This window comes from Mustelus asterias, chromosome 16 (assembly GCF_964213995.1).
Source record: "Mustelus asterias chromosome 16, sMusAst1.hap1.1, whole genome shotgun sequence".
Lineage (NCBI taxonomy): Eukaryota > Metazoa > Chordata > Chondrichthyes > Carcharhiniformes > Triakidae > Mustelus > Mustelus asterias.
Genome location: NC_135816.1, coordinates 25,894,442 through 25,966,530, shown reverse-complemented (window position 1 = coordinate 25,966,530; position 72,089 = coordinate 25,894,442). Strand labels below are relative to the sequence as shown.

Sequence of the window (72,089 nt, the reverse complement as noted above, 5' to 3'; positions counted from 1 at the left end):
TTTTGCACAAATATCAACTGTCTAGACTCTTTTCTATTAGTAATCTGGCTTCAACTTGATCATCAATTGTATGACTGCTCTTCTGTCTTTAATGAAACTGTATCCAAGAGATTTGTACCTGAGACTTGACTTGTTTTCACAGTCTATTATATATCGATCAATGCTTTCTCCTTCAGCTAATGTCCTTCAGACATAATAAGCATTTGTCTTTCACAGCATTCTTCTGAGATGAGAAATATTCCTCCACTTTGTCTGTTAATATCTTCAGTTCTCATTTACTGTCTCTTCCTCACCATGCATACATATGCGGGGCTGAACATTTGTTCATGAGGCACAGGTTCAAAGTCAGGTTATGTAGACTACATTGATTCCCGTCTATGGGGCAGACAGTACCTTTGGCTGCTGTCTGAGTGACACACATGGATATCTTCAATGATATTTATTAATGGAGGAATCCAAGTGGGCTGCACAGGTATAGGCTGGTGGCATTGTCTACAGCCAGTGAATTGGCATAACCATTTCATGCCTCTATCTTGCTCACGTACTGCTCTGTATTATGTCTGAGACTCACTGCTGTTGCATTAAATAAAGCACAGTATGGTCCAACATCCTGAAATTAGGTCAAACTATTTTTCAAGCTAGCCGTCCTTGGCAACTACCTAAAACAGGCTTAGGTCCCTTAACTGTGCAAAATGGAAGGTCTAATTCATGTTTTAGTCCCTCACCAAATTTGGCCTATGATGAGCATGGCTGGAGTCATGCCTGCCCCATTCAGGATTCGTCAACACCCACTGTGATCTAAGTATGGTTCACAACAACCAGAAAAAGAATTGTGAACCTTCAACAAAATAGAAAGCCATTACATTTTGGACAGGATTGTCTTCAAGATCAGGAACAAAAGGAAGATTTACCTGATGGCAAAAGTAAATAGAAATGCATTTGTCTGGAATAGCTGACTGCATGCCATAGACAGCCTGGTATTGACACGTAAATTCCCTTTGGAGCATACGCAAAATCTTCTGCTGCAAATCGAAAGAGAAAATACATCTCTCCAATTGGAAGGCTATAATCTTTCACTAAGTAGATGGAATTCAATAGATATTCTGCAATTAGTGTGTTCTGTTTACCAAACTCCTTGAGGACTGTTTCATACATACAGCAGCACATGGTCGATGTTGCTGAATTCGATTGAAGTTGTTGTGTCTAAGGGGAATTTGGTGGTTAGAATGAAACATGCGGTATATTTGGCACAATTCCTATATAATCACACAGGATTTTGCTTTTAATCAAGGTGCAACAATTGTTTTTAAGATGACGGCGAGTGGAATCCAGTAAGAAAACAGATGAATTTTGATGAAGTATAAAGCTAACAACAAAACTAATGTCTGTGCTTACAACCTGCATTCATCTATCATAAACCATTTACCTATCAACTAGTTCCTTGAATGTTTTTGTCGTTCAATTTTGTTACTTTCTATAAAAAAACACGTTTTCCATTTAGTATATAAAAGAAGCTTTAGGTGGAATTTTCTGGCCATGCTCACCTCAAGGCTGGAAAATCCCACTCAAAGTCCATGGACCTCTGCATGGTCCTGTTCCGCCCGCTATGATTCCCATGGCGGGTGGGACGGGAAAATTCCATCCTCTGTGTTAAAATATCAAAATGCCTCCAACCTGAAATTACACAGGGGTCATCTGATTCCACATCATAACTTTGTGAGTGGTGAAACTCATGTGTAACATTTTCCTTAGTTTTCTACTGGTCACCAAGACAACCAGAAGAATTGAGCAGAATTAACTGTGTTGCAAAGAGTGTTTATTTTGCCATATTCCTCAGCCATAGTCATGGGTTGGGGGGTGGGGGAAGGCGGGGGGGGGGGGGGGGGGGGAGTGGGAGGGGGGGGTGATTTTCCGGCCATTCATGCCAGTGGGATTTTCTGGTTCCGCTGCAGTGAATGAAAATTTGGCTGAGCACCAAATTCTTCATCCTCGCTTGCAGTGGCGGTGGAGCGTGAACAGCTGGTAAGATTGCGCCCATGTTGTTCCTGAACTCTCTGCCCGGAATTCTCTGACTTCTCCCACGGCTGGGGTTCTCCAGTCCCGCTACTGTGACTGGAGATTTGGCTGAGCGCCAGATTCTCTGTTCTTGCTGGCAGTAGGGGCGGGACTTACCGAGACTGGAGAATTCCTGTGTCACCGGCCAGCGTCCTGGTTCTATCACAGAATATAGAAACGTTGCAAAAATACAGTCTTAAACAACCACATGATATGGATAGATAGATGTACGTAAGTATTTTGCACTGATCTCAAACAGCAGCACTTTTCAATACTACCAGATGGTCATGAAACCAACTCAAATCTTTCCGTTTTAGTAGCAATTTGTGGAGCTTGAGTTGTGGAGACCAGATGAAGGATGAGCTAGCAGCACTACTAGTGGAAGCAGTAAGGGACTTACTCGAAAAGAAAGGGCTTGAGAATCAAATATGTGATGCCCTTTTTTAAAAGGGGAAGCAGAGACCTCCAGATAACCATAGACATATTAATCAGACAGCAGCGCCAAATAAAACTCAGGAATCAATTATCCAGAAAAGAGGAGCACTTAGGAATGTATTATCTAATTGGAAAGTGTCAACATAGTGTAGAAAAGGCAATTATTATCAGAACAACTTAACAGATTTTTAAACTAAAGTAAATAAAGGAGGAAATGACGGAAAATATGTAGATGCAATATAATCATATTTAAGTCATGCATTTGGTCAGAAATACAACATTAAAAAGTCAACTGACATGGTGTTGGTGGGAATGTAGTGAGATGATTGATAATTAGCTGGGTGAAGAGAGACAGTCGGATTGATTTTAACCCTGTCTACCAGGTGAAAACTACATGAATGGGCAATTAAATGCCCTGTGGGCCTTACCAACTCCAATCCTGATCTTAACCTACTCTTCTCAGGAGGTAAGAAGAACACCTGCCAGAAACCAAAGGAATTGTTTTGAAATATGCAGATTGGGTTCCAAAAATGGCATTAAAATCGAAGTGCCATTTTAACTGGAGGCCTATGTTGAGGAGCCATTGTAATTAACCCAGTGGGAGGAGAGTGAGGACAGAAAAGGCCCCAAAGGTCAATAACGTTTTGTTTTCTTGTGGTGCCAGAAAGAACAGGAGGCCCCCTTAGGGCCCCATAAAGAAACCATAGACATTTCATGCCTCAGGAATCTCCTCGTCTCCACCTGCTATGCTCTCCAAAACCCCATCCCCCAAACATTTATCTGAGAGTTGGGGGCTGATCTATCAAATCTCTGGTAGTGACTGTCTTCCATCTGACACTGTGTTCCCTATCCTACCCAGCTAGCTGTTGTCTCCCATTGGGTTCGAACAGGACATTTCATGAGGCTCTGATTTGAAATATTGCATCAAGATTGGTGGAGTAGTGGATGAGGTAGAGGGCTGTTGTAGGCTGCAAAGAGACATAGATAGGATGCAAAGCTGGGCTGAAAAATGGCAAATGGAGTTTAACCCTGATAAATGTGAGGTGATTCATTTTGGTAGGACTAATTTAAATGTGGATTACAGGGTCAAAGGTAGGGTTCTGAAGACTGTGGAGGAACAGAGAGATCTTGGGGTCCATATCCACAGATCTCTAAAGGTTGCCAGTCAAGTGGATAGAGCTGTGAAGAAGGCCTATAGTGTGTTAGCTTTTATTAACAGGGGGTTGGAGTTTAAGAGCCGTGGGGTTATGCTGCAACTGTTCAGGACCTTGGTGAGACCACATTTGGAATATTGTGTGCCGTTCTGGTCACCTCACTATAAGAAGGATGTGGAAGCGCTGGAAAGAGTGCAGAGGAGATTTACCAGGATGCTGCCTGGTTTGGAGGGTAGGTCTTATGAGGAAATGTTGAGGGAGCTGGGGCTGTTCTCTCTGGAGCGGAGGAGGCTGAGGGGAGACTTAATAGAGGTTTCTAAAATGATGAAGGGGATAGATAGAGTGAACGTTCAAAGACTATTTCCTTGGGTGGATGGAGCTATTACAAGGGGGCATAACTATAGGGTTCGTGGTGGGAGATATAGGAAGGATATCAGAGGTAGGTTCTTTACGCAGAGAGTGGTTGGGGTGTGGAATGGACTGCCTGCAGTGATAGTGGAGTCAGACACTTTAGGAACATTTAAGCGATTATTGGATAGGCACATGGAGCACACCAGGATGATAGGGAGTGGGATAGCTTGATCTTGGTTTCAGATAAAGCTCGGCACAACATCGTGGGCCGAAGGGCCTGTTCTGTGCTGTACTGTTCTATGTTCTATGTTCTATTGCACATCTTTTCCATGTTGTTTATGTCCTCTAATATTTTGGTGGTAATAAGTCATCAAAATAGTCAAGAGAAAGTATACTGATAGTTTACATTTACTTCATAGATTTTGTGATTGTTGACTCGATTTCTATGAGGTTCATTGATTCAATGCGTGTTAGGAGATTTTTGTTTCTTAAGATGCCCAGCAAAGAGCAATAAATGCAGCAAGATTAAAGGAGCAGTATGGGTAAGACCATAAGACATAGGAGAAGAATTAGGCCATTTGGCCCATCGAGTCTACTCCACCATTCAATCATGGCTGATAAGTTTCTCCACCCCGTTCTCCCGCCTTTTCCCCATTACCTTTGATCCTCTTACCAATCAAGAACTGATCTATCTCTGGCTTAAATACACTCAGTGATCTGGCCTCCACAGCCTTCTGCGGCAATGAATTCCACAAATTCAGCACCCTCTGGCTGAAGAAATTCCTCCTCATCTCAATTCTAAAGAGTCGTCTTTTTATTCTGAGGCTGTGCCCTCGGATCCTAGTCTTTCCTACTAATGGAAACATCTTCCCCACCGTCCACTCTCTCCAGGCCTTTCAGTATTCTATAAGTTTCAATGAAGTAATGATGATGAGGTAAATCATTAATGACCAGGAGTCAGCAAGCTTGAATATTAGAAAATTGATGGACTGAAGGCGGAAGGAAATATTGGGTGGATTTTGCGGCCTCACTTGACCCGAGACTGGAAAATCCCACCCGAGGTCAACGGACCTTCCCATTGTCTGCCCCTTGCCCACTCCGATTCCTGTGGTGGACAGGGCGGTAGAATTCCGGTGAGCATGTGAAGTGAGGAGTTCTAGGATGCTGATCTCTGGGGAAGGTGAGTGAAGGAAAGGGTGGGATGAGTGCGGTGAGGAAACTAGGCTGAATTGGCAGACAGTGTGATGGCTTCTGATTTCAACATAGTAAGGAAACATAGAACCATAGAAGGTAGGAGCAGGAGGAGGCCATTTGGCCCTTCGAGCCTGCTCTGCCATTAATCATGATAATGGCGAATTGTCCAACTCAATAGCCTAATCCTGCTTTCTCCCTATAACCTCTGATCCTATTCGCCCCAAGTGCTATATCTAACCGCCTCTTGAATACACTTAATGTTTTGGCATCAACTACCTCCTGTGGTAATGAATTCCACAGGCTCACCACTCTTTGGTTGAAGAAATGTCTCCTCACCTCCGTCCTAAACGGTCTACCCCGAATCCTCAGACTGTGACCCCTGGTTCTGGACTCCCCCACCATCGGGAACATCCTCCCTGCATCTACCCTGTCTCGGTCAAAGGAGAATTAAGAAGGTTCAGAGGAATACCAACCATAGCAATACTGAATAAATAGTGAGAAACAACACCCCTCAAATATAAAAATGGTTCAGTATTTTAAGTAGGGCATCTAACCTTGTTAAAGCACGTTTTCATTATTCATGTTTCATTACTTTATAATTTTATGATCACACTCGGAAGCAGTTACCTCTGCATTAAGAGTGCCTTAGTGGGAGCATCTCCTGGGATTCGCCACTGACAACAGTTCTTAGTTCCCAGACGTGAGTTGAGTGAAGGTGATCTCAACATGTAACTAATATTTGTAAACGATGCTTCATAATTATTACAAACACTTCAAATGCAGCGCTTAATTCAGTTTGTGCAGAAAACTATTTATTAAAATTGAGCTCCAAAGCAATTTTGTTAGCAATTCACTACACAAAACTGAATTAAACGTGTAAGTGTATTAGATTGAACAGGCTGGCACTGTGCATTACAATTCTGACAAAAATTCAGCCCGGGAATAAAATACTCACAGGGAGCAGAATATTTAGTCACCCTCAATTGGTTTAGAATGACACAAGGTCATCACAGGACTATTCCTTCTGAATGTCTGCAATATCCCAATGCTGCATAAAGAATACGCTGCATTGCAGAATCATTAATATATTCCTCAACTGGGCTGACCTTACCAGGCATTTTGTTTTGCATTAATAATTGACAGCAGAACGGCCAAATAATTACTATCAGCTGCAAAGCTACATAATTGGCATGTATCCCAAATAGGAAGAACTCGCGTTCCTTAAACATTGAGAATATACTGTGATCTCGCTCCTTGCTCCATTAACAATATTCATTTTCTCAAAGCCTCGACTTTTAATTCATCGAATCAAGCTTAAGAACTTTGGGGCCAGTTTCTAACTTCCATCCATCATTCCTAACTTGTTGGAAGGCCCAGCAGGTTTTGGCCAAAGGTATCATTCAGTCAAGTCGCTGAGCACACTCCGTTAAGCTAGCAAGTAGCTTGCTACGTATAGGGGTGGCTGAAAATCAGAACTCAGCACTAACAGGGAGAGGTACGCCAGCAGTGTGGCTTGGTATTTTTGTGGGGTCAAGGGGAGCATCCCAACTCTCCCCAGCACCAAAATGTTGGAGGGCGGCATGGTGGCACAGTGGTTAGCACCGCTGCCTCACAGGGCCGGGGATCTGGGTTCAATTCCAGCAGCTGGTGACTGTCTGCTTGGAGCTTGCACATTCTCCCCATGTCTGCATGGGTTTCCTCCGGGTGCTCCGATTTCCTCCCACACTCCAAAGATGTGCGGGACGGATTGATGCTAAATTGCCCCTTAGTGTCAGGGGGATTAGCTGGGTAAATAGGTGGAATTCTTGTTGGTGCAGGCTCTATGGGCCGAATGGCTTCCTTCTGCACTGTAGGGATTCTACGTTAGACTATTTTTGGTGCTGCCTCTAGCAGTCCCCCTAATTATTGCCTAATGTAAATAATGGAAAGTGCATGTTGCAGGCTCCTCCCATTTGTACAAATAGGGTAAAACTCAGATTTTCAGATGTAAGCAGCCTGCCTGTTTCAGGTGAGCTTGCTGTGTAGCCAGCAGCAATGTTGTGCCCAGGTAAGTCTTGGGCATTCAAGAGGAGCACCCTTTCATATTCATTGTTGGCTGCCCATTTTTCTGGTGAATTGATCATAAGGATATCAAAGCCAAGACCATTCCATCCACCAGAGCTTACTAGATAGCAATCAGGAGCAAGAATACTGATCAATTGCTTCAGCCAATTACAGATTTTCAGCTGTTGCCCCAACTAAGATCAATCAATTCAACATAGACTGAGGATTGAATGTGAAACTATCCCGTGGCAAGTGTGAAATGTAAAAACTAGCGTTGGTGTAAGTGATGATTTGGAGATTCCGGCATTGGACTGGGGTGGGCACAGTAAGAAGTCTCACAACACCAGGTTAAAGTCCAACAGGTTTATTTGGTATCATGAGCTTTCGGAGCGCTGCTCCGTCATCAGGTGAGTGGAGAGTTGGGTTCACAAACATGGCATATATAGACAAAGGCACAATTGCAAGATAATGCAATAATCTTGCAATTGACATTATTTTGCAATTGTGCCTTTGTCCATATATGGCGTGTTTATGAACCCAACTCTCCACTCAACTGATGAAGGAGCAGCGCTCCGAACGCTTGTGATACCAAATAAACCTGTTGGGCTTTAACCTGGTGTTGTGAGACTTTTGGTGCAAGTGGTCATCATTTTGAAATGTGAAAAAAGACATAAGGGATTTTCCGGCTGCACTCGCTCCAAGATGGAAAATCCTGCCCGAGCTCAATGGACCTTTGCATGGTCTGCCCCCGCCCGCTACGATTCCCGTGGTGGGCGGGACAGGAAAATTCCACCCAAGAAAATCAAACTTTGTCAATGTGCAACCTTCTTTGAATGAATTAATGCTACAAGCATGCCTTTAACCACAATCAAACTATGGTTAGCTAGTGTTCTGGCTCTTCAAGGTTATAACACAGATAGACAAGCTTAATTTATGCTTAGGCACATGCATAAGAACAAATGCTGATATGAAAACAATGAAAGGACAGGTTAAAATTTAAGCAAGCAGCCAATAGATACGAACTGCAAAAGTACATAGGAACTTCATACAGGCATGATACAGGCACATTTATTCCAACAGTAACTGAAAAGTATCACTAATGAATGTGCTAAAAATATTGAGAAAGTTTGCACTGATAATATGATACTCACCACAAATGTTACAAAGAGCATAGAACATAGAATACAGAACAGTACAGCACAGAACAGGCCCTTCGGCCCACAATTTCAAAACTTTTATGTTTGCTCCAACGATAAGGATTTTTATATTAGCTGGAGCTCTGTTACTGAAGAGTATTCCAGAGGCCTGTGTTTTATGGTTCTGAGCCATGAGTCCATAACCCCACCACAGGCAGGGACCATGCACAGGTCCATTGACCTCGGGCACAATTTTCCGGTCTTGGGGTGAGTGCGGCCGGAAAATCCCACCCTTATGTCTTTTTTCACATTTCAAAATGATGATCACTACTGTTTTACATTTCACACTTGCCATGCAAGTCATCCCCCATGTTTGGGAGGCTTTTTAAGGCTTCAAAGATCAACTTTATAGCTGTGGTGTAGAGTGACTAGTGACTTCCAACATCAATAAAGTTTCTCCTTCGGTTCTGGCCTGTAAGGTGTTATGGGTGTGTATGCATCTGTATGGTCTTGTGGCACAGTGGGTAATGCCCCTGTCTCTAGGCTAGAAGCTCTGGGTTTGAGTCCCACCCCCAGACTTGATAACCAAAGAAGTTGCATTCATACTGAAACCAAACAGGTTGAGTGTCAACCAGCAAAATGCTTCCAACAAGCCAATGGCAGGTGGTAAGAGCAGGAGAGACTCCTAATCACCAGACTTGGTCCCCTTAGATCGGCACCTCTTCTTTTCCGTCATATTATTAAAATACCATAAGACCATAAGACATAGGAGCAGAATTAGGTCGCTCGGCCCATCGATTCTACTCTGCCATTCAATCATGGCTGATTTTTTTTCTCATCCCCATTCTCCTGCTTTTTCCCCATAACCCCTGATCCCCTTATCAATCAAGAACCTATCTATCTCTGTCTTAAAGGCACTCAATGATCTGGCCTCCACAGCCTTCTGCGGCAAAGTGTTACACAGATTCACCACTCTCTGGCTGAAGAAATTCCTCCTCATCTCTGTTTTAAAGGATTGTCCCTTTAGCCTGAGATTGTGCCCTCTGGTTCTAGTTTTCCCTACGAGTGGAAACATCCTCTCCATGTCCACTCTCTCCAGGCCTCGCAGTATCCTGTAAGTTTCAATAAGATCTGCCTTCATCCTTCTAAACTCCAACGAGTACAGACACAGAGTCCTCAGCCATTCTTCATATGACAAGCTCTTCATTCCAGGGATCAATCTTGTGGAACCTCCTCTGACCCTTTCCAAGGTCAGCACATTCTTCCTTAGCTTTGGGGTCCAAAACTGCTCACAATATTCCAAGTGGGGTCTGACCAGAGCCTTAAACAGCATCAGAAGTACATCCCTGCTCTTGTATTCTAGCCCTCTTGACATGAATGCTAACATTGCATTTGCCTTCCTAACTGCCGACTGAACCTGCATGTTAACCTTAAGAGAATCTTGAACATTGACTCCCAAGTCCCTTTGTGTTTCTGATTTCCTAAGCATTTTTCCATTTAGAAAATAGTCTATGCCTCCATTTCTCCTTCCAAAGTGCATAACCTCACACTTTTCCACATTGTATTCCATCTGCCTCTTCTTTGCCCACTCTCCTAACCTGTCCAAGTCCTTCTGCAGCCCCCTGCTTCCTCAATACTACCTGCCTCTCTACATATCTTTGTATCATCTGCAAACTTAGCAACAGTGCCTTCTGTTCATTCCTCCAAATCGTTAATGTATATTGTGAAAAGTTGTGGTCCCAGCACTGACCCCTGAGGCACACCATAAGTCACCGGCTGCCATCCTGAGAAAGACCCCTTTATCCCCACTCTCTGCCTTCTGCCAGTCAACCAATCCTCGATTCATGCCAAGATCTTACCCTGAACACCACAGGCACTTAACTTATTTAACAGTCTCCTATGCGGCACCATTGCAGTCTGCATCATACCATAGCCCTTGAAGTGTTTTATTTTGTTTATTAATGTCACAAGTAGACTTACATTAACACTGCAATGCAATTACTGTGAAAATCCCCTAGTTGCCACACTCTGGGGCCTGTTCGGGTACACAGGGAGAATTTAGCATGGCCAATGCACCTAATCAGCACGTCTTTCAGAATGTGGGAGGAAACCGGAGCACCCGGAGGAAACCCACACAGACACGGGGCGAACGTGCCAACTCCGCACAGATAGTGACCCAAGCCAGGAATTGAACCCAGGTCCCTGGTGCCGTGAGGCAGCAGTGCTATCCACTGTGCCACTGGGCCACCCAAGTAGCCTGAAGTAGCCTGTATTAACAACTCATCTGTCTGAATCAGTAACCCTGTGGCCTAAAATAGGATTCAGTTGATGCAGGAGGATGGTAATTAAGTATGAATGGAACATCATGTATTTGCACAGCTATTATAACTTTACATTAATTCCCAGCAGGTGAGATGGTTTAACATTTCTTCCAATTTCTTGTGCAAGCCAAATTAAAGACTATGTTAAAAGAAAAGCTCAATCTTAGAGCTCACAATCAATTGATATTTGTGTTTAATCAACTCAAATAAGTCACTGCTTTCTACTGCGTTAAAACTTGGACTGAAATCAGAAGCAGATAGTTCATGAATGCTTTCGCCAGTGAAATGACCTTACCACCTCACCTCTGCAGCAAAGATCAGTGAATTTTGTGCGAATTTATAAACATTTCCAATCATTTACCTCACTTCTGAAGTGACGTCATTTACCCCAAGATGTAACTTCTTAGATTTGTGTAAATTAAGTTTACTTCAGCGATTGTTATTGTTTATTAATTCTGTTGCACTGTGAATCATACAATGATTAATCCTCTGATTCTCCCGGAGGGACATCAAATTATAGAAAGATTCACAATGAATTCAGAACAACCATGCATTTCATTTGATTAAATGCAACTAAACCTCAGTTGCAAGGTCCCTTCCTTTTCACTTATCAGTACAATTAATTTTACAAAGTTATTTGAAGTTCTCAGTGGTTAATATTTCTATCTCTGGGAAGCTCCCACCACCACATTCCTTCCCAAAATAATTTACCCCTGATTTAAAATGTCAGGCCTGGGTCAGCTGACAAACAATAGAACCCAGGTAATGAGATTGAGAACTGCCAGGTACGGCATGAACATGAGGGCGTATGAAATTGAAGTGTCGATAATTCGCAAGCGCTGGAATTTATTTGGAATTGTCAACACTGCAAAGATGTTGATTTCTACAAGAAAACTTGCATGCATGCTGTTTTTTGCTCCAGATCCACACTAATTTCCTCACCATGGGTGAGTTACATTCAACTGAAGTTCCCCACTCAGCTCATTAACATAGCTCCAACTCAACTCAAAAGAGCAAAGAATGCGGTTCTGAATATGCAAGAATTTAGTCTCAAATGTTTAGGTAGAATAGAACTTGAAGTCACTATTCCTGGTGCTTTCATTAATTTTTTAAAAGTTTTTAAAAATTGTCCTTCTTATTGACTATTTTCCAAATCTTTACTTTCTGTGGCACAGAATTAGTCACATTAAAAAGAGAAACCATTCCAGATAAGCATTTGTGTGCTTGTTTTACACTTGCACTTACATAGAAACATGAAAGATAGGAGCAGGAGGAGGCCAATTAGCCTGCTCCGCCATTCATTACGATCATGCCTGATCATCCAACTCAATAGACTAATCCTGTTTGCTCCCCATAACTTTGATCCCATTTGCCCCAAGTGCTATATCCAGCTGCCTCTTGAATGCATTCAATGTTTTGGCATTCCAGCATAAGCCAATAGAGTCCTCAGGAAATGTTGGCTTAAACTAACTCTGTCAAGATTGGTATATGGACCGATGTAAATTGATGTACAAGACAAATCATGAGGATTGATCCCTAAGTATGGTCGTACTAATGAGAAATACAAAGTTGATACATTTGGTTTCAACTTGCAATCAAATAATACTGTTAGTGGCCCAGAACGTCTGAGCTCCAGATTGTCATTATTGGAGACTCCGCCAGCTCCCTCACAGCAGCCCCCTGAATAACTAATACTAACCCCTGAGGCAGACAATGCACACACTTGCATCTGTTTTCCATAGCATGTTTTTCTTGGAACAGGTCACTAGATTCAAGCCAGAGGCTATAGCTTGAGGGACCTCACTCTGCATCAAGCATGGCTGACCAGGTGTCTCTCCCACTCTTAGCACTATTCTGCTGGCATCTTGGGAGGATTTGCAGGTTGATAATCTGGAGTGGGACTTGAACCTAAAGAGCAGCACGGTGGCACAGTGTTTATCACTGCTGCCTCACAGCGCCAGGGACCCAGGTTCAATTCCCAGCTTGGGAATCGTGCAGAGTCTGCATGTTCTACCCGTGTTTGCATGGGTTTCCTCCAGGTGCTCTGGTTTCTTCCCACAGTCCAAAAGATGTGCTGGTTAGGTGCATCAGCCATGCTAAATTCTCCCTCAGTGTACCTGAACAGGCGCCGGAATGTGGCGACTCTGGGATTTTCACAGTAACTTCATTGCAGTGTTAACTTGTGATTAATGAATAAACTTTCGAGCTTCCAGTTTACAGGCAGTGAGGCTATGCATTGTGCCACAAAACCTCAGCCCTTGAAATGCATTTCTGATGATTAATTAGCCTGTTGATAACGATAGGCCATCTACTAAATATCATCACTGATTAATTAGTGGCAAGATTTTCTCCCCAGTGACAGGAAACAGAGATCAGGACTGTTCCTCCGTCTTGAACCTACATCAGGGTAACAGGCACTCACAGTAATTTTCATGGGGAGTGCCCCCTTAATTAGTCTGGAGCTAGGCCCAATGTTCAATTAAGGACAATGGGTGAGCTCTCGAAACTGGAGAGCCAATCAGAGGAATTTCAGTTTGAATGGTGCAGTAGATTGCAATGGAGGGTATGTAAGGAAGAGGATGCTTCAACATGGACTGTCCTGCTAAGAGTTGCCAGTCATTTCATTTTTTATTTCACATTTCCAGCACCCCTGCAGCATTTTACTTCTTTGAATCTACATTTTGGAGAGAAGAATAGTAACTTGCCCACTGGTACATCTTAGTATTAACTCTTGGCAAGTACCAGAGAGAGGTAAAAGTTTACTAATGCAAGTATTGCATGCCTCCCTCAGAGTCAATTCTTACACTTGAACAGTGTGCACTGAAGATACATTATTCACTAAGATTCTCAGCGGTAATTCTTCCACGACACATAGGACAGGATTTTGTGGCCTTGCTCGTCCCGAAAGCGTAAAATCCTGTCCGAGGTCAACAGACCTTTCCATTGTCCACCCCTCGTCTGCTCGGATTCCCGTAGCGGGCAGGGCGGTAAAATTCCGGCCATGTAATCTAAATCTGCATTTACCTTGAGATGTTGCAAATCCATAAGTAAGATTAAAAACGTAAATCCAATCTGTGCGAAGCATTGAAGTGGTGATCAAAACTTGACTTGGAAATTTGGAGAAGTGTGTTTGTTTACATACAGACAGGTAGACGAAGGGCTGCTTGGTACATAATCTCCAGTCTGAAACCATGACAGACGGTTCCCCACTTCAATCACCGCTGTGAGATATGAATAAGCTTAATTACTGTCACATATCAGTATATGTTGATGCAGCATGTGATCATCACCAGCTGCCCAAGCTACAGCTGGGAATCTCCAATCAGATGTTGGGCTGATTCCACTTCATCATTTTGGAAAACACTGCTTGATTTCCTTTGCAGTGGTCCATCTGTATTGACTGTACTGAAGGGAGCTTTGCATGACTAGATCCAGCTTTTAAAACCATCTGCAGGGTTTAAGTAAACAGCCAATACAGATAGAACTGCTTATGCGCGGGGGAGAAACTGCACTGAATAATAGTACATGCTCGCGGAGTTGAAGTGATCATTTGTCACACTACTTATCTTCAGCCAGACTGATTGTTCATTGGCACGGAGTTGATTCTATGTAAAGTTATGGATAACTTTAACTTTTTGGGTGGCACCGGAATGGCACGGTGGCACAGTGATTAACACTGCTGCCTCAAAGTGCCAGGGACCCGGGTTCAATTCCAGCCTCGGGTCACTGTCTGTGTGGAGTTTGCACGTTCTCCCCTTGTCTGCGTGGGTTTCCTCCGGGTGCTCCGGTTTCTTCCCACAGTCCATACATGTGCGGGTTAGGTGAATTGGCTATGCTAAATTAACCCTGTGTCAGGGGGATTAGCAGGGTAAATATGAGGGGTTACGGGAATAGGGCCTGGGTGGGACTGTGGTTGATGCAGACTCGATGGGCCGAATGGCCTCCTTCTGCACTGTAGGAATTCTAGAAGAGTACCGCAAAAATTTGTCATTTTCCCTTTCTCAAGACATATTCGAAGGAATTAATAAAGAAATTTTTGAGCTCTATGAGATTGGACCACAGCTGTATCTGAGACAACGTTTAAGTTTAAGTTTAGTAGTGTCACAAGTAGGCTTACATTAACACTGCAATGAAGTTACTGAAGTCCCCCAGTCGTCACACTCCGGCGCCTGTTCGGGTACATTGAGGGAGAATTTAGCATGGCCAATGCACCTAACCAACACGTCTTTCGGATTGTGAGAGGAAACCATAGCACCCGGAGGAAACCCAGGCAGACACAGGGAGAACATGTAGACTCCGCAACTCCCTCCCCGTACAAATCACACAGCATCTCACAATCTCAGCTTCTCTGGCATTCTCAGTTAACTAACTGGGATAGTCTGTGAGAAACCTTTGCTGCTTTTGAACTATTATTTCTTATTCTCCAAGTCCTTCTGTCTGTGTCAATGAAATAACTGCCTTTTCTGTTGCATATAGCTGTTATGATGGCATGGATGGTTTTGCACGTCATTTTCTTGTGCCTTCCTATCGGAGCTGGTGCTGTATCTTGGTTCAATCATGCTTGCTATTCTGTTTTCTATTGTACCAATTCTGCCGATCATATCCAATCAATTTGAGGTGCCTTGACTCAGAACTATTTCTGCTTGTAACCTCTTCAAATTCTCTATCGGAGCTGCTAAATGTGCCATTACGTTAAATATCAACTGGTGTCTGTCTACAATAGCAGCATGTATTCTCTCTTGTCCTTTGCCTAACCTGCCTCTCATAACAACTCTACACATCTTTTTGGCTTACATTTTTCTTCTTTACTGGAGGTACAGTTTTTCGTGATTCACATTCAGTTCCTCCTTTATAACAATTAAATTTTCCAATCATTATCCAACTCTTATGTGCTTGTTTGATAGTTTTATTCCACATTCATTAACTTTTTTCAGATTGTATGCCCTTACTGCACACAACCTCATTCGAACATAAGAAATAGGAGCAAGAGTAAGGTGGTCTTGAGGGCCTTGGCCATGAGGAGAGGTTGAATAAACTAGGATTATTTTCACTGGATAGATGAAGGCTGAAGGGAGACCTGATAGAGGTCTACAAAATTATGAGAGTTATAGAGAGGGTAGATAGTCAGAGGCTTTTACCAAGGGTGGAAGTGTCAATTACAAGGGGGCACAGGTTGAAGTGTGAGGGGGAAAGTTTAAGGGAGATGTGCAGGGGAAATTTTTCACGCAGAGTGGGCTGCCAGAGGAGGTGGTGGAAGCAGGCACATTAGCAACATTTAAGAGGCATCTGGATGGGTACATGAATAGGGAGGGAGTAGAGGGATATGCTCTGAGTAAGGACAGAAGATTTTTTTCAGTTTAGTTAGGGCATCATGATCGCACAGGCTTGGAGGGCCGAAGGGCCTGTTCCTGTGCTATACTTTTCTTTGTTCTTTGTTTTTTTTAAAGTCATACAATCGCTCAATCCTGTTCTGACATTCAATAAGGTTTAAGTTGGAATTCTTCCATTCCACCTTCCTGCCCATCTCTTTATCCCTTGATTTCCTAAGCTCCCTCAACAGAGCTTCCCTGGCCCTCTGAGATAGAGAATTTCAAAGATTCCTAATCCTATGGGAAGAAGTTTCCTCTCAGTTCAGTCCTAAATGGCAGACCACTTATCTGAGACTATGATCGCTACTTCTAGACTCTTCACCCTGAGAAGAAACCTCTCAAAATCCATTCTGTCAAGCCCTCTGTGAGTGTCATACATTTCAATTGTGTCACTTCTCATTCTCCAGCGAATATAGGCCTACTCTACTCGATCTCTCCTTGCATCGCAGACTCAATTCAGTGAACCTTCTTTGGAGCCCCTCCTCCAAGGCAAATATATCCTCCTTGGGTAATGTGGCCAAAACTGTACATAGTGCCCTAGGCGTGGTCTCACCAAAGACTTTTACAATTGCAACAAGACTTTCTTAATCTTATATGTCAACATTTTTGCAACAAGTGCTAAAACGTCACTTGCTTTCCTAATTTTTACTGTAGTTGAATGTTAATTGCCTGTGATCCAATGGAAGGACATTCAATTCCCTCTGCATACCTACATTTATTCATCTTTCACCTTTTAAAAAAATATCCTGTTTTTTCCATTCTTCTTACCAGAGTGGATAATTTCCCTCTTTACCATATTATATCCTCAAATGTTTCCTTCCAGTGGGGTAGGATTTTAACAACATGGTCAACTTGTTGAGAAGGGGGGTAATTCTATTTGTGGTTGGTCATGCCCTGCACAGTGGAGAAGGATGCAAACCTCTATTCTCTTTGCCTTTGCTTGCAATAGTGTCTGGGAGATCCAGGAGGTCCCTGGACACTCCAGGAGAGTTGATGGCCCAAGCAGAGGTAAACTTGCACTTACAAAACCCTTCAACCAAATCCTGCCTTTTCTATTTATATATCTGAATACTTTTAGCATTGTGTGTGTTTTTGTTTGTTTCCATTTCCCAGCATGTGTTCCAATTGGTTTGTTATTTTTCTGTATGGGTTGGAGGTCAGGGATTCCTATTTGATTTAGTTCAGTAATATTATTGCGACCTGAGTCATAAAACTGTTGCAAATGGTTACTTCCAACAGTTTGTGTGTGAGGCCGGTGATGAACTCTCATTTTATACCCTGTACAGTACGGTAGTGTAGATGAGTTTCAGTAAGATGGATGTTGGGCTGTGCTTTTAAGCTTTTCTATATCCAGGATGTGAACTATTAACTGTGTACTTAATATGCAGAAAACAATTTTCTTTTAGCTTTGAGAGGAAACACCTGAGAGATTAACATATTGAAGCACATAAGGTAGAAAGAAACAGGCTCAAACGAGTAATATCAAGTTTAGGACAAGGCTTGATATTTCTCGACTATAAATGGTTAAGGTGTGATCTAATCAAAGTGTTTGTGATGACTTGAAGAAGTTGATCAGGGAGATCATAAACTACTTCCTGATGGGGCAGTCCAGGACACTGCGACCTCACTTTAAAATGAGAACCAGGCCATTAATGGGTGACATCAGGAAGTTCTTCTTTAAACAAAGGACAGTGGAAATCTGGAACATTCCATCAAAAAGCCCTTGAGACTGGGGGACAATTGATGTCAACATTAGATTTTTGTGATAGGTTTTTGTAAGATCAAGGTATTAAAGATCACAGAATCAAAGTGGGTAGGTGGAGATAAGAAACAGATCAACCACGATCTATTTGATTGGCGAAGCAAACTCAAGGGGCTGATTGGCCTCCTAATGTTTCTACTCAGAGGTTCTTCACACAGAATGATCAATAGATCAGTCTTCTGGACAGAATAGTGAAGAGAATAATGTTCTGAAATCGTTTAAGACACAATTCAATTGTGAAACATGAGGTAGTTAGAGTCTTTCCATATGGGTGGTTTAACTGAAGTGGGTCAAATCGCTTTACTCATCCAAAATTATAATTCCCTTGTGAACTAGTATCTGACATTAATATGATGGTATCGATTCTTCAACAACCAAAGAAGTGTGAATGCTAATGGTGACAAGTGACTGCTATTGGCTGCAAATTGCTTTAGGACATACCAATACTTGATGAGGTACCTCACCATAGAAATGATAATTCTTCCTTCTTCAGAAATGGAACAGAACTTTTCTTGATAATGAATAGGTTAAAATCACAGAGAAGCTTAATTTCTGGTTCTCTGGTTTTGAATGAAATACCGCGACACGTACAGATTGCCACACTTCCTAACTTTTGATTAACACCTTCATGAACATCTGATTGGCTGGAGTACATCAGCAAGAAAACAATGCCGTGAATTGAGCAACACTTTGCTCATCACATAAAATGGGATGATTTAAACTGACCTTTTCTAATTTTCCATGTGTGACGTTTTTTATAAAGCATGTTAGAAGAACAGGATGTAAAAATATTTGAGATACGATTTTGCTCACATTCTTACAGAAGTTAATTGTTCAGGTAAAGTTGCAATATATAATTCATAGAATCACACAGAACAGAAGGAGGCCATTTGGCCCATCAAGTCTGCACCAACCACAATCCCACCCAGGCCCTATCCCTATAACCCCCATGCATTTACCCTATCTAGCCTCCCTGACACTAAGGGGCAATTTAGCATGGCCAATCCACCTCACCTGCATATCTTTGGACTGTGGGAGGAAACCGGAGCACCCGGAGGGTATGAAATGAGAGAACGTTCTCAAACACGGGAGAATGTGCAAACTCTACACAGACGGGATTTGAACCCAGGACCCTGACGCTGTGAGTCAGCAGTGCTAACCACTGTGTCACTGTGCCATTAATCACTATTATCCTAGCTAAGTAAAGTATATCTCTGCCTAACTTAGCTTTCATGAAACTTTAACTATATAAGTTGATTGATGCTAAACACGCAGCTTACTCCAACAAAAAATCGTTGCGATGCAGCTTTTGAAACACAAAGAGCTGTTTATAGAATAAAAATTATAGAATATTTATACTGATATTTTGAATAAAAATGCACCTGTGATGATTATTAAATATGTCTATTGCCCATTTTTCTTGTTATAAAGTTCTACCTTGCCTTCAAATATACATGAATGCTATGGTTCTTCACAGGTTACACTCTCCTTCAAGCTTCTTCCCTTCTCACATGGGGATGCCGCAGCCCCTGCTTACTCCCTGTAAGTTCTGCACCTTATACAGCACCTTTGATGTAGTAAACTGCTCAAAGGTGTTTCACAGGAGCATTATCAGACTAAATTTGATGCTGAACCACATGAACAGATACGAGGACAGGAGCAGGGTGGTCGACCTTAAGGAGTGTTCTAAAAGAGGAAAGGGGAAAGATGATGGAAAGGCTTAGGTGATGGCCCAAAGGAAATCAAGGGTGTGCACAAGGCCAAAAATTGGAGTAAGGGAAAAATCTTGGAGAATAGTGGGACTGGAGGAGGTTACAAAATCTGGAGGTGTGAGGTTATGAAGGGATTTGAACAAAGGTGAGAAATTTGATTGTATATTGTTTGGATCGCATCTTCCCTTGTGTTTTTTTTTATTCGGATAGCTGAGAAAGTAGTTCAATGTTGAGGTTAACAATCCTTTCAATGGCTTCAGCTGACAGAGTGTGAATGGCTCTGATACCACCTGGAATGGATCACTAGGGGCAGAAGTTCAGTACGCGGGTAATGGTCTGACCTGGATGGATACAGTCACAGCTTGTGCCTTTCCTCATATCCCACTTGTGCAGCAAGTGGCTCCATCTTCCTTGGTCCATTCTCAAGCGACTAAGGGTTGTCCAGATTTTCCATGGAAAAGATTGAAACCTGGGACTTCACCATTCGGATCAGTTGTCAGGTTACAGTCGGTGATGTTTGCAGACAGCCAGAAGATGTACAATAGAGAGCTGGGACTGTCAATTCTAAATTGTAAACAGTTGAGGCCCCCGCACTGATCCCTGTGGCACTTGACTAGTTCCAGCTTTCCATCCCAATAAAACTGATTTATCCCTATTCTCTGCCTTTTGTTAGCTAGCTAATCTTTTATCTATGATAATATATTACCCCCTACTCCAGGAGCTTTTATCTTTTGGGTTGTGTATTTATAATATTTATAGTGATTTCTTAGCACCAGCACTGAAGCAGAACAGAACACTTTAAGATTATGCATGCATGATGTCTCAGGAAGTGATGACATCACCAGAAGTGACATGATTGCCAGTTTGCACAGGGAACTGTGCAGAGTAGGTTTTCAGCCTCCACTGAACACATCTCCTTATTAAAGCACCTTAACTTATTGAACTTCTGTAGCTCCGTACCATCAATCCTGCAAATACCATGCACAAAAACTGGCAATGAGAACATAGAACAGCACTTGCTGGCCACTGAGGAGAGAAAAAAATTACCTAAAAATTCAAAGAAAACTATTTTGAAGAAAAGTTCTCCATGTGCTCCAGCCAGAACAAATTCAGTAGTTTAGTTTTTTTAAGCTTATTTATTAGTACCCCAAGAAGGCTGGTTGTAATGACTTCAATCAGGCCATTAGGGTTAGCCTATTGGAGTATGAACTTCCTGATTAAGGATTCAATTGATGGGCCAATCAGGGAGTCTTTGCCTTGTACTTAATCGGGAGTCAGTTCCTCTGACACCCCCGGAGATGGACTGCAAACTGATAGCACTTTGTGGACTGCTGTTAGAGTTGCAAATAAAGGGATTTTGGTGAAGGGACTTCTGCCTCAGTCAACTTATTACACTTACATTAACACTGCAATTAAATTGCTGTGAAAATCCCCTAGTCGCCACACTCCAGCACCTGCTTGGGTACACTGAGGGAGAATTTAGCATAGCCAATGCACCTAACCAGCACGTCTATCAGACTGTGGGAGGAAACTGGAGCACCTGGAAGAAACCCAAGCAGACACGGGGAGAATGTGCAGATGCCGCACAGACAGTGACCCAAGCTAGGAATCGAACCCGGGTCCCTGGCGCTGTGAGGCATAGTGCCAACCACTTAGCCACCATGCCACCCATAGCCATGAGTAACAGCTACTCTGCAACAGTAAATCTAGACTGGGGATGTTTTAAAACAAGAAAAACAGGCTGAAGCTCGGGCTGTGCCTTGTTTTAAGAGAGGAAAAACAGGGCAGAGCTAAACGTTTGCAGCAAACTGTGCACACGCAAGTTTTTCCATTGAGAGAAAGTGACGGGAGTTTTTGAAGCTTTGACATGAGTACAGTGTGATGGAGCTCGGATACGGAATGGTTGACTATTTTGTGCCAGCTAACAAGATAGCAGAGGATGATGATGAAGGGGATAGATAGAGTGAACGTTCAAAGACTATTTCCTCGGGTGGATGGAGCTATTACAAGGGGACATAACTATAGGGTTCATGGTGGAAGATATAAGAACATAAGAACATAAGAAATAGGAGCAGGAGTAGGCCATCTAGCCCCTCGAGCCTGCCCCGCCATTCAATAAGATCATGGCTGATCTGACGTGGATCAGTACCACTTACCCGCCTGATCCCCATAACCCTTAATTCCCTTACCGATCAGGAATCCATCCATCCGCGCTTTAAACATATTCAGCGAGGTAGCCTCCACCACCTCAGTGGGCAGAGAATTCCAGAGATTCACCACCCTCTGGGAGAAGAAGTTCCTCCTCAACTCTGTCTTAAACCGACCCCCCTTTATTTTGAGGCTGTGTCCTCTAGTTTTAACTTCCTTACTAAGTGGAAAGAATCTCTCCATCTCCACCCTATCCAGCCCCCGCATTATCTTATAAGTCTCCATAAGATCCCCCCTCATCCTTCTAAACTCCAACGAGTACAAACCCAATCTCCTCAGCCTCTCCTCATAATCCAAACCCCTCATCTCCGGTATCAACCTGGTGAACCTTCTCTGCACTCCCTCCAATGCCAATATATCCTTCCTCATATAAGGGGACCAATACTGCACACAGTATTCCAGCTGCGGCCTCACCAATGCCCCGTACAGGTGCATCAAGACATCCCTGCTTTTATATTCTATATAGGAAGGATATCAGAGATAGGTTCTTTACGCAGAGAGTGGTTGGGGAGTGGAATGGACTGCCTGCAGTGATAGTGGAGTCAGACACTTTAGGAACATTTAAGCGGTTATTGGATAGGCACATGGAGCACAAAAGGATGATAGGGAGTGGGATAGCTTGATCTTGGTTTCAGATAAAGCTCGGCACAACATCATGGGCCGAAGGGCCTGTTCTGTGCTGTACTGTTCTATGTTCTATATAAATGATCCCACATTCCTGAACATAATGGGATGGCAGACTGGGGAGGGAGGGTGGAAAAATTTAACCTCTTCCGGACTCTGGTACAGCTGGCAAAGCCAGACACAAAGACATACAAAGAAATAGTGGAAATATTGCATGGCCACGATTCACCAAAACCTAGTCGTTGCAGAAAGCTTGAGATTTCACAAGTGAAAACAAGAAGGGAGGAATCGATTGCACAATTTGTGGCTACACTGAAAAGGCTGGCAGAGCAGTGCAAGTTCAGGGATGTATTAAACAATACAAACACAAGAATGGACAAAATTTCGGTGGAAACACAGACTTGTCCTTGCCATAGCTATGTAAAGACTGGACATTCAGATGCAGAGTGTTGGTGCAAAAGTACCATGTGTGGAAACTGTGGAAGAAAGGACCACATGAGCACTCATGTTGGAAAAAGAATCAAGCTTCGTACAAAAGTAGCAAAAAGCAAGAGCTGAATAAGGTGACTTGCAAACAGAACAAAGGAAAAGTCTCCACGTAGTACAAAAGAACGAGAGGAGAGACTTGGTTCACAGTCGGAGGGCAAATTGCCATTGAATGTGCGAGACATTGTTCCTGCTGCAAATAGATACTGAGTCATTTCACTGCTGGATAGGCAGCTGGTAAAGATGGAGATGGACAGCAGCCTTGCTGGTGCCAGACACTGTCTACAAAGAACAGCTCCAACATTTTCCTCTGAGACCATTGAAAATTGTACTGAAGATTTACACTGATAAAATGCTTCAATTCAAGGGCCATATTGATAGAGCACTACAATTAAACAGTCAGCAGATTTGTCCATATAAATGGTCAAAGCATTAATATTTCGAACTTGGTTGGAAGAGATTTGACTGAATTGGGCTGAATTCAACCAAATGACTGATGTAGAATCAGGCCTTACCAAAATCCTTGAGAAACGTGCTGTTGTTTTCAACAGCGAACTGAGAAGTACAGTTCACCGTATATACACCGAGAAGTATAGTGGAGAATTAGTGGATTGGGAAAGCTTTAAAAAACAACAAAGAACGACTAAGAAAGCGATTAAGAAAGGAAAGATAGATTATGAAACTAAACTAGCTCAAAATATAAAAAATGATAGTAAAAGTTTTTACAAATATATAAAAAGGAATAGAGTGGCTAGATTGAATGTTGGACCCCTGGAGGACGAGAGGGGGTATTTAATAGTGGAAAACGAGGAAATGGCTGAGACTTTAAATAAGTTCTTTGTGTCGGTCTTCACGGTGGAAGACACAAATAGTTTACCGAATATTAGAGATCGAGAGTTGGTGAGAGGTGAGGTTCTTAATACAATTACGTTACTAAAGAGGTAGTGCTTGGTAGACTAATGGGACTGAAGGTAGACAAGTCCCCGGGCCCGGATGGAATGCATCCCAGGGTACTGAAAGAAATGGCTGAGGTAATAGCAGATGCGTTAGTAGTTATTTATCAAAATTTGCTGGACTCTGGGGTAGTGCCGGCTGATTGGAAAACAGCTAATGTTACGCCGCTGTTTAAAAAAGGAAGTAGACAAAAGGCGGGTAACTACAGGCCAGTTAGTTTAACATCCGTAGTTGGGAAGATGCTGGAGTCCATTATTAAAGAGGAAATAGCAGAGCACCTGGATAAGAATGGTTCGATCAAGCAGACGCAGCATGGATTCATGAAGGGAAAGTCGTGTTTGACGTATTTACTGGATTTTTATGAAGATGTGACTAGTGCGGTTGACAGAGGGAAACCGGTGGATGTGGTGTTTTTAGATTTCCAGAAGGCATTCGATAAGGTGCCTCACAAAAGGTTGCTGCAGAAGATTGGGGTACACGGAGTAGGGGGTAAGGTGTTGGCGTGGATTGGGGATTGGTTATCTAACAGGAAGCAGAGAGTTGGAATAAATGGGTGCTTTTCTGGTTGGCAGTTGGTGACCAGTGGCATGCCGCAGGGATCAGTGCTGGGGCCTCAACTATTTACCATTTACATAGATGATCTGGAGGAGGGGACTGAGTGTAGGGTATCAAAGTTTGCTGATGACACGAAGATGAGTGGGAAAGCGAATTGCGTGGAGGACGCGGAAAGTCTGCAGAGAGATTTGGATAGGCTGAGCGAGTGGGCGAGGATCTGGCAGATGGAATATAACGTTGGCAAATGTGAGGTTATCCATTTTGGAAGAAATAATAGTCAATTGGAATATTATTTAAATGGAGAAAAATTACATCATGCTACTGTGCAGAGGGACCTGGGGGTCCTTGTGCACGAATCGCAAAAACTCAGTCTGCAGGTGCAGCAGGTGATCAAGAAGGCGAATGGAATGTTGGCCTTTATCGCGAGGGGGATAGAATATAAAAGCAGGGAGGTCTTGCTGCAACTATACAAGGGACTGGTGAGGCCGCAACTGGAGTACTATGTGCAGTTTTTGTCCCCTTATTTGCGAAAGGATATATTGGCCTTGGAGGGAGTACAGAGAAGGTTCACCAGGTTGATACCGGAGATGAGGGGTGTCGCTTATGAGGAGAGATTGAACAGATAGGGTCTGTACTCGTTGGAGTTTAGAAGGCTGAGGGGTGATCTTATAGAGACATATAAGATAATGAAGGGGCTGGATAGGGTAGAAGTAGAGAGATTCTTTCCACTTAGAAGGGAAACTAGAACTAGAGGGCACAGCCTCAAAATAAGTGGGGGCCAGTTCAGAACAGAGTTGAGGGGGAACTTCTTCTCTCAGAGGGTAGTGAATCTCTGGAATTCTCTGCCCATTGAAGTGGTGGAGGCTACCTCGTTGAATATGTTTAAATCACGGGTAGATAGGTTTCTGATTGATAAGAGAATTAAGGGATATGGGGAGCAGGCGGGTAAGTGGAACTGATTCGCTTCAGATCAGCCATGATCTTGTTGAATGGCGGGGCAGGCTCAAGGGGCGAGATGGCCTACTCCTGCTCCTATTTCTTATGTTCTTCTGTTCTTAAGTATGAAGGACATCTCAGTGAAGCTAAAAGGATCAAAGAAGGGAATCAGGCGAAGGGCTTCATGTGGTAATGAAGTCCACAGGCTCACCACTCTTTGGGTGAAGAAATGTCTCCTCACCTCCATCCTAAATGGTCGACCCCGAAACCTCAGACTGTGACCCCTGGTTCTGGACTCCTCCACCACTGGGAATACCCTCCCTGCATCTACCCTGTCTAGTCCTGTTAGAATTTTATAAGTCTCTATGAGATCCCCATCTCATTCGCCTGAACTCCAGCAAAAATAATCCTAACCTAGTCAATCTCTCCTCATACATCAGTCCTGCCATCCCCGGACTCGATGTCAAGGGCCTTCGCAAGTCTTCTTCGAAGGTCAATGCAGGGCTTGATTCTCCTGTTCAAAGTTGAAGTGCTGCAGTCAGTGGGAAAGTTGAAGAGTTTGGCAGCGCTTGATGGACTCTACCCAACTCATTGAGATCAGCTATTCCCGCCCCCCACCCCCCCGCCAGAGGAATCACACTGTCCCTGAGTGATTCGCTGGAGTCGGGGATCAGCTCTTCTGGTCTGGCATCAAGAGCACTTCCTACCTTTCTGTCAAACATGATTATAGAGCATTGACTTTTTTTATCAAACTGAAAGAGGTTGCCGGGTTTCTCCATTGGTGACTTTTTAACGAGCCTTAAAGGAACTCATACTTTTCATACTTTTAGTACAAACAAAAATTGAAATCATGAAGCTCTCCAGACTCAAATTATGTTTCAAACATTTATATTTTTAACAACTCAGCTGGATATATTCAGAATACGGAAACTATTAGAGTTCAGGTAAAAAATTATCAAGTCAATTCTGTGTGATTAGAAAAGGTACAACAAACATGTCCATTTTCAAAGCTCCGGCAAAAGTCACACAGCGATGGAGAAATAATGCAGGGACTGAAAATTGAGACCACTTCCTTGGTTGATAGTTTATTAATGCTCTTTTAAACCATTGGCAATTCATAAGCTGCCGCATAGCTTTATGTCACATGATGATAGACATGTCTTTCAATGTCAGAAATGAAAGTGCTAGCACTCAGTTAGAACAATTCTGGCTTTAGCCAGTTGTTGCCTAGTCTTCTTTGATCAGTGACAATGCGAATACCACCTGCTGGTTCAAACCTTGTAACTGATCTTACAATAATAGTCTCTGATGGCCCATGCCATCATTAGGGCAACAGAAAATACTGCATTCACCCTTTCTTTTCCTGTAGAGGCTTTAATGGAATCAGAACATGCCATCGTGACAACGAGACTAGCCGTCATAAAATCATAGAATCCTACAGTGCAGAAGGAGGCCATTCGGCCCATCGAGTCCGCACCAACCACAATCCCATCCAGGCCCTATCCCAATAACCCCATGCATTTACCTTAGCTCGTCCGCCTGACACAAAGGGGCAATTTAGTTTTGCCAATCGACCTAACCCACGCATCTTTGGACTTATCGATGTGTGTCAATGATCCCACTCATCCTTTTCCTAATATGGTCTTTATGTGGGTTTCTCCACAGGCATTCTGACATTGTTGATTCTCTTTATACAGCTCTTCCCACTGGCCTTTCAGCACTGTTAATTGTAGTATCAATTTCACTAGCATCTTCTTCAAGAGTCAATTTTATCTCCTACATACATATCGTCAGTCGTGTCTGCCCAACAGGAAAACCAGTTGCCACTGAGGCAACAGGGATATTTCACTCTATATTCTGCAATGTTTGTACTGCATCAGACACCTGAGATGGATAAACACAGACTGCATCAGTGGTAATACTTTATTGTCCATGTTCAGACTCTTCAGCAGATCATCTCTGATTGGGGAGCTTGGCTTTGTAGCAGACTCTCTGGATATTTGAAGGTGTGTCATCACCAGACAACGTGGTGAGGTTAATACAGGTGACAGCCTTCAACAGCCTTCAACAGCTTGCCACTCCCTAGTCAAATTTCTTCTTGTCCATAGTTTGGCACAACAGGTTGGTTTACCCAAACGTTGGATATCCAACCCAAATCCAGCAGACAGCCGCAATTCTATGGATGTCATGTAAATACGGGACTGCTGCCTCTGCCAAAACATTTGGTCCTTGTCATTTATCTCAAGAGGCTTGGAATACAAAAGCAGGGATGTACTTCTGAGGCTTTATAAAGCACTGGTTAGGCCCCATTTGGAGTACTGTGAGCAATTTTGGGCCCCACACCTCAGGAAGGACATACTGGCACTGGAGCGGGTCCAGCGGAGATTCACACGGATGATCCCAGGAATGGTAGGCCTGACATACGATGAACGTCTGAGGATCGTGGGATTATATTCATTGGAGTTTAGGAGGTTGAGGGGAGATCTGATAGAAACTTACAAGATAATGAACGGCTTAGATAGGATGGACGTAGGGAAGTTGTTTCCATTAACAGGGGAGACTAGGACGCGGGGGCACAGCCTTAGAATAAAAGGGAGTCACTTTAGAACAGAGATGAGGAGAAATTTCTTCAGCCAGAGAGTGGTGGGTCTGTGGAATTCATTGCCACAGAGGGCTGTGGAGGCCGAGACGTTGAGCGTCTTCAAGACAGAAATTGATAAATTCTTGATTTCTCGAGGAATTAAGGGCTATGGGGAGAGAGCGGGTAAATGGAGTTGAAATCAACCATGATTGAATGGTGGAGTGGACTCGATGGGCCGAATGGCCTTACTTCCGCTCCTATGTCTTATGGTCTTATGGTCTTAATCCCAATGCTGAGCCCTGGGACACCCAACACACTACCTCCCCCTCTTCACCTACACCCCAACATTACCCTTCCACTGTTTACCCAGCCATTGGTTTCCACCATTAATCCATCTTTATGTGCCCACAACATTGAATTTCTTTTGGGATCTTTAATGTGGAATTTTATCAAATTTTTGGACCCTGAGTACGCAGTGTCAAATGAATCAAGGAGATTATTCTGCTGAGTATTCGGATATTGTCGATTAAGATGGGAGGGTTGGTAATCTAGAAAAATAGGATCAAACTGGAAGAGGGAATCTACTGTGATTCAAACTAATGGAGGAAGCCAATGATCGAAGATAGTATGAAGATTGAGACACTGAAAAGGGAGCATTTCTATTGGGTTTTCCTAATCTTTGACCAAGGTTATGGTGGGAGATAGGATGGGAAATGTCAAGCAATACAATTTGCACTTGTCCGCTATGTGTGTGTGTGTGCACTGCAGACTGCATGGTGTCCCCTGGAATAGATTTGGTTCAGTTGCCTGAATTGTCATCTCAATGAAATGATAGTTTCCAGGGAATCAGAAAACTTCCAGTTCTCAAAGTTTTCACTATCAGGCATGCACACGTCTCCAAACTTGCTATGAATCTATGCTGCAAATCACCAACTGTGCATGGATCCAAAGTGAACCGCCAGTTGTCATTATTTCAACAGGATGCAGCAATTCCATCAGATGTTGTTAGCAATTCTTCTGCCCCAAATGTACTGCTATATAACAGCCTACTTTGCAAAGCAGGGCAGCAACATCAAATCGACACCTATGAGTCCAGAAATGTTTAGACCATAAGACCACAAGATATAGGAGAAGAATTTGGCCATTCGGTCCATCGAGTCTGCTCTGCCATTCAATCATGGCTGATATGATTCTCATCCCCATTCTCCTGTCTTCTCCCTGTAACCCTTGATCCGTGTATTGATCAAGAACCTACCTATCTCTGTCTCAATGACCTGGCCTCCACAGCCCTCTGTGGCAATGAGTTCCACAGATTCACCACGTCCACTCTATCTAGGCCTCTCAGTATTCTGTAAATTTCAATTAGATCCCCCCTCATCCTTCTAAACTCCATTGAGTATAGACCCAGACTCCTCAACTGCTCCTCATATGACAAACCCTTCATTCCTGGGATCATTCCTGTGAACCTCGTCTGGACTCCCTCCAAGGCCAGCACATCCTTCCTCAGGTATGGGGCCCAAAACTGCTCACAATATTCCGAATGGGTCTGACCAGAGCCTTATACAGCCTCGGCAGTACATCCTTGCTCTTATATACTAGCCCTCTAGAAATGTATGCTAACATTGAATTTGTCTTCCTAACTGTGAACTGAACCTGCATGTTAACCTTGAGAGTCCTGAACCAGAACTCCCAAGTACCTTTGTGCTTCAGATTTCCGAAGCCTTTCCCCATTTAGAAAATAGTCTCCGCCTCTATTCTTCCTACCAAAGTGCATAACCTCACACTTTCCCACATTGTTGGAGCATGTCTGTAAATATAGATCCTGGGTGAAGTGACTGATGTGGACAAAATAACTCTGGTATTTGTTGGCAACTAAATCATGTAGCTTGGGAATCTATGACCACCAGTGGAAGGCTTGTGTCACCACACAGGATCTACAAATCATAGTGGATCGCATGTGGGAATAGCTGATTGACAATGTTGGATTGAAATGAGAGAAAGAATGAAGAGAGGGAGGAAGATTGAAGGAGAGAGAGGGATGAACATGAAAGAGAGAAAGAGAAAAAGAGAAAGAGTTAAAGAGAGACAGAGAGGACTGAAGGGAGGAAGGGAATGGGAATGAGGAAAGGAAGGATGGAAGGAAGGAGGAAGCAAGAATGGAAGGAAGGAGGGATGGAAAATTGTATTGCAGCTTATCAAGTGACTCAGCAATGTCTCAAAGCATTTCATAGAAATTTAATTCCCACAAACAGAATTAGCTTGGTTTAAGGATTGGACTATAATATTATTCTGCCAAATTGCACTTCACTGAGTTTGTCCAATTAATAAATCAGAGCATAGAAGTGCAGTTACTGCTGTTATCCAGGCAAATTAAGTGACATTTTTGCCCGTTGCAAGATCCCATCATGAGCATACATAGAACATAGAACATAGAACAGTACAGCACAGAACAGGCCCTTCAGCCCACGATGTTGTGCCGACCTTCATCTGAAACCAAGATCAAGCTATCCCACTCCCTACCATCCTGGTGTGCTCCATGTGCCTATCCAATAACCGCTTAAATGTTCCTAAAGTGTCTGACTCCACTATCACTGCAGGCAGTCCATTCCACACCCCAACCACTCTCTGCGTGAAGAACCTACCTCTGATATCCTTCCTATATCTCCCACCATGAACCCTATAGTTATGCCCCCTCGTAATAGCTCCATCCACCCGAGGAAATAGTCTTTGAACGTTCACTCGATCTATCCCCTTCATCATTTTATAAACCTCTATTAAGTCTCCCCTCAATCTCCTCCGCTCCAGAGAGAACAGCCCCAGCTCCCTCAACATTTCCTCATAAGACCGACACTCCAAACCAGGCAGCATCCTGGTAAATCTCCTCTGCACTCTTTCCAGCGCTTCCACATCCTTCTTATAGTGAGGTGACCAGAACTGCACGCAATATTCCAAATGCGGTCTCACCAAGGTCCTGTACAGTTGCAGCATAACCCCACGGCTCTTAAACTCCAACCCCCTGTTAATAAAAGCTAACACACTATATGCCTTCTTCACAGCTCTATCCACTTGAGTGGCAACCTTTAGAGATCTGTGGATATGGACCCCAAGATCTCTCTGTTCCTCCACAGTCTTCAGAACCCTACCTTTGACCCTGTAATCCACATTTAAATTAGTCCTACCAAAATGAATCACCTCACATTTATCAGGGTTAAACTCCATTTGCCATTTTTCAGCCCAGCTTTGCATCCTATCTATGTCTCTTTGCAGCCTACAACACCCCTCCACCTCATCCACTACTCCACCAATCTTGGTGTCATCAGCAAATTTACTGATCCACCCTTCAGCCCCCTCCTCTAAGTCATTAATAAAAATCACAAAGAGCAGAGGACCAAGCACCGATCCCTGCGGCACTCCGCTAGCAACCTGCCTCCAGTCCGAAAATTTTCCATCCACCACCACCCTCTGTCTTCGATCAGACAGCCAGTTACCTATCCAATCGGCCAACTTTCCCTCTATCCCACACCTCCTTACTTTCATCATAAGCCGACCATGGGGGACCTTATCAAACGCCTTACTAAAATCCATGTATATGACATCAACAGCCCTACCTTCATCAACACACCTAGTTACCTCCTCAAAAAATTCTATCAAATTTGTGAGGCACGATTTGCCCTTCACAAATCCGTGCTGACTATCCCGGATTAATCCGCATCTTTCTAAATGGTCGTAAATCCCATCCCTAAGGACCTTTTCCATCAATTTACCAACCACCGAAGTCAGACTAACCGGTCTATAATTACCAGGGTCATTTCTATTCCCTTTCTTAAACAGAGGAACAACATTTGCCACTCTCCAGTCCTCTGGCACCATCCCCGTGGACAGCGAGGACCCAAAGATCAAAGCCAAAGGCTCTGCAATCTCATCCCTCGCCTCCCAAAGAATCCTAGGATACATTTCATCAGGCCCAGGGGACTTATCGACCTTCAGTTTATTCAAAACTGCCAATACATCCTCCCTCCGAACATCTATTTCCTCCAGCCTATTAGCCTGTAACACCTTCTCTTCCTGAAAAACATGGCCCCTCTCCTTGGTGAACACTGAAGAAAAGTATTCATTCATCACCTCGCCTATCTCTACTGATTCCATACACAAGTTCCCACCACTGTCCTTGACCGGCCCTAACCTCACCCTGGTCATTCTTTTATTCCTCACATAAGAGTAAAAAGCCTTGGGGTTTTCCTTGATCCGACCCGCCAAGGACTTCTCATGTCCCCTCCTAGCTCTCCTCAGCCCCTTTTTCAGCTCGTTCCTTGCTAACTTGTAACCCTCAGTCGAGCCATCTGAACCTTGTTTCCTCATCCCTACATAAGCTTCCCTCTTCCTTTTCACAAGACATTCCACCTCTTTTGTGAACCACGGTTCCCTCACTCGGCCATTTCCTCCCTGCCTGACAGGGACATACCTATCAAGGACACCCAGTATTTGTTCCTTGAAAAAGTTCCACTTTTCATCAGTGCCTTTCCCTGACAGCTTCTGTTCCCATCTTATGCCCCCTAATTCTTGCCTAATCGCATCATAATTACCTCTCCCCCAATTGTAAGCCTTGCCCTGCCGTCCAGCCCTATCCCTCTCCATTGCAATAACAAAAGACACCGAATTGTGGTCACTATCTCCAAAGTTCTCTCCCACAACCAAATCTAACACTTGGCCCGGTTCATTTCCCAGTACCAAATCCAATGTGGCCTCACCCCTTGTCGGCCTATCCACATATTGTGTCAGGAAACCCTCCTGCACACACTGCACAAAAAGTGCCCCATCCAAACTATTTGACCTACAAAGGTTCCAATCAATATTTGGAAAGTTAAAGTCCCCCATGACAACTACCCTGTGACCCCCACACGTATCCATAATCTGCTTAGCAATTTCTTCCTCCACATCTCTATTACTATTTGGGGGCCTATAGTAAACTCCTAGCAACGTGACCGCTCCTTTCCTGTTTCTAACTGCAGCCCATATTACCTCAGTGTGCATATCCCCCTCAAAGTGCTTTTCCGCAGCCGTTAAACTATCCTTGATTAACAATGCTACTCCTCCACCTCTTTTACCAGCTTCCCTACACTTACTGAAACATCTATACCCCGGAACGTCCAACAACCATTCCTGTCCTTGTTCTACCCACGTCTCCGTAATGGCCACAACATCGTAGTCCCAAGTAGCAATCCACGCCCCAAGTTCATCCACCTTGTTCCGGATGCTCCTTGCATTGAAGTAGACACACTTCAACCCATCTTCCTGTCTACCGGTACCCACCCTTGACCTTGATACCTTCCCCAATACCTCACCACCCTCAACACTGACTTCTGGACTACAACTCCTTTTCCCACTCCCCTGACAAATTAGTTTAAATCCCCCTGAAGAGCCGTAGCAAATTTCCCTCCCAGGATATTGGTGCCCCTCTGGTTCAGGTGCACCCCGTCCTGTTTGTAGAGGTCCCACCTTCCCCAGAACGTGTTCCAATTATCCACGTATCTGAAACCCTCCCTCCTGCACCATCCCTGCAACCACATGTTTAAGTGCACTCTCTCCCTGTTCCTCAACTCGCTATCACGTGGCACCGGTAGCGTACCAGAGATGACCACATGTTTTGTCTTTGCTCTCAGCTTCCAGCCGAGCTCCCGAAATTCCTGTTTTAAATCCCCGTCCCTTCTCTTACCTATGTCGTTGGTACCAATGTGTACCACGACTTGTGACTGTTTCCCCTCCCCCTTAAGAATCCGGAAAACACGGTCCGAGACGTCACGGACCCTGGCATCCGGTAGGCAACAAACCATCCTCGAGTCTCTTTTGCTGCCACAGAACCTCCTATCTATCCCTCTAACTAACGAGTCCCCAATAACTATTGCCCTCCCGCTCTCCTCCTTACCCTCCTGAGCCACAGGGACGGACTCAGTGCCGGAGATCCTCTCACTGCGGCTCACCACTGGTATGTCGTCCCCCTCAACCGTATCCAAAGCGGAATACTTATTGCTAAGGGGAACGACCACAGGGGATCCCTGCACCGACTGCTTCTTCCCAGCCCCTCTCACCGTCACCCATCTATTTTCATTCCGCGGAGTAACTGTATCCCTGAAGCTTCTGTCTATGGCCATCTCTGCATCCCTAATGATCCTAAGTTCCTCCAACTCCAGCTCCAGTTCCCTTACACGGTTTTGGAGGAGCTGCAGATGGATGCACTTCTCACAGGTATAATCAGCAGGGACACTGACGTCGTCCCTCACCTCGAACATAGTGCAAGAGGAACATTGCACTGCCTTCACACCCATCCCCTCTAGATACCTTGCCAGTACCAGGTAGAAACAGCAAAAAATGAATTAACTCACCCCTGCTCGCCCAAGCCCTGTGAGCCAAAGCCCTACAGCTTTCACTCTGCCTCCTGCTCACTCTGCTGCCCACTAACGACGCTGCCCGCTCAAAAGTGCGGCCTACTTTTAAACCCTCCAAAAACCTTCCCAGACTCCTGCTGGGCCCACTTCCTGTTTTAAAAAAAACCTCCGATTTTTTACACAAATTTAACTTAAAATAAATAAATAAATGTAGTGAACAAACCAACTGCCTTCTCCTCAGCCTGGTCCTGTGGAACAATGAGATTAGTAGGAAGTTCATCTGTTTACAATGTTGGCACGGATTCAGTGAAATAGTGTCATGTGATTTTCAGTGATATTGTCATTGCTCTGAGGTCAATTTCAAATCCGAGGTAGTCACAACAATAGTCAGACTTGTGAAACTTCTAGGAGCCAATAGGTAATCTGATGAGCCAATCTTCACATGGTCAAGAAGCTACACCCCCATCTTGCATGTCGTTGGCAACATGGTTCTGTTGTCTGACTTAACTTATATGAATGGTCCTTCTGAGGATCTGATTGGATGACTTGCAGAGAGTGACTAAAGATTTATAGCGAATACTGGCAGAGGAGGTGGTCAAATGTCTGCCGTCTAAAAGATATAACATTTCTCAGACTTTGGCCGTAGCCCTGTAGATCTTCAAACTTCTAAGACATGAGTATACGCTGCATGTTTCATAAGCATTCTGCACCAAAACCCCACCACTCGCAATCTCTGCCAAATAATCAGCTTGGTGCTGGAGGAAAAGGAAGAAAGCTGTTGGAAGATCATTTTTGAGGTTTTATTAAGTAGGGTGAAGGCTGGGGACGGGGTGGTGCTGAGGTTCGGATGAATTATTTATTATTCTATGCATTTTTATGTCATAAACTCCATGCTTGCATGGGGAAGCAATACGACTGCCCTTTTGTCATGGTATTGTTACAGCACACAATGTCCCTTTCACTGTCCATCTTGTTAAGCTGTTCATCTGTAACATCATCCGGTTCCATCAAAGGGTCATCAACCCTCCACAGGTGTTGCCTGACCCGCTGAGTCTTTCCAGTATTTTCCCTCTCTTATTCTATTACTACTGGTAAAGCTTTCTCACTCACAGCTCCATCAACAGTCAGCTATTGTCATGGTGATGAGCTGCAGGCAGCGGATGGCAAAACTCATGTTTTTGCAAATTGCAAGAGATGTACTTTGCATTTTTTTAAATATTTGTGCTCTGAGTAGATTACCTAAACAGGCATCTGTCTATATGTAAGAATTCAGCAACAGCACGGTGAAAGTGAAAGGAAACACTTTTCATTTTTAGTATCATTGAGTGCTTTTGTTCTCTTCAGCCTAAGAATCCTAAGGCCAAAGGGCACTTTCTAGTTGATAAAAACCATGTGTCAAAGAGCTCACTGCAGTAATTTCTTTTGGCCATTGTTTAATGTTTAATACATTGTTTAAAGGACCTGAGTCTTCCATGTGGAAAATTCCAGTAATTCCACAAAATATGGATGGTCTCTGTTAGGAAGCCTTCAAGTCCGTGATGCTGAAAACACACAACTTTGAACAGTGTAGTATTCACCCGTCTGCCAGGAGAAATGCTGCAATGATGCACACTCGCATCAGGAATGCAAAGGGTATTTATTTATAAGGAAAAACTTCTTTATTAATAAGGGGAAACTACAGAGTCCGGCAGCCCCACAGCTACCTCAGTCCCTACATGTCTCCTACATGGCACCAGGCTGTCTTCTGCCTAAGAGAGGACTCCACCCCCGTGGGGTGATTACCCATTCTCAGTACCAACTGGTCCCTCAAGCCAAGTGACCCTCTTTCTGTTATGTTGCCCTTAAAGGGACAATCATCGCAGTTTCCTGTACGGGGCTCCTTTAAGTCAGAACCACTGGAGAGTGACACAATTGATGCGATGTTATAGAATCAGTATGGATTCAAGATGCAGCTTCAATTATTTAGTCGTTGAAACTGACTATGCCTTGAGTTGTTTTGTACTGCTGTGTATTTCTATCCAGTCTGCTTTCCAGTGCTGTGCTATTTGGCACTGCGGTAGATTCACTTTGAGACTTCAAAGGAAAGAAAGCAACATTTCAGGTTACAGTCAAATTTCATGTTTCATTAAGTGCATGAGAACTGTATTCTAAATCTATCAAGAGAAGAACCACAACTTCCATAAACTCCCACTGACTCTTCAGTTAATCCATTATTTAAATTTGACGAGCTTAAGATAAGAATTTTTAATTACTCAGAGATATATATATATTTAAATATATATATATAGATATATATGCCCCACATGAATATGCCTGCTGTGTCAGCTATGGATTATTTGTTACTACTTGCATCTCTGAGTCAGACGATTGTCAGTTCCAGCTTACTCCAAGATTTCAGCACAAGCTGACCCTTCAGTGCAGTGATGTGGAGATGTCGGCGTTGGACTGGGGTGGGCACAGTAAGAAGTCTCACAACACCAGGTTAAAGTCCAACAGGCTTCTTTGGCAGCACTAGCTTTCGGAGTCTCACTCACCTGATGAAGGAGCCTGAGACTCCGAAAGCTAGTGCTGCCAAATAAACCTTCAGTGCAGTACAGATGGGGTGCTGCGCGATCAGGGCTCACTAAATCCCCTGTCAACACAAAATGGCTGTATAAGATGGCCACTGATATCTGACAGTGCATGCACGCTTGTCAGTGTGTGCACAGAATCCAATGAAGAAGATACAAATCCACCCTCATAAACAGTGACAGCTTTTTTTCAGCCATCTTCAAACTTTTAGTACTGAACCATATTTCATTGCTTGTGTGTCCCCAAAAAGATTTATACCACAACCACCCCTCTGAACTATTTCGATGGCTGGTACGAAATTTCAAACAGTTACACAGTGACAACCATTTCCCTCTCTCTGCCTCTCCTGCTTTGTCTCTCTCTCTCTCGCTTCCCAGCCATTTCTTTTGACATTTCATCTTTTAATGAATTTCTAATAAAAACACTAATGTGGCCAAGGGCTGCACAGTGGCACAGCGGTGAACACTGCTGCCTCACAGCGTCAGGGACCTGGGTTCAATTCCAGCCTTGGGTGACTGTCTGTGTGGAGTTTGCACATTCTTCCCATGTCTGCGTGGGTTTCCTCCGGGTGCTTCAATTTCTTCCAAAGATATGCAAGTCAGGTTGATTGGGCATGCTAAATTGCCCTTCAGTGTCCAAAGATGTATAGGTTAGGGGAGATTAGTGAGTTAATTACATGAGGTTGTAGGCATAGAGTCTGAGTGGGATGCTCTGTCAGAGACTTGATGGGCCAAATGGCCTCCTTCTGCACAGTAGGAATTCCATGATTCCATTATGCCTCATTTTAATTTGTGGTTGGGGTTAGGATGGGCGAATGGAGTGGGTCCCATGTGCCAGTTGCTCTTTGCAGCCATCACTATGAGGTTTGGGGTGAGCTGTGATTACAAAACCAAATCAAGAGTTAAAAAATAAACATGCTTCCATTCAGTAGGTCATGTATAATTAATATTATGTTGTGACTCACAGATACTAACATAGGAACAGGAGTAGGTCATTTAGCCCCTTAATTCACCATTCAATTAGACCACGGTTGATCTACTTCTTAACTCATTTTGATTCCATAATCCTGAATCCCTTTCCTAACACAAACTTATCAATCTCAGTTTTGAGATGTCCCATTGATCTAGTCACAATAGATTTTTGGGGAGAAAACTGCAGCTTTCCAATTGCCTGTGTGTGGAGAGGTGTTTTCCTCACACTATCACTGACTGGTCCAGCTCGAATTTTAGTGTTGTGCCCCTTTTTCTGGATATTTCCAACAGAGAAAATACTTTCTCTGTATCTACTACATCAATTCCTTTAATCATCTCAATTAGATCACCCCCTAATCTTTGATACTCCAGTGATTACAAATTCTCAGCAACCTTCACATCATAGTTTAACCGTCATAGTCCTGGTACCCTCTTGCCATATGTTGGTGCGCATAACAAAAGGAAATTCTATCTCGATGGTACAGATTATTAAGGAGAGACACTGTGAAGAAAGAATTTGTGGTTGTATGACTCTGACACTATCTCTCAGAGCATGGGTAGATGGCAATGCAGTGGTAACATCATTGCGTTACTAAGTTTAAGACCCAGACAAGAAACTCCAAGATGTTTTGTGAAGTTAGCCTAGACCTTAAGTTTTACATTTGATTTTGGCATGGGTGAGCATGAGGTGTTTCACTCCAAGTATGATTCAAGTGACTCAGTAGGAAGCTTTTATCAAACAAAGTTTGTTCAAGAACAATTAGAATGGAACAAAAATAATTAGCATATCATTTATCAATTACATGACTTAAACACAACACAGTATATTTCTTAACAGCTAGCTATCTCTGTTGTTCCAATTTAAAGTGATACTCCATAGACATACACCCTTCTTCAGAATTGGCACAGAGACAAGTATGCTCTCATGATGCTGGATTTTCAGCTTTTGGACACTCCTGAATAAAGGTCCAGGCAGCAATTTTCAAAGAAGCATATATCCTCAAAACAGCAAAACCTCAGAGAGGTAAACTTAGTCTCTGGCAGCTTCCAGTCTCCAACTTCAGAGAGGAATAAAGAAAGACTCCTCTCTCTTACTTAAAAGCAGCAACTAAGCTTGAACATTTTATGAAAAACCCAGCTTGCCCCGTCACTCGACCATACTTGCCAATCACCCCAATGAAGCCTCACTCTGCAAAATCCCAGGGGGAAACAGTAGAACAGCATTAGTTCAGATTAAAACAAGCATTGCAACTATTGGAAACAATTAGGCTGCTACAACGACAATATAGTGTGCTGTTAGGCACCACATTCTGAGTGCATAGAACTGCTACAACAGATCCTGCACAAGAACATGGTTCATGTATATTTCTTCAAGGCACAGTATCGTCACAGTAATCAGACGCCCAGGCCAAAGATCTGGGGAGGTGGGATTTAAATTCAATTGATGAATGTGAAATTGAAAGTTAGCCTTAGTAATGGCGACCATGACAATTATCATTGATTATTGTTGAAAACCCCTTGTGTTCACTTACCTGGTCTGGCCTACACATGGCCCAAGGCCCACAGCAATGTGTTTGACTCTTAACTGCTCTCTGAAATGGCTTAGCAAGACGCTCAGATCAATGGCAATTAGGAATGGGCAACAAATGCTGGCCTTGCCAGTGATTCCCATGTCCCATCAAACAAATTAGAAAAAAAAACAAATGGCCCAAAGCTCTTCACGTGCAATGATTACTTGGAAGTGTAGCTCCATTTTACACATAACATAGTGGTTAATCTGTTTTCAGAAATGTTAATTGAGGGAGGAATGTTGCCAGGATACCGGGAGAACTCTCTGCGCTTCTTCAGTAGTTTCATGGACAACTGAAACTGACAGATAGAATTGCAGGTCAATGATTCATCCAAAGCGTGGCACTTGCAGCACTGGTACTGGAATGTCAGCCTAGATTGTGTCCTCAGCTGGAGATTGCACTCTTGTGAGTAAGATGAGGATCATTCGTGATTGTTTTAGAGACTTACGTATAGGATGGATATTCATTCAGCCCAGATCAAGCTTAAAATGCTACACTGGGAAAATTGGTCATCTGCAAGGTAAGGGGAAAAAGTGAATAGGAATATCTGAACTGCCCCATTAATCAGCAGTTAATGAACAGTAGTGAGGCGTTACAAGGTGCATAATATAAAACAAGCGGTTAATAGTTTACTCAAAGCACACTGATACACAGCACATATGTCTGCAGTTTGAACTAAATGAGTCACAATACTCAACAGAAGGTTGAATTACAGACTGATTGAAATGGTTAGCAGCGCCCTCTGGTGGTTCTGCAACTTGGGCTATCCAAGCTAATGGAAACATGGAGGTCACAGAGTCATAGAGGTTTACAGCATGGAAACAGGCCCTTTGGCCCAACTTGCCCATACCACCCCTTTTATTAACCCCTAAGCTAGTCCCAATTGCCCACGTTTGGCCCATATCCCTCTATGCCCATCTGACCCATTTAACTGTCTAAACACTTTTTTAAAAACAAAATTGTACCTGCCTCTACGACTTACCTCTGGCAGCTTGTTCCAGACATTCACCACCTTCTGTGTGAAACAATTGCTCCTCTGGACACTTCTGTATCTCTCCCCTCTCACCTTAAAACTAAGCCCTCTAGTTTTAGACTCCCCTATCTTTGGGAAAAGATGTTGACTATCTGGCTGATCTATGTCCCTCATTATTTTATAGACCTCTATAAGATCACCCCTCAGCCTCCTACGCTCCAGAGAAAAAAGTCCCAGTCTATCCAGCCTCTCCTTATAACTCAAACCATCAAGTCCCGGTAGCATCCGAGTAAATCTTTTCTGCACTCTTTCTAGTTTAATAAGTTTGTCTGAACAAATAGCCAGATTTTCTGGGAGTACCTGACCTCAACGACCATAAAAGGGTTCAGAATGCACAACAAAGTTTTGGGAAGTTTTAGTAGTCTGAATAAATGTTTTTGAGCTTTGTCCTGGCCAATATGTATCCCTCAATGAACATCACTTAAAAACAGATTATCTGGCCATTATCACATTGCTGTTTGTGGGTCCTTGCTGCGTGGAAGTTGGCTGCCGCTGGCTACGACTTCATTGGTTATTAAACATCTGCGCATCCAGAAGTCATGAAAGATGCCATATATGGCAGCACGGTGGCACAGTGGTTAGCACTGCTGCCTCACAGCGCCAGGGACACGGGTTCAATTCTAGCCTTGGGTCACTGTCTGTGTGGAGTTTGCACGTTCTCCCCGTGTCTGCGTGGGTTTCCTCCGGGTGCTCCGGTTTCCTCCCACATACCAAAAGACGTGCTGGTTAAGTTGATTGGCCATGCTAAATTGACCATCAGCATCAGGAGGTTTGGCAGGGTAACATAGAAACATAGGAAATAGCTGTAGGAGAAGGCCATTCGGCCCTTCGTGCCTGCACCACCATTCAACATGATCGTGGCTGATCATGCACTTACAGTATCCCACTCCCACTTTCTCTTCATACCACTAGATCCTTTTAGCTTTAACTATGAGGGAAGATTGGATAGGCTGGGGTTCTCTTTGGATCAGAGGAGCCTCAGGGAAGGTTTAATTGCGGTGTGTAACATTAAGAGGGGCCTAGATAAAGTGAATAGAAAGGACCTACTTTCCTTAGCAGAGTGATCGATAACCAGGCTAACTAAATTTAACAAATTAGATGTGAGGATTAGAGAGGAGTTGAAAGAAATTGTTTCACCCAGAAGGCGGGGGAGTCTGGAATTCGATGTCTGAAAATTTGGTATGAACAGAAAACCTTCTTGGTGTTTCAAAAATGCATGGATCTGCACTTGAAAGGCCATAAACAACCTGACAACAGACTAAAACTGAAAAGTAGATCGTTTGTTCTGTTCAAAGGCGCAATGGATTAAATGGCCTCCTTCTCTGTCATAACCTTTTGTAATTCAATGATAGCAGCTCATTTATCAGAGAAACTTAAAGGACCTAAATTTGATAAATCCCCGGGACCAGATGGCCAGCACTCGAGAGTTTTAAGAAATAGCTGCAGAGATAGTGAACGGGATTTTACAGCCTCACTCAGGCAAGACCAGAAATTCCCGCCTGAGGTCATCGGAGGTTTCCATTGTCGGACCCTTGCACGCGCCAATTCCGTGGCGGGCAAAGTGGTAGAGTTCCGGCCGGTGGGTGTGCGAGCTATGATTTCCCAAAGTTCCTTAGATTCAGGAACATAAGAACTAGGAGCAGGAGTAGGCCATCTGGCCCCTCGAGCCTGCTCCACCATTCAATAAGATCATGGTTGATCTTTTCCTGGACTCAACTCCACTTACCCACCCACTCACCATAACACTTAATTCCTTGACTGTTCAAAAATCTATCTTTGGCTTATAAACATTCAATGAGGGAGCCTCAACTGCTTTACTGGGCAGAAAATTCCACTGATTCACAATCTTTTGTGTGAAGAAGTTCCTCCTCAACTGAGTCCTAAATCTGCTTCCCCTTATTTTGAGGCCATGCCCCCTAGTTCTAATTTCACCTGCCAATGGAAACAACCTCCCTGCTTCTATCTTATCCATTCCCTTCATAATATTATATGTTTCCATAAGATCCCTCCTCATTCTTCTAAATTCCAATGAGTATAGTCCCAGTCTCTCCTCATAAGCCAACCCTCTCAACTCCAGAATCAACCTAGTGAATCTCCTCTGCATCCCCTCCAGTGCCAGTACATCCTTTCTCAAGTAAGGAGGCCAAATCTATGCACATTACACCAGGTGTAGCCTCACCAGCACCTTACACAGCTGCAACATAGCCTCGCTATTTTTAAACTCCATCCTTCTAGCAATGAAGGACAAAATTCCATTTACCTTCTTAATTACCTGCTGCACCTGTGTACACAGTCTAGTGGGAGACCTGCCACCATCTCCTGCACAGACATTGCAAACAGCGCCCCTGCAAGCACAATCACGAAGATTGCCCCCCCCTCGCAGTTGGGGCCCCAAACATCACCCAACCGCCCCCCCCCCTCCGCCCCGATCACAGCCCCAGACGATCGCCCCCCCTCTTCCCAATCTCCGCCCAGCTGGTCAACCACCCCCCCCCTCCCCTTCCAACGTTACACTCCCCACCTACCCTCATCATAGCCCTGCCCCTCCATCAAGCCCCCCCCCATCAGGCCCAAAGCCCTTGGCTCCACCTCCACCAAGCCCCACTCCATCAGACCCTGCCCCCTAGTCATTGTCCGGTGCCCATAGGCACTGCCCAGCCCTGCCCCGGGGAGTTTCAATGGCCTCTGGTTCTACTGGTGAGGCCATCACATCTGTTCCCTATTGAAGGAGACTATCTGTGATCTTCGCCAGTGAGGACCTCAACCGACAAGGGGGTTAAGGTAAGTGAGCCCAGACGATTACATCCCAGGCTTATTAATGACATGCTAAACACTTCATGAATATTTAAATCAGTCCCATATCTTTCCCGGGAGGGAGGCTGACTTTGCTGGCAGAACGGGGCCAGTAAGATCGCGAGAGGTGAGAATTCGGGTACGAACCCGCCTCTTTTTCACCTCTTGCCCTATCTTACCAGCTCACCATGCTGATTGAGCGGCATGACAAGCCAGTAAGATCCCTCCCATGAAGGGGGTGGTGGGTTTAGAACACGGAGTCAAAGTCTCGGGAAACGGGTTAGGCCATTTAGGACTGAGATAAGAAGAAATTCTTTCACTGAGAGGGTGGTGAACCTATGGGATGCCCTGCTACGTAACGCTGTGGAGGCTAAGTCACTGAATGTATTTAAGAAAGAAATGGGTAGATTTCTAGACACCAAAGGCTTTAAAGGGTGGAATGAGAGAGTCTGAGGGTGCGGCATTGAGATAGAGGATCAGCCATGATCAGATAGAATGGTGGATCTGGCTCAATGGACTGAATGGCCTACTCCTGCTCACGTTTCCTAAGTTTGTTTTTCCATTTGATTAAAATATAAAACACTTTGATGAGTCAACACCGACTTATTGAAGAGAAAGAAACCGGCTCTAAAACACAGGAAAAATAGGTGGACCACAGTAGAGAGCAAGGAAGAATTCAGGTTTGAGGCCTATCATTCCTCACCACCCCATTGAGAATTTACCATCATTGTGTCCCAAACAGGATTTACCTTCCCCCTGTTCCACCTGTCCACCAATCTTTTCTCAAGTATTTGATAGCTATATAAGTGAGAAAGGTGAAGATCCATTGGCATGGTCATGGTTAGGTGGTTAAAAATGCTCCAATTTGACAGGGAGAGTGGGAGATGCACAGCAAGGCTGCCTCATCGATGCAGTGCTTGCCACAGCCCGTTGCCCGAAGTGAAACGATCAAGCACGAATGGAAGGATGCGCTTGCCCACAAACACAGTCGAGATTAATTAGCACTAAAATTGAGTTGCTCTATTTTTATTTCTTTGACAATATTCATGGTCAAGACAAAATTGACAAAACGCCATGTGATGCATTAGCTCATAGATACCCTACAGTGCATAAAGAGGCCATTTGGCCCATCGAGTCTGCACCGACCACAATCCCACCCGGGCCCTACCCCCGTATCCCCCCACTAATCCCTCTAACCTACACATCTCAGGACACTAAGGGGCAATTTTAGCATGACCAATCAACCTAACCCACACACCTTTAGACTGTGGGAGGAAACCGGAGCACCCGGAGGAAACCCATGCAGACACGAGGAGAATGTGCAAACTCCACACAGACAGTGACCCAAGCCGGGAATCGAACCCAGGTCCCTGGAGCTGTGAAGCAGCAGTGCTAACCACTGTGCTACCGTGCCACCCACATTTGCTTTTCAAGCCCCTTTTACGCTTACCTTTACTGATACATTTTTAGAAATTGTAATATAAACTGCAGTCATCTGTACAGCTGATGACAATAAATGTCATCAATGAATCTTGCAGAATTACTGGTTTGATGTTGGGCTGATTATATGTGATATTGTGTTCTTAAGTTTTGGAATACTGAAAAATTAGTTTAATTATATAGAGAATAGACATTCTTATTATGTTCTTAGATAATTAATATGGGCAACAGCTGTTTAGTTAAGATTAGATGCAAATTGAGAATTGGCGTGATCAAAGAGCTTCTTGATTAATGTAAAGTTTTGACATCTGTAGTTTCCTAGTTCTTTCTTACAATGAGCAAGCAGGATGAATTGAGAAAAAAGAAGCATAGCCACCCCAGTTATTTCATGCCAGCAGTTAACCAAAGACTGCTCAACTGTCAGTTTAAGAAATTCTGTGCCTAAAATAATTTATTGTTTCTAGAGTTGTCACAGTCTTATTTTCTCCTGGTCTCCGCATTTCCACTTCTATGTATTTGGCCCAGCTTCAGATAATTCATTTCTGCTCATTTTGTATAATTCAGTGGCTGAGGTGTTACAGACAACATTACGGCCCCAAAGTTCTTGGAATCAGGGATTCTTCCCTGATCAGTAGGCTCTGAAATTTAGGGTGGAGTCCATGGTGATTGTCCTTTTAAGAGCAACACGGCAGAAGAGGGTCACCGAGCTTGAGGGACCAATTGGGACCGAGGGTGGGTAATCACCCCAGGGCGGAGACCTCTCTTGGGCAGAAGACAGTCTGAAGACATGTAGTAGACATGTTGGGATATGGGAGCCTGTGGACTGCCGGGAGGTGGGGGGCGGGGAGGGGGGGGGACACCTCTGTACAGTTTTTCCATATTAATAAAAAAGTCTTTGTGTTCTTGACGAAGTCTGTGAGTGTGCATCATTACAGTGAGCAACTCTGCCAGCCTACCATCCCCTTTCAGCCCTGTCACTATAATCCTCCTTACCAGTGGACACATACTGACATATTACGATGTGATGTAATTGAGGAAAAAAAGTATTAACATGATTTTATAGAAACATAGAAATATAGAAAATAGAAGCAGGAGTAGGCCATTCATTTTGATAATAGTTGATCATCAAATTCAATATTGCAATCCCACCTTCCCTCAATATCCATTGGTCTCTTTAGCTCCAAGAACAGGGACCTGGGTTCAATTCCGGCCTCAGGTCATGTCTGTGTGGAGTTTGCACATTCTCCCCGTTTCTGCGTGGGTTTCCTTTCACACTCCAAAGATGTACAGGTTAGGCTGATTGGCCATGCAAAATTTCCCCTTCGTGTTAGGGGGACTAGCAGGGTAAATAGATGGGGTTAAGGGGATAGGGTCTGGGTGAGATTGTGATCAGTGCAGACTTGATGGGCCAAATGGCCTCCTTCTGCACTGTAAGGATTCTATGATTCTATAAACTATATCTAATATTTTCTTGGGAATGCAGTGCTCAGTGTTCTGAGGGCCATTTGATTCTGGAACAGAAGGGAGTTAAATGTCCAGTTGCTTTCAGCACTGCCAAAATCAGAAACAAGAAATATAGCATCGTTCTTCTCCTCCTAAATCTCTGTGGTGCTGCAAACACTGTAGTGAAGATCCTCCTTGCAATCAGTCAGGTTACCAATGGCCTGGGAAATGTCCTGGAGAAGGAGGTTCCTCCCCACCCCCAATTCACCCACAGCTTCCTCCACTCCCAGGTTTACTCCCTCCCTCCTCCATCCCTGCAGACTTTGGAGCCCAGACATTTATTTCCACATCTTGCCCCAAGAAAAAAAAGGGTAACTCTTACTTAATATATTGTCTAAAGTACGTAAGTCTTTATTTTCATTTGTTAACTCAAATTTTGATGTTGGCCTTCATTTATGATGGATTAGCTATTAGTGGGGAAAATGCTGTTTGGTGAACTCTTCTATTTACTAACAAGTGATTGGGACAGGTTGGTGAACACAGGGCCTGGGAGAGGAAGGGTACAGGCTGTGCCAAACACAGGAGTCCAGGTACAGGAATGGCCAAGGTTCCATGTTGGAAACAGGTTCTCATCATCCAGACTGAAGCCAGAGCTGCAGACCCGACAGACCAGCTTTAAATAAATGGATCTGTCAGGCTGAAGGTTCTGAATTTTAAAATTCCAGTTTCTGTATCAGTGTTAGTATACATCCATGCTGAAGAAAATATTGGACTCCTACAGAATGGAAATGATTTTATGCAATTTATATGGGTTACAAATATTGAGGTGGAAATATTGAGGTGGGAGAATCTCACGGTGGGCCAGATTTGTGCATGCATTCCCGCAGCACATGCATCCCCCAGCCCCAGATTTCCGGCGCCAACAGATCCGTGCTGGAAATCAGTGGGGAGACCAGCTAAATAATTTTAATCTTATTTAAATCTATTTTGAATGTAATTAGTGGGCATGGGACTGACTTCTCCGGGCTCGCTAGCCTCTCCCACCTTGCCAGAGTGTTTCACTCCAGCAGGAATTACACTAACTCCCACATTCGGGGAGCCAGCAGTCCAACCCTGCTGGAGGGGGGAATCGGGGCCCCCCAGAGGGTCGAGCGGCGGGGGGATGATGCAACCTGGGCAGGGACACTCTGGCTGTGCCAGCCTGCGCCCCCTGGCGCTGCCCAAGGGGCAATGTGTCAATGCCCAGTGGCACCTTGGCACTGCCCACCGGGCATGGGGCAGTGCCAAGTGGGTAGGGTCTAGGTGGCAGGGCCTAGGGGGTGATCATTGGGGGTGGGGGGTCCTGCTGCCATGCTGCATTGGAATCGATGGGGGCAGGAGGGAGGCCAGCAATTGGAGTGGGCTGGGGGAGGCAGCTAGGGGAAGGGGGTCAGCCGGGGGGCGTTGTCCGGGAGGGGTCTGCCTGCAGGGGGTCTGCACTGTGGCAGTGACGGGGGGGGCAGCTGGAGATCGGGGTGGTCTGGAATGGTGGGGGGGTGGGGTGAGTTCGGGGCTCGCCCAGGAATAGTCGGGGGGGGGGCTGCGATGGGGCTGTGGGGGGGTTGGGGGGCCAGCACTGTGGGGGTCCCGGGCTGGCCAGCGATTGAGCTGGCCAGCAAATGGGAGGCTGACAGTTCGGGGCCTCTGCGCATGCGCAGTGGCCCGCTGGTTTCAGCCTCCTGGGTGGAAATAGGCTCCGACCACTGAAATGAAATGATATTCATGCTGGTGGCTTCTGTAGTGCACAGAGTGTGGGAGATTCTAGTCTGAACACCCACTGAAAAATCCAGCGTAAATTACTCCAGTTTTCCCGCGAATTCAACACTTAGAATTTTTGTGAGAGAAGTCTGGCCTAAATCTTTTCCCTCAAATATCAATGCACTGTCATCATGTCCATATGGCGCAATGTTCAGGATATGTTAATCGGGGCTGAGGCAGTCACCGAAATCAACGTGATTGTCAGCATAGTGTTATAAATAACTAATAGGATATTTTACTGTCAAATTAACAATATTGCATAATGCTGTTAAAGTATAATTTGTACTCTCTGGTTTGTTTCATAGTCGTGGTATAGGACACACACAAATTAACACTGCATTATATAATTGCGGAGCTTAACATTAATGAACATTGCTGCATATATATCAGATGATATTTGTAATCCAATGCTAAACATTATCATTTTACAAGGTGCTTTCCCTGGTTATTTGGTGAATTGATTAGTGAATCTTGAAAGGGGAAAATATCATGCATGATTGAGAAGGGGAGTTAATGTGGGGTTTTGGGGTGGGGGGAAAAGCGGGGGAGGAATAAGAGGCCCAGAAACCGAAGAAGCACCAGGGCCCGTGATATCACTCCTTGACCCTGGGTGGACACATTTGTAGCTGTACTTTGGTAGTTAATGTCAAGACACAAATAGAATTTTTCAAGAGTTGCTATGAGTGTTACCTTCCACAGGACTTGCGAGGAGACAAGTTGTTACGCATGAGGTGCAAGTAGATTTTCTTTGTCTTCTGTATGTTTCCGTATCTCTGTAATCATAATATCTTTTAAAATCCCTGCACGATCCACCAAGTGATGGGCTATTAAATCCCATGAAGAAATTTTCCACACAGATGTTCCCTATTTTTCAAAAAATAATTGATTAGCTTCCTAAAAAGCCATTTCTGATTTCCGCAAACAACATCTCAGGCCATCGATACTTCTATAATTTTCAAACCCATTCCCAATCAGAAACATTAAATGTTTATTCTTCCACCAACATATTCTTCTTTTCATCTGCTCTCCCATAAATGAAAACTCAAAGCAAGTGCAAAAGTGACTGCAGGTTATTTTGTCTTTTGGAGTAAAAATATGAATTAGCTCCTCTGACGTTTTATGTCCTGACTTGATTTGATTTGATTTATTATTGTCACATGTATTAGTATACAGTGAAAAATATTGTTTCTTGCATGCTATACAGACAAAGCATACCATTCATAGAGAAGGAAAAGAGAGAGTGTAGAATGTAGTGTTACAGTCATAGTTAGGGTGCAGAGAAAGATTAATCTAGTGCGAGGTAGGTCCATTCAAAAGTCTGATGGCAGCAGGGAAGAAGCTGTTTTTGAGTTGTGATGCACCATCAATCGAGCAAAGACTAGTTTGTATGCAAGAACAAATAGGCTTTTATTAGCAAAAGACTTGGAGCACACCCATGTCGATGAACTGGTCCAGAGACTGAGGCAGGGGGTGGGGAGCAGTCGCCTTTATACCTGGACCAGGGGGGGAGGAGTCCCAGGCAGGGCCAGCAGGGATGTGTCCAGGCATGTCACACACACAGGCAATAAGCTAACAGTGGTTTACCACAAGTTGGTTGGTACGTGACCTCAGGTTTTGTATCTTTTTCCCGAAGGAAGAAGGTGGAAGAGAGAATGTCCGGCGTGCATGGGGTCCTTAATTATGCTGGCTGTTTTTCTAAGGCAGCGGGAAGTGTAGACAGAGTCAATGGATGGGAGGCTGGTTTGCGTGATGGACTGGGCTACATTCACGACCTTTTGGAGTTTCTTGCGTAATTTCAGAGCAGGAGCCATACCAAGCTGTGATACAACCAGAAAGAATGCTTTCTATGGTGCATCTGTAAAAGTCGATGAGAGTCGGAGCTGACGTGCCAAATTTCCTTAGTCTTCTGAGAAAGTAAAGGTGTTGGTGGGCTTTCTTAACTATAGTGTTGGCATAGTATAGTCCTCCACTCCAACTGAGGTTGGGATTTTCCATTCTGGGCCTAAGCCCCGTTGCAGGGGGTAGAAACTGAGACTGTTTCCTGCTGCTGGGATGGTGGGATTACACAAAGCTGGCTTCATTAATTATGCAATCGGGGCTTTCCTGATGTACTGTGCAGCGGGGCGGACTGAGGTGACACATGCCTCACTCTCATATCTTATGTCTTGTTTAAGAGGCGCCGGACATTGAATCTTTGTTGCAAACCCACCATGACAGGAAGGCATGACTCGGTGATCCCAGAGAGTTCTGGCCCCCAGATTCAGCGATGCGACCTTCAATGTGCTGCTCAGCGGAGGCCATAGAAGCGTCCGGTACTCTGAGGATGGAAGGAGGAGGTAGAGCTGTGTGACCAACCCTGCATGGGGAGAAGTTGGCAGGGTGGTCAGTGCCCACAGCCTCCACTGGACAACTGCCTGCAGTGTCAGAAATGGATGACTGACCTCATCCACACAGTCAGGATAAGTGAACCCTCAACTGCTGACATTGACCTCACTGAATGGTAGAGGGGACATGGGCCTTGGTGGCAAGGGCACCATCCGTGCAGCCCATGTAGCTTCAACGTGATAAGATAATGCCTCATAGCCCCACTGTAGTCAACCTAGTCTGCAGGTGCAGAGGCCACAGAGAGTCTACCTGCTGTCAGAGGAGGAAGGATTGGCGTTGTGGGTACTAGCAAGCACTTCGAATGATTTGACTCTGTGCGCCTTATCCTTCCATATGCATAGGCTCACTGCTCTGTTGGGTGCTGCACCAGAATCTTTGTGGACAACCCGCAGCGCAGCAATCACATGGCATATAATCCAGTCGGGTATTTGTAAGACTGGAGGAATGAGAAAGAGACCCGAAACCCAACTACTCTCAAACCCATCTTCTCTCTTTGTGCAGGAGAAGTTGCGATACAGCAGGGGGCAGAGCAAGAGAGAAGATGGGGAGGGGGGGGCGGGGGTGGCGAGTGGGGAGGAAGCAGCTGAACTGAGGAACTTTACAGAGTTTGAGGAGCGGGCAGCTGAGCTGGCAGGGGAGGAACCGGACCAAGTCTGAGCAGGGTGGAGTGGTCAGTGCGCCGCAGTAAAGATCCATGCGGAATGCAGTCACATAGAAACAAAGGGTCACATATTCCTCCGTGTTGGAGGCAGCTCATGCAGTCACTCTCTCCCTCCTCTCTCACTTACAGGTGCCAGCAGGAAGAGAGGAAGACCAGAAGAAGAAGCCATATCCATGGGTACCTCACACCCACATCAGTCTGTTGGCTCAGATAATTGGGCTAGGGAACTAGCCCGGTCAAGCTATCATCTGCATCCCGTTGACAGAATGCAAAACAGCTTGACACTTGCCTCTGGCGGGAATGGCTGAGCGAGAGTGCACATTCCTGCCATCATTTCACACCACCAGGAAATGGATTTTTCATTTCACTCTCCAGCCTGCCATTAAACCCACAGCTGGGGTTGGGAGGCTGCGGGGGGAAGGAAATGGAAAATTCCAGCCTGTTTTGGAAGCATAAGAAGTGAATTTTCACTATAACACTTGGATTAACAGAGGGGGAACGTTGGATATGACAGAAGCAGAACAACATCAAAAAAGGAAGGGATTGACTCAGAGCAGCTCACCGAAGTCAGTTTACAGACAAAGGTGAACACTCCTGGGTCTCTCAGTGGAGCAATGCTTAAAACTGCTTCGGCTTGTCAGTTTGCCAGTACAGTATAAGAGTTCTGGGCACTTGATGAGCTGAAGCCTCAGTCCCAAACCGCCACCACTCCTTCACTGCCATTGATATATGTACAGCACTCAACTTCTGGCCACTGGAGGATTTCAGGGACTACAGGTGACACTGCCTTCACCTGTTATTCAGCAGTGCATGAGGCATCAATAGAATCACTGATGCCCTGTTTATCAAGGCAATTGCTTACCAGGTATTTCAGTTGTTTGCCAAGAATTAGCAAGCAAATTGTTATGCTTTTTACCATTCTGTTGCTTTTCCCAGGGAACATTTTATAATTGATGACACCTACATGGCTGTGCGCTCCAACAAATAGAAATATGGCTTACATGGACTGGAAGGTGCAAAACTTAATTAGTGTTCAGATAATGTGTGATTACTAGCACAGAAAAATGTGGTTAAATGTCAGGTTTGCTGGCACTCAACAGCATTATTTTACGCTTGCAATCACGCACTAGCTGAAAACTGATTGCCCAGTTCAATCAATTAATACAATTTCTCTGCTGATATTTATAGAATTCTTACAGTGCAGAAAGAGGCCATTAAGCCCATCGAGTCTACACCGACTCTCTGACGGAGCATCTTACCCAGGCCCTATCCCCATAACCCCACATCTTTACCCCACTCGTTCCCCTAACCTACACATCTTTTGTCACTAAGGGACAATTTACCATGGCCAATCAAAGTAACCTGCACATCTTTGGACTGTGGGAGGAAACTGGAGCACCCAGATGAAACCCACGCAGACATGGGGAGAACATACAAACTCCATACAGACAATCACCCGAGGCTAGAATTGAACCTGGGTCCCGGTGCTGTGAGGCAGCAGTGCTAACCACTGTGCCACCGTGCTGCTCCAGAAGTTCCCACATTGCTCTTATCTCCTACTCATCCAACATTACTCCATTGTTTAAGGATGGGAAGGAAAACTTAAGGGGCGATCTAATTGGGGTGTTTATGACAATGAAAGGATGTAATAGGGTAAATGGAAAGAAACTAGTGCCTTCAATGGGAGCATTCAGGTCCAGTTATCTTGTGACAACAACAATAATTTACTTATATATCACCTTTTGGGCGGCACGGTAGCACAGTGGTTAGCACTGCTGCTTCACAGCTCCAGGGTCCCGGGTTCGATTCCCGGCTCGGGTCACTGTCTGTGTGGAGTTTGCACATTCTCCTTGTGTCTGCGTGGGTTTCCTCCGGGTGCTCCGGTTTCCTCCCACAGTCCAAAGATGTGCGGGTTAGGTTGATTGGCCAGGTTAAAAAATTGCCCCTTAAAGTCCTGGGATGTGTAGGTTAGAGGGATTAGCGGGTAAAATATGTGGGGGTAGGGCCTGGGTGGGATTGTGGTCGGTGCAGACTCGATGGGCCGAATGGCCTCCTTCTGCACTGTAGGGTTTCTATGATTTCTATGATTTTAACAGAGGAAAATTATTCACAGGAGCTATACCAAGAAAAATGTGACACCGAGCTACATGGAATATTAGATTAATCAAAGAATCATAGAATCTCTACGGTGCAGAAAGAGGCCATTTGGCCCATCATGTCTGCACCAACTCTCCAAAAGTGCATTTTACCTAGTCCCAGCTCCCCACCCTACCCCAGTAACCCCACACATTTACCACGGCCAATCCACCTAACCTACATATCTTTGGATACTAAGGGGCAATTTAGCATGGCGAATCTACCTAACCTGAACATTTTTGGACTGGGGGAGAAAACCAGAGCACCCGGAGGAAACCCATACAGACGCGGGTAGAGTGTGCGAACTCCACACAGTCACCCAAGGCCGGAATTGAACCTAGGTCCTGGCGCTGTGAGGCAGCAGTGCTAACCACTGTGCCACCATGCTGCCCAGTGAGTGAAAACACGGACAGAGGTAGGAATTAAAGAACATCTTAAAGGAGGAGAGAAAGGGTAGCACGGTGGCACAGTGGTTAGCACTGCTGCCTCACAGCGTCAGGGACCTGAGTTTGATTCCCAGCTTGGGTCACTGTCTGTGTGGAGTTTGCACATTCTCCCCGTTTCTACGGGGGTTTCCTCCAGGTGCTCTGGTTTCCTCCCAAAGTTCAAAGATGAGCTGGTTAGGTGCATTGGCCATGCTAAATTCTCCCTCAGTGTACCCGAACAGGCGCCGGAGCGTGGCGACTCCGGATTTTCAAAGTAACTTCATTGCAGTGTGAATATAAGCCTACTTGTGACTAATAAATAAACTTTTTACTTTAGGTTGAGAGCCAATGAGGTACATAGGGTGAAGCAAGGATGAAAAGGCCAGAATTGGGAAAGCATAAAAACCTTTGAGGGGTGTAGGGCTGGAGGAAATTATAGAAGTAGGGAAGGCAAGTCACAGAAGGTTTTGAAAATGATGATGAGAGTTTTAAAATGAAGCAAAGCTAGTGTAGGTCAGCGAGCTCAAGGGTGATGGACGAACAGGACTTGGTGTGAGTACAGCAGCTCAGGCTTATCAAGGGTAGAAGATGGGAGGCAGCCAGGAGATTGTATAATGAAGTCAAATACTTAGGTGAGAGTTTTCAGCAGATGACAGGGATATAGACAAGCAAAGTTATAGAGTAGATACCAGTTGGTGCTATTGGTGTTGGAGCAAATATATGGTTGGAAGGTATTCTCAGGGTCAAATAGGGTACAAATGGTCTCTTTTAGTATCAGACTATGGCCAGGAAAAGGGTTAAATAGGGAACAGGATTTATGGTTGGAACTGAGGACAATGGCTCAGATAATAGTGAAGAAGGCATTCGGCATGCTTTGTTTCATTGGTCAGAACATTGAATACAGGAGTTGGGACGTCTTGTTGAAGTTGTACAAGACATTGGTAAGGCCACACTTGGAGTACTGTGTACAGTTCTGGTCACCCTATTATAGAAAGGATATTATTAAACTAGAAAGAGTGCAGAAAGGATGTACTAGGATACTACCAGGACTTGATGGTTTGAGTTATAAGGAGAGGCTGGATAGACTGGGACTTTTTTCTCTGCAGCACAGACGGATGAGGGGTGATCTTATAGAGGTCAATAAAATAATGAGGGCACAGATCAACTAGATGGTCAATATCTTTTCCCAAAGGTTGGGGAGTCTAAAACTAGAGTGCATAGGTTTAAGGTGAGAGGGGAGAGATACAAAAGGGTCCAGAGGGGCAATTTTTTCACACAGAGGGTGAGTGTCTGGAACAAGCTGCCAGAGATAGTAGTAGAGGTGGGTACAATTTTGTCTTTTAAAAAGCATTTAGACAGTTCCATGGGTAAGATGGGTATTGAGGGATATGGGCCAAATGCAGGCAATTGGGATTAGCTTAGGGGTTTAAAAAAAAAGGGCGGCATGGACTAGTTGGGCCAAAGGGCCTGCTTCCATGCTGTAAACCTCTATGGCTCTATGACTCTATATTCCTGTCTCCAGATGGCTTGGGATGGAATGTACTCCAGAAAAATGCACTATGGGATTCCTCAGAACCCCAGTGTAAGGACTCTGTCGGAATTGCCTGGGAAGTTTCAACTGCCAATTAGAAATTCTCCCGCTCCCTGGGACCCTCTGAAAATGTCTCCAAATCTGAGTCAGAGTCAGGGACTTTGGACACTTCCACAACATTTAACTAAGAAATGGTAGCCAGGAACAAACTGGGGCCGGAATTCTTTGGCCATTCATGTTGGTGGGATTGTCTGGTCCTGCTGATGGTGCACCCCTACCCTGGGTCTCTCAGCAGCAAGGGGTGCACTCAAAGGGTATCCCGTTGACAACAACAGGACCAGAAGATCCTGCAGCCAGCCAATGGCAGGCTGCCACTGTGGTGAGCTGTGTGAAAAATCCCCCTGATGTCAACCCTTTACTCTACAGACCTGACCTGACTAGGCCCACCACCCGAATCCTCTTGACCCTCCCAAATTCCTCTCTGGACCTGACCTGATGAGCCCCAACCCACCTACCCACTCACTTCTCCCACCACCTTATCCATCTGCCACCTTACAACCTCATTTGCTCACCAACTATCAATCTGCATATTGCCACCTTATACCTACCTCCTTACCCACCCTACCCCCTTACACATGTTCCTTTCCCACACTGCTCACTTAGCCACCTTTACATACTACCCAGTTTATACACTTACCTTCTATCCAATGCTTTGGGACATTTAAACTCATTACTTATCAAATATGGCAGCTAGTGCCATAAAAAATAGTGTAGTTTCTGTGAAGGTTCCCTCCAGTGCTCCCTCCGAGGATTTCTCCACTGAATCAGTTCTGCAGGCTCTTCCATCGGAAGGTGACCCTCATAAATCGGAGGAAGGTAAGTCTGAATTTGTTTTGTCTGCTCCAGGTCAGAAATAGGGGTTCCGACCCTGAGCAGAAAATTCAAGCCAATGGTGTTGTTCTTCCCAATATTTGATTGAAGGAAATTTATTTTTTTCTAGCGGATCTAGTCTAAGAATTAGAGGCAGACTTTCCAGGGTGAGATTAGCAGGCACTTTCATGTACAAAGGTGTTTGGTGATACTAGATCAATTGTACATCTGAAACCTTAGATTGATAAATTTTTGTAATCCAAAAATAGTAAAGGCTATGGGGCAAACACAGATCTATGACGTTAGGTCACACAGCAGCCCATGCCTTGGTCAATGGTGAAACTGGCTTGAGAGACTAAATGGTCTAGTTCTGTTCTTAAGTACCTAATGTTAATTGTATCAATGTATAGTTCACATCCCACATGATTTTCATCCAATTACTTACACATTGCTTGAATAAAATTCCCCAACATTATCTTACATTAATCTTATTTCAAGTTATTTTAAATTCATGATACAGTGTTCATGGGAGGGAGAAAGAGGTCAGTCAATCAATGTATGAAGTGTGTACACCATGCATTACAATTTGGACTAAATTGCTTGCTCTCATTTAACATATAAAGACTTCAAACCCAAGAAACAAACTAAACCCCGCTTCTAAGTATCCATTATGGTATTTTTTTTAATTCATGGGATGAGGGCATCGCTGTCTGCGCCAACATTTATTGCCCATCCCTAATTGCCTTGAGTCACATGTAGGCCACCCAGGAAGGATGACGGATTCTCCCACCACCCCCCGCCCAAAGGAACGTTAGCAAACCAGAAGATAATAGTCATCAGATTTCAACTGAATTCAAATCTCACCATCTGCCATGGTGGGATTCGAACCCGGGTCCTCAGAGCGTTACCCTGGGTCTCTGGATTACAGGTCCGGTGACAATACAACCATGCCACCATCTCCTCATACATAGAATCATAGAACCCCTACAGTGCAGAAGGAGACCATTCAGCCCATCGAGCAAGCACCGACAACAATCCCACCCAGGCCCTATCCCTGTAACCCCCACATATGTATCCTGCTAATCCCCCTAAGAGGCAACTTTTTAGCATGGCCAATCCACCTAACCTGCACATCTTTGGACTGTGGGAGGAAACTGGAGCACCCGGAAAAAACCCACGCCGGCATGGGGACAATGTGCAAACTCCACACAGACAGTCACCCAAGACTGGAATTGAACCCAGGTCCCTGGCGCTGTGAGGCTGCAGTGCCAACCACTGTGCCATTCGTACAGTAGACACATTTATGGCTTTTGCTTGCACTTCCATGCCATGAGGTGCTGCTTAACTATGAGTTTCTGAATTTAATGGTAAAGGTAATAGATGGCAATATCATTAATACTAAATGTATATTTAGGGCAAAGGAGTGGGTAAAGATCCACTCATAACATTCCAAACATTCTATACATTGGTGGATTATTGAAAGGCTGCTGTAGCAGTCCATGGGTTCCAGACTTGAACATGCAGGGTCAGCTTTAACGTACAAGCAACTTTTTTGCTAGCCCGATCATAATGCTATAGAAGATTTAGAGCATGGTCATTGCACTCCAATGTTACAGAGAGTAGAATTTGACATGGAGTGCAACACTCTTCAATTATGCACAAGTTCATGTTTAATTAAAGTGTATTTGAATAAAATTGTTTAAATATTTAGAGTGTCCCATTTAACTTTCTTCTGATTAAAAAAAAAGTTTAAAAACTCAAGCAGGTAGGTAGAACCACAGTGAGTCTATTGAGATTTTTCTTTATCTGGAACTGTACTTGAGAACGATATATGCATGCAGACACCAGATATAGTAATTAATTTTAATGAGGTTTGCTTTTTTGCACATGATAAATGCACATCAAAATATAATAGTCCTTTATCTTCCATGTTCATCACCAGGTATTAAAGAAGTATTGGAAAAATTGCCAGCTGAGTCATTGATATCTTGACAAAAGAAATCTCACAATGTTTCATCATATTTCAAAAGAAAGATAATCTTTCTTTTCTAACGCGTGGCAGGAATGAAATTTGGAAGAGATTGCTGTTGCCATTTTGCATCATCACATTGCCTTTGCATTTTCTATAGCCAGTCCCAAAATGATCATTTACTGACTTGAATCTATAATGCTTTGCTTAACCCTCTGCAGGTAGATTTTAACTTCGAGGTAGCTGACCAGCAAGGGCACAATGGTTGGTTACCGATTTCAACATTGTAGAGCACCTCCACATCTTAAAGACCAGGCCTCATTTAAAAGTCATCAGATAATCTGGTCAGATTGAGCCTGGAAATTAGTGTCAGAACTGCCCCCAGCAACTGGGGCAAGGATTACACTCGTGGAGGGGAAGGGATCCCAAGTCAGCAGCAAGCCAGATCCGGGTTCGATTCCTGGCCTTGGGTCACTGTCTGTGCGGACTCTGCATGTTCTCCTTGTGTCTGCACGGGTTTCCTCCGGGTGTTCCTGTTTCCTCCTCTACATCAATGGGGACGAAGTAAAAAGGGACTATAGCTTCAAGTATTTAGGTGTCCAGATCACCATCAACTTGTCCTGGTCCCTCCATGCCGACACTATAGTTAAGAAAGCCCACCAACGCCTCTACTTTCTCAGAAGACTAAGGAAATTTGGCATGTCAGCTACGACTCTCACCAACTTTTGCAGATACACCATAGAAAGCATTCTTTCTGGTTTTATCACAGCTTGGTATGGCTCCTGCTCTGCCCAAGACCGCAAGGAACTACAAAAGGTCGTGAATGTAGCCCAATCCATCGCGCAAACCAGCCTCCCATCCACTGACTCTGTCTACACTTCCCGCTGCCTCGGCAAATCAGCCAGCATAATTAAGGACCTCATGCATCCCGGACATTCTCTCTTCCACCTTCTTCCTTCGGGAAAAAGGTACAAAAGTCTGAGGTCATCAGAACATCTGAACATCAGAACATCAGAAGTGATGTTCACGAGGGGTCACAGGCTCAGGGTGAGAGGGGCGAAGTATAGCTCAGATATTAGAGGGATGTTTTTTACACAGAGGGTGGTGGGGGCCTGGAATGCGCTGCCAAGTAGGATGGTGGAGGCAGGCACGCTAACATCGTTTAAGACTTACCTGGATAGTCACATGAGCAGCCTGGGAATGGAGGGATACAAACGATTGGTCTAGTTGGACCAAGGAGCGGCACAGGCTTGGAGGGCCGAAGGGCCTGTTTCCTGTGCTGTACTGTTCTTTGTTCTTTGTTCTTTGTCACGTACCAACCGACTCAAGAGCAGCTTCTTCCTTGCTGCTGTCAGACTTTTGAATGGACTTACCTTGCATTAAGTTGATCTTTCTCTAGCCCCTAGCTATGACTGTAACTCTACATTCTGCACTCTCTCGTTTCCTTCTCTATGAACGGGTATGTTTTGTCTGTATAGCGTGCAAGAAACAATACTTTTCACTGTATGTTAATACATGTGGCAATAATAAATCAAATCAAATCAAATCAGTCTGAAAGACATGCTGGTTAGGTGCATTGACCATGCTAAAGTCTCCCTCAGTGTATCCGAACAGGCACCGGAGTGTGGTGACTCGGGGATTTTCAAAGTAACTTCATTACAGTGTTAATGTAAGCCTACTTGTGACACTAATAAATAAACTTTAAAAAAGATCATTTTTGTAACCACAAGTCCATCAATGCTGCAGTTCAGAAACATCACTTCACATTCACCTGTACCGGTGGCTGCTTCTCTTCCATTTCCCATGGAATTGGTCGAAGCTGCACAGGCTGCAACTGGTTCCTACTTAACATTCAATCAGATTTCATTTTGCAGAATCAGACCTCTATTTCCAAGTTAAAAGTGACCTATCTCCTGAATCAAGTGGGACAGTCAGTGGTAGCCCCCTTTTATGGAGCTGAGCACTTCACTGGTGTTAACGAGGCATTAAGTCTACCAACCCCATTTTGAGGCCGTTATTGCCAAGCCGGGGCAGTCAAAATCGACTCCCTGCAATTTAAGTTAAAGCAACATTCCAGGTTTTGTACTTTCAATGGTTTTATACACCTCCAGACCATCACCTCAGAAATATGGGACAGAATTTTCTGCTCCCGGGGGGGGCGGGGATGTGGTGGTTATAAAATTGGGTGCAATGCCATGGGGTGCTGTTCCTGATGCCTAGTTGCCCCTTCTTATCCCACCTCAATTTTACACATAAAGGAGAGGCTTTGGCTGGCCCACCTAACCCTTTGTCAATTGAGTCCCATAAGGGCCTCTTTTTAACCCAGCTGAAAATTTTCCACAGCCGGTAAAGGCTAGTGCCATGTTTGAAGCTGCCAGGTCTCACTCTTACGGTTATTGGTAGGAAAGGGGCTGGGGGTGGAGGTCAGGTATCTTGGTACCTGCTTTACAGCCCTCCTGGGCTCATCAGAAGCCCCTCAAAATCCCCCAATTTTATGCACCCAAGCCCCAGTCCCTCTTGTATCCCTCACCAGCACTTCTTAAACCACTCCCACTGAAACTCCCCTGCACAACTTACACCACCATTCGGCTCTGCCGGGGACTCCAAGCAGTGACCCCTGCTCCTGGGGGCACAGCTGGGACTGGGCAGCTGCCAGGGGCAGCAAGGTAGCACAGTGGTTAGCACTGCTGCCTCACAGCGCCAGGGACCCAGGTTTGGGTCACTGTCTGTGCGGAGTCTGCACGTTCTCCCTGTGACTGCGTGGGTTTCCTCCGGGTCCTCCGGTTTCCTCCCACAATCCAAAAGACGTGCTGGTTAGGTGCATTGACCATGTTAAATTCTCCCTCAGTGTACCTGAACAGACGCCAGGGTGTGACGACTAGAGGATTTTCACAGTAACTTCATTGCAGTGTTAAAGTAAGCCTACTTGTGACAATAACAAATTATCTTTAAACATTTGATTGACTGGCAGATCTTGGAAGCAGGATGGGGTTGGAAGTCTCGCGGTGAGCCAATGAATGTTCCGGCAAGAATTAAATGGCTGCAGGACAACCCTCCACAATGGAGGGCAGGTTCACCACTAACCATTGTGCCAGGGGCAGGAACCCCAGCATGTGGAATTCTACCCCTCCTTGATGGGCTGAAAAGCCACATTGCTTCAGCCATGTCACATGACTCAGACACCTGACAATGGGGTTGCGGGTCTTAAACATCTGAAAATTCTAATGGCAATAGTCAGCAATAAATTAATATCAGAGACGAGCTGAAGTCAGTCAGTTTTCATCCTGATGTACCAAATGGTTTAATTGATAACGACTTATCAAAATCTACATGCTTAGAAATACAATAACTCAATAAAAACATTGACTGGCTTAAAATAACCTTGTTGAAGTTCAGATTGACAAAGGCTTTTGTTGCTTCTTTTCCTTTTCAAATCTTTCTCAAAAAGATTTTAAAAATGCAATTGAACTTGTCCATAATGACATCCCGTGGGACACATTTCTCAGTGACTCCTTTAATAATTTAAGATAAAAGAACAATGGTGGCTGGAAACACACAAAGCCGCAGCACAAACAAGAGGGTTTGATTTCAATATCTTAGCATTTCCTTCAGCTCCCATTGCCAGCGAAACGCATTCAGTTTTTAAATGCATCATCCTCCCCCGGCCCAAGAGAAGTTTTTGGATTATTGGAACGCAGGAATTTGCAGGGGGCAGAGCATAAATGGAGCTAAGTATATGAAAGGCCCATCACTTGGATCTAATTACAACAGGGCTGCTCACACTTGGGCATATATATTGTACAGGTGGTGTCACTTCCAATGGAAAGTCTATCCACAAAATGCAGAAATATAGCAAGTATGGCTTCCGGGTTCAACAATCTAATTGGTACCATTTCCAACAGCTTTTCTGCCACTCCAAATCTTTCAGACATCTGCCTTTCAGCTGAGAACAGCCATGATTTGATGATAGGTTTGATGATTGGTTAGCATTGCTACCTCAGTGAGTGATGGAAATCAGTGTGTTGGGGAGATTGAAGAGCTCTTCTCACGGTTGTGACTGTGAAGCCACGGTCAAAATTGATAGTGACATGTGGAAATAAGCTCACATCAGTTGAGCTGTACCAATCCACACAAAATATTCTCAGCCCTGTTGGACACTCTGCTTTTTTGAAAGACTCATTATACTTTCTTGCATTATTCTGTCTTTACTTGCTGCTTTGATTATTAACCCAAAGATCAACGCTGATGGAGGCTGATTTTGAAATTTGGGTGCCAAACTGCTGGGAGAGCATTGGGTGATTAGCAATACCTGCGGTGAAGCAACAGTTGTGATTACTAGGCCCTACCCTAATGTAGCTCATCACATTGAGATGATCAACACTAGGTCCTGTTGGCTATGACAGCTTATGGGGTGAGAGGGTGGGATCAGGACCACAACTTTGAAGGGGAATTCTTGGCAACACGGTGGCACAGTGGTTAGCACTGCTGCTTCACAGCACCAGAGACCCGGGTTCAATTCTGGCCTTGGGTCACTGTCTCTGCGGAGTTTGCACTTTCTCCCGTGTCTGTGCGGGTTTCCTTCAGGTGCTCCGGTTTCCTCCCACAGCCCAATGATGTGCGGGTTTGGTTGATTGACCATGCTAAATTGACCCTAGTATCAGGCGGATTAGTGGGGTTACGTGAGTAGGGCCTGGGAGGGATTGTGATCAGTACAGACTGGATGGGCCAAATGGTCTCCTTCTGTACCACGGGGATTCTATGTTCTATGGTGTGATAGAGGTCCATATCATTATGGGGCCCAGAAGAGCAGTCCTGTCCATTTCCACAAATAGAGATTCAAGTCATTATATTCAGGTATATTTTGGGTGTGCACTTCCTACTTGTTGGCTCGAGAGACAAATCAGCCTTGTGTTTATAACTGGAGAGAATGCTCAGAGTTATTAGATTTTTATGGGCTTTTAATTTCCACCCCCATCCCGCCACGCCCCTACTTCTCTCAAAAGATGAGAGCATTGAAGAGGGGTGATTATCCTTCCTAATGGATTGGTGCAGCTCAAGTGATGCGAGCTTTTTTTCATATGTCACCATTAACTTTGAGCATCTGCCTCACAGTCACAACTGTGAGAACATCTCTGCAATACTGACTTCTTGTCACTTACTGAAGTGGCAATGCTAACAAACACCCACCAATAAGAAATAGTTTGAAGCAATTGAGAGCAAGACATCCGTCGATGACAAGTACACAAAATGTTTTTGGGTACGCTGTTGGAGGTTCATGTTCACCTGGTTACAAATGAGTTTACACAATGCGCAAGCAGACTCTGTAATTTACAGAAAGGTTCAAACAATGACTGTTGTAACAATCATTTAGAGAGTAATTACATAATTAATGCACAAATGGCCTGTAACTTCCTATCTCCCCAGTATCACATTTGGGGGTTACCAAAGTAATCCCTCCCAGAGGATCTCAGGTAAGCAGTTACCCAGCGATTGTCCAGAAGCACTGGCATCTAATTGCCTTGGGCTAGGAACCATCCAACAAAGTGATTTAAATCATTAACTTTGGATGGTTCTGTCAGTTTAACACTTCTAATTACTCTGAAAGAGTTACAGGAAATAAAAGCATTTCTAACTTCTGCGCAACTATTTTTAAAACCTGGACCGAGCCCCACAGAGAATACCACCATACCCACAAACCCCTTGAGGACAACAGCTCATCCCAGCTAACATCCCACCCCCACAGCATTCCCCACCTTCTGCCCCCCCATCCACATGGGATTTTCCCCAACCCGCGACCAGACCCCAAACCAACTGGATCCAACACCTACCGACCTGACCGGATAAAAGTCTCCGCTGGCCCACCAACCTGAACGATCCCCCCAAACCTGACCCAATTCCCCCCCCTCCTACCGACGATCCATCCCCTGACCCAACTTGCACCCCACTCATGTCCAAACCCCACACCAATGTCCGACCCCGCTTCCAAATGTCCGAACACCTAGCACCCCATGTCTGACTCCCCCCCACATCTGAGGCCCCCAACCACCCAATGCCCAGCTCCCCTTCCTGATGTCTGAACCCCCAGACTCCCATATCTGACTTTTTCCTCCCCATGTCCAAACCACCCCTCCCGAGCCCCCATGTCTAACATCACCACATCTGAAACACTCCACCCCCTCATGTCCGACTCCCCCACGATATACAGCTGACCCCTTCCCATGGCCGAAACTGCTCCATGGCCCCATGTCCAACTCCCACCCCATCCATGTCCATCTCCCTCGCTGATGTCTGAACCTCCCTGCCCCTGCCGACGTCCATGGAAATGCTGTAAATAAAAGAGCGTGTCTCCCATTCCGCTTCTTTTACACTTTGACACTGGAGCCAGGACTGAGTTTCACTGTCTGAGTCTCACCTGAGTCAGGACATTCGGCAGGACAGATGCTTAAGAATTTCAACGCAGGTAAATCAGTACAGAGCGACAATCTGCCACTGATTGCCACTCCGAGGAATTTATGGCCCATTGTACTTAAATGTGACTGTGGACATTGTGAAGGTTTTAAAGCCTGGATTTTTACAGAGTCAGGGCAGATCCAGAACCACTTAGAAATGGACCGGAATTCTCCCATCCCGCCTGGCACTGGAATTCTAGCAGGCAGGGGACGGACCATGTAAAGGTCCATTGAAGACGGTCGGGAATCTCCAGTTTTCAGGTGAGTGCGGCCAGAGAATCCCGCCCATGGTGGGTGGGACCCAATTCCAGGATGCGAGCCCACATTTTCAACACTGGTAATTTTCAGGGAAACACACTAAGAAGTCTCACAACACCAGGTTAAAGTCCAACAAGTTTATTTGGTAGCAAAAGCCATTAGCTTTTGGAGTGCTGCTCTTTCGTCAGGTAAGTGGGAGTTCTGTTCACAAACAGGGCATATAAAGACACAAACTCACTTTACAAAATAATGGTTGGAATGCGAGTCTTTACAGGTAATCAAGTCTCAAAGGTACAGACAATGTGAGTGGAGAGAGGGTTAAGCACAGGTTAAAGAGATGTGTATTGTCTCCAGCCGGGACAGTTAATGAGATTTTGCAAGCCCAGGCAAGTCGTGGGGGTTACAGATAGTGTGACATGAACCCAAGATCCCGGTTGAGGCCGTCCTCATGTGTGCGGAACTTGGCTATCAGTCTCTGCTCAGCGACTCTGCGTTGCCGTGTGTCGTGAAGGCCGCCTTGGAGAGCGCTTACCCAAAGATCAGAGGCCGAATGCCCGTGACCGCTGAAGTGTTCCCCAACAGGAAGAGAACACTCTTGCCTGGTGATTGTCGAGCAGTTTTCATTCATCCGTTGTCATAGCGTCTGCATGGTCTCCCCAATGTACCATGCCTTGGGACAATTTTCAGGGACACAGGATAAGGATGTGATGAGTGGGTCCAGAACCTACACTGGCCAGCTCCATTGTGGGGCAGGCACTCCCTAGACCCTTAAATTTTGTGGAGTTGGAGTTGGCCTCACAGGTGAGTCATAAACCTTCATCTGGATTCAGACACCTTTTGAAAAGTAATGCTAAAAGTCTAACCTAGGGCCCATAGCTCTCCCCATGGCCCCTCAGAAATCTATGCAAACTCAATGTCAACTCACAGCATCCAGCCACTGCCCACAGTCACTTATACTGTTCATGCCAACTGATGTCCTCCCAGGCATTCCCCATGGTCCCTCATATTCCTCATGCCAACTCAATGGCAACTCATGCCACAGCCACTTCCTATGATCCTCATACTCTCCATGGCAACGCATGTCCTTCCCACACCTATTCTCAAGTTACACTTTAACCAATGATCTATATAATAACAATGGCAAGTGTGTAACTGCTGAGAAAAAAAAACACCCTTTCAGAAAGAGTCTCTGAAAAAAAACCTCTGGTCCTTGAACCTTTTTTCCTTCAAGGATCTTTCTTTAAATGGTTTCCTGATCCATTAGCTGGGGCTCCCTCTTTGTGGCAGGAGTCCAGCAGAGAGCCTAGTCTATATCTTTAATGAATCTGACCCAACTGGGAAATGTATTTGCGCCATGTAGCAGATTGAAGTCCTGCTCATCACAACACTGCCTACGAGAGGAGAATCACACCCTCAACCTCATAGACATTTTTGCTACTTTATCTGACAATAAAGATTATGAAACATTATCATCTGCCATTAGAAAGAGGCAAGATTTTCATTGCTTCTTTGAAAAGGATGAAATACATCAAAATGAAATTATTTAGTTATAATATGAGCAAAGTTTTGGAATTGTGAGCTCTAATGTCTGATAATCTAAAGAAAGTTAAGGCAGGCAAAGTTTAGATATGGTTAAGTTACATGGGGAAGAGGTTATTGATATAAGGTAATGAATAAAGAGTCAGAGGATGAGCTATCAACTATAACACAGACAGAGACATTTTACCAGGAGAATTCGTAACTTCACAAAGAATAAAGTGTAAGTATAATTGGATGATGGTTTAAAGTGTAAAAGGAGTCAGATTTCTAAGGTTCAACATGATTTATTTAAAAATATAGCAGTAACGGGCCAGGAGACATCAGCGGAGACCGTCTAGCGGGCTCCCCACTAAGTGCCACGGCCTCTGCGCATCTTCGCAGCTAAGATTTTTGGAATCATTAGCTTTGTGCCGGAAATCAGTGCAGAGTTGATGACAATATTTAAATGGGTATTTGCAGCCCATTAGTTGGCCCGGGACTGAAGTTGTCCCTTTCATTTTGACATCAGCAAATTTGACAACCACCCCTTCAATCCTTTCATCCAAGTCATTGATATAAATTGTAAACAGTTGAGATCCCAGCACTGATCCCTGTGGCACACCAGTCATTACATTTTGCTAATCTGAAAAAGACCCATTTATAGCTACTCTCTGCCTCCTGTTAGCCAGACAACCTGCTATCCATGCCAATATGTTATCCCCATAACATGAACTTTTATTTTCTGCAATAAACTGTGTTGGAAGGAGGAGGAATTTTCCCTCTGATGCCAATGAAAAAAATGCCGATTTGCTCCCTCAATTCCAGTTAATGTTACATCCTTATTTTTGCTCTCTCATTCCCTTATCCCCTTCCTCTTCCTCCTCCTCTTTCTCCTCTCCCTCCTCCCTTCCACACCTCCCTTAACCCATCTTCCTAACACCTTCCACTTCTCCCTCCCATGGGCAGCACAGTGCTTAGCACTGCTGCGCCAAGAACCTGGGTTCAATTCCTGGCTTGGGTCACTGTCTGTGTGGAGTCCGCACGTTCTCCCTGTGTCTGTGTGGGTTTCCTCTGGGTGCTGCGGTTTAATCCCACAGTCCCCCGAAAGACGTGCTGGTTAGGTGCCTTGGCCGTGCTAAATTCTCCCTCAGTGTACCCGAACAGACGCCGGAGTGTGGTGACTAGGGGATTTTCACAGTAAATTCATTGCAGTGTTAATGTAAGTCTACTTGTGACACCAATAAATAAACTTAAAACTTTAAAACTCTTCCCCCTCCCTCCTGTTTCCCCATCTCCTTCTTTCCCTTTTCCTCTTCCCTCTCCTTTCTCAATATAAACATGTTATTCACAGTGCCTTGAGTAATAATCTTCATGAACTAGAGGAAGACTCTTGTATAAATATAAATACGTTCTTATCATTTAGGCCACATTTGCCTTTAAGGCTAACTGAGACAGATAGCATCAAATAAAAGTGCACTGAGAGATGACAACAAACAATGGTTATGAACTGTTAACCTGACTGAAATCCCGGTGATTAGGCAGCAAGTGAGAAGTGGCTCCCAGAGAAGTGAAAAATCCAATTAATGTCATGTACAGTTCAATTAGAAATGGCTGCAGCCAATGGCTGATAAGACTGGTATTTTGCCCTTTTATTTTTAGATTATTTCTCTGCGCCCAGGAGTCTCTGCAGTAATCACTCCCTGTCTGCATTATCACATCCTACTCACCACTAATTTACCACTGGCGACGATGCAACTCAGCAACAAGCAATCATTTCTGCTCTGCTGAGTCACCTCAACCTGAGTGTCAATCATCGGAAAGCCCACAGTCAGGAATTGTTGGCCTGTGACTTGTTCAGAACTGCACCACTTGATTGTAATTTATTTCTTTGCTGGCTTTTCTACCGACGTTACGAATCTGGGAAACACGTCTGCATCTGGGCGCACGCAGACTCGGCAAGGAAAAGAGAAAGCAGGCCAAGTCATAGCCTAATACTTTTTATAACTTAATACTTGATATAAAATATAAAGAGGATTAGAAAAAACACTAAGAGCATTACAGAACAGAGAATAATTTCTGTTCTACTTAAATTCCTGCCGGATTGGACTGGAGTAAAACTGGATGAAATATTTGATGAGAAAAATCAAAGGAAGAATCATTTGGGTAGTTGGTGTCGTTTTCAAGTCATTTTCAAGCCAAACGTAATGCTCATATTGCAACAACAGTTTCACAAAGACCAGTACCTAATTCACAAGACTACAAGTATGTGGGATGAGCAATTCCTATTCCCCTTTATAATTTATACAAGTGACTTGGATGAAGGGACTGAAGGTATGGTAGCTAAATTTGCTGGTGACACAAAGATAGGCAGGCAAGTAAATTGTGAAGCGGACGTAAGGAGGCTGCAAAAGGACATAGGCAGGTTAAACGAGTGGGCAATAATCTGGCAAATAGAGTATATAATGTGGGCAAATGTGAAATTGTCCATTTTGGCCGGAAGAATAAAAAATAAGGTTATTATCTAAATGGTGAGAGATTGCAGAGCTCTGCGACACAGAGGAATTTGGATGTCCTGGGGCATGAATCACAAAAGGCTGGTACACAGGTACGTGTCAGAGCCTCCCACTCTGCCCATGAAGTCTGGCATTTTAGGGCACGCCACCCAGGGACCATACAGTCTCCCCCTTTGCTGACCCAGTGAATTCACCCCCCCCCCCCCCCCCCACCCACCTTCAGCTGCCTCTCTGGAAGTGCGATCCCTCAGCAGAGCAATGGCCACAAGCCCAGCAATGGGGATGTGAGAAGCGTGACCATGCATACCAGCCACCGGACCCCTTAAGGCTTGCAAGCAACCCTCCCCACAAAATGCTGAGACACACCGCCCCTCCCTTTTCCCTCTCCAAAGCCAGCCCAAAGTTCCATTCATCTGGTCCCTGCATCCTCTCCAGTGGCTCCTCTCCAATTTACACCCTGAAAGGTGATGGCTACTGATCTCACTGTGGATTGACCACATCCATGTTTCAAGATGGCACCGGAGCGTGGTAACTCTTTGCGAGCTATGTATGGTATGATTTGTATGGATAGCATGCAAAACAAGACTTTTCACTGCATCTCGGACCATGTGACAATAATAAATCAAATCAAATTAATCTGAACGCTCATCTCCAATATTCCCTTTGGAGGTGAGGTTGCCAAGTTCTTGTTTTTATGCAGCTGTTGTAAATCACGACGGTGTGATGTCACGGCGGCACCCAATGAATATTCAGTGAGGGGGCAAGGTTCCAGCGGGAGGGCTTGCTCATGATATTATAATGTATTTAAATGAGGTTCCCAATGTTCCTGGGTGGGAATTTTGTTACATCATCGACAAGGGATGTGATCACATCAGCAAGAATTGCGTTTCCCAACGCTCGTGGTATTTTACGTCTGCGTCGCCGTCCTCGTTCCACCCATTTTCTGCGATAACCAGTGTTGACCACTTTAATTACTAGAAAATTAAAAATGAACAAAGTGATTGAATTGGGTTGTCCACACAGACTAAATACAATGATAGACGTTCGTAGACTCAGGAGCACAGAATGAAATCATTCAGTTCGCACTGGCCCAGTTGAAAGAACTATCCAATTAGACCCAATCTCCTGTTTTATCCCAAAGTTCTGCCATTGTTTCCTTTTCAAGTTACATTCTATTTGCCTGCTGATTCTGCTTTTACCATCCTTTCAGGCAGTGCATTCCCGGTTATAAGAGGCATCTTAGAAGCAAAGGTAGAGGCAGAGATATTTCGGGAGATAACTTTGGAGTTTAGGGCTTTGTAGCCCAAGACATGGCTGTCAGTGGTGTGGCCATTAAACTTTCACAAGAGGTCAAAGTGGGAGGATTGTCGATATCTTGGATGGTTATGGGGCTGGAGGTGACCCAGCTATTGAGGGGCAAGGCCAAGGAGGGATTTGAAAACAAGGTCTAGTTATGACGAATATGATCATTAGGATGGGTTAACTAATTACCCAGGGAGTGAAATCAATGTTTGAAATGGCAAGAATTTAAAAAAAACAATGTTCAGTATGGGTCTTGCGGCACCCTGCCACTCAGTCAGGAGGTTCGGGTTTGAATTCCACCCAGAACATGATGAGCAAGGAAGCTGTGGTCATAATGTGGCCAAACAGATTCATTATCAAGCTGCAGTTCCTTCCAGCACAAGTGGGAGAAATGGGAGAGATTCCTGGTTAGCCATGTGATTGAAAGAAAGTTGGAGCCTCTCCTCTCACCATCCATAGCTCCAGGCTTCAACATGCATGTAAAAAATGCATGCTGCCACCGCAACCCCCTGAGTGATCTATGACGCACCACTGTGCAAATGTATTTACTGAGAAACTGCAAAATATAATCATAAAGGTGATTAATTCAGTGGAAAGACTCACAATATTATCTGCAAAAGCTCATTCATTGAAAGGACTAACATGTATTCTCTTTTCCATGGTCACCAGATTCATATTTTTCCAGTGAGAGTAAGTGATAGTGCAGCCACTCCACCACACTGACAAATCAGCTTGTTCATTAGAAACTATCACACGCACAATACAGTGCAGCCAGGTGAGGAATGGTGGGCGGGCTTTTACATACCTTCCGCGGTGTGTTTTGAGGTAGCGGAAGCAGCCCGCCATTGGCCGGCATTGGGATCTTCCAGTCCTGCCGCTGTCAACGGGGTCTCCCGTTGTTCGCACACTCTACCGTCTGGGAACCCACAATGGGGAATATGGTCGCAAAATCACTCCCAACATTTATATTTTAAAAAGGGGTAGGGTTGGTGGAGGGCGGGGGGCGGGGGAGGAGAATGGTGTAATGATGCTTTCATTCTATTCCCTCAGTACCTGAGATATAAAACCAAAGGGTGGTTGTTAGGTCACAAGAATTATTCATTTTACACTTGACTCATGTTTCGCATGAACAGCCCAATCACATGTGGTTAGCATGCTTACAAATGAGAGACATGCAGTCATAATTCATTTCAGTTTGCAGTCACGAATGACTGGGACGAGGTACAATTAAAGCTGAAGCTAACTAACTTTATTAACATGGACGGCTTTCGCCAAAGGGTTAATGCGCAGTTAACTGATACTGCACAGAGTCCTTACAGTGCAGAAGAGGCCATTTGGACCATTGAGTCTGCACTGACACTCTGGCAGAGTATCTTACTCAGGCCCTCTCCCCCGCTCCGTTCCTGTAACCTCATACATTTCCCATTGCTAATCCACTTAACCGACATGTCTTGGGACACTAAGGGGCAATTTAGCATGGCCGATCCACCTAACCTGCACATCTTTGGAGTGTGGGAGGAAACTGGAGCACCCGGAGGAAACCCATGCAGACACGGGGAGAATGTGCAAACACCACACACTCACCCAAGGCCGGAACGGAACCCAGGTCCTTGGCACTGTGAGGCAGCAGAGCTAACCACTGTGTCACTGTGCCGTCCACTTGTACTTGCTAAACTATCAATTCCCTTAATCTGCTCATTTGTATTTTCTTGTTCTTAGAGTTTAAATGAATTGTGTCGTGTAATTTCTGTTGCTATGATGTTAGCCTCTCATTATTGTAAATGAGAATTGGTTCTCAATGAACATACCTGGCTAAATAAAGGTTAAATAAAAATAAATAAACATCAAAAATTGTAAAGCAGAGCAGCAGGATGCTTCAGCAATGGTTCCTTTTACCCGGATTGGTTGCAGGAATCCAGTTGCCTCAAATCCACACGGCATCATTAAAGTAATCACCAGAACAGGCGTTCCAATCTGTAACACTGCTGTATCTTCCAAATACCTGGCTATCATCAAGCATCTTTATCCCCTGCAGATACTGCTCTGATCTCTGGGCGGCACGGTAGCACAGTGGTTAGCACTGCTGCTTCATAGCTCCAGGACCTGGGTTCGATTCCCGGCTTGGGTCACTGTCTGTGTGGAGTTTGCACATTCTCCTCGTGTCTGCATGGGTTTCCTCCGGGTGCTCCGGTTT

At 44.6% G+C, this 72,089-nt stretch overlaps 1 pseudogene; it reads right to left on the bottom strand.

Moving 5' to 3' along the window:
• Positions 1-26,394: 26,394 nt before the first annotated feature.
• On the bottom strand, positions 26,395-70,741 carry LOC144505621 (deoxyribose-phosphate aldolase-like; annotated as a pseudogene).
• Positions 70,742-72,089: the final 1,348 nt, after the last annotated feature.